The sequence below is a fragment of the Chlamydotis macqueenii genome, chromosome 4 (genome assembly GCF_036417535.1).
Source record: "Chlamydotis macqueenii isolate bChlMac1 chromosome 4, bChlMac1.mat, whole genome shotgun sequence".
In the NCBI taxonomy this organism is placed as follows: Eukaryota; Metazoa; Chordata; class Aves; order Otidiformes; family Otididae; genus Chlamydotis; species Chlamydotis macqueenii.
The window spans coordinates 82620022-82680969 of NC_141559.1; the positions used below are offsets into that span (position 1 = coordinate 82620022).

Below are 60948 nucleotides of genomic sequence, written 5' to 3' on the forward strand. Positions count from 1 at the left end.
GTCCTGGAGTGCTTTTAGCATTAAAAAAAAAAAAAAAAAAAAAACAAAAAAAACAGATTACTGGTTTAAAACCATACTTATTGTATGATATAGCGGCAGAAACAGCCTTTTCTGTAACATGTTGTGAAACTGGGGTGACATTGTACAGAGAGAAAGCTCCCAGAAAGCGCAGATCTGATCTCCCTAACCATCACATCACTCCCTTGATGTCAGCCCCTGTGATTTCACATTTACCCACTGCAATGTCCAGAGGTTTCCAACGAGCTCTGCAACTCAACAGGACTGCAGGATTATCGCCCTCACCAAAAAAAAAGAAATCCAGTGATTCGCTGCAACTGAGGTGTTTCACTGGAACACAGTGGTTTGGGGGAGGTTGATGACTCTCGGGCGTGTGGGAGCTCGCATTGTCCATCCTTGGAGAAGGGGATGAGGTAAAAGTTTCTTTATTTGGGCACACGAACCCTGGGAGTCCCCAGTGGCTGTAAAACAAATCCTCCACCTTATAAGTTCAGGAGGTTTGCATTTCCAGCTGAGAAGCCGTAAGGAGGTGAGCTAGACTTAGCAGAACCAACACCCAAGATATCTGGGCTTTGGATGATGGAAATCAGGGGTTGGTTATGAAATGGCAATAAAGAGCTCAATTGAATGTTGAGATTTTTATGTTCAGCTGAAAACCTTCTGAATCCAGACGCCTTTCCTTTCTGGAAGGTGAAACATTCACAACAGAAGATTTCCCCTCTCTAGGACGTGCCCCGCCGCCCCTCACAGACACACTGCCTATTTGTTTACCAACCTGATCTTAGAACTAATATTAACTAGCATTGCACTCTTGGCAGGGATGGTTTTTTTTTCTCCCTTAATAGTGAAATTACATGTGAATTCTGAATTTTCCAGTTAATTGAGCAATGCATCCGGCCCCTGTAATGTACATACGCTTTATTCTGCTTTTCCTCGAGGGGTCCGTGTTAGAATAGTCATAAGAAAAAGAAAAGATTAAAAAAAAAAGGAAAGACATTTGCTGTAACTTGCAGGGTCATTTCTTGGGGGTCTCTGAAAACCTTTCCAGCTTATCTTCTCTGCATCTTGGGAGTTATCACAGGATCCTCCAGAAGCAGTGATGCCCCTATGAGGGGGGACCACCACGGAGCCAACCCCATCCTGAGGAGCATTTCAGTGCCGATGGCTGGGGGTTTTCCTGGTGGGGAAGGACAAACCGGCAGCTCTGCAATGCAAAACCCATCAGCTCCAAGGCGAAGTGTAATCGAGGGCCAGGTCCTCGGCTGGTGGAAAGCGTCGTGGCTCCACTGCCACCCAGCAGCAGAAAGCCAGTGGGACACCGCCAATTTACAGCCAGCGAGGAGCTGGCCCTGAGTCAAAATGTGCATTAAATCTCCATTTGGGCTGTAGGACTTTATTGAACGTGTGTTCCTCACTGACACAGCTTGTTTTATGTGAAAAAAAGGATTCGCATTCGGAGCATGGGTGGGAGCGGCAGATGTATGTGAACAGCACAGCCCGCAATGAGTCTGCCTCCCATTCCGGAGGGGACAAGACCGGTTAAGCCCCTGGGCTGAATACAGCTCTGTATTTTGAGGACAGGGCTTGCTTCATCCCCCAGGTTTGGGACTGAGTTACCAGTCAAAATACAAGTCAGGGGCAACTTCCCCTGCTGGTGATACTGCAGGAAATTCCTTCCCTTTTCACCAAAAAAAAAAAATAGTATTCTTCTCCCTCCGTTTGAACAGGGGCTTTGCAGGAGCCCATGGCTGAAAGCCAGGGATGGAAAGCCCACATGCTCCACCTTCACGGGTTCAGGATGTCCCTAAGACAGAGAGGGACCGATTTCCAGCCATCCTGAATTTTAAGGCCACAAGAAGAGGTCTTACTCAAGTGCTCCACTTCAGGTTTCCCAAGGCATTTCTTTCTGTCCTTATCACCACTAGAAACCAAGATTTTAGCCATTTCCAGGTCTGTGCAGTTCCTTTCCTGCCTCACGTTGGAGATTTGGGAAACTAACTGTATTTTACACCTTCCCCGTCTTCCCTCTCAACCAGCTCTCCCTCTATCTTCTCTTTCACTGCTCCTAGCTCAGATATCCCCTACAATTATTTTTTTCCTCTTCCCTTGCAAGGGTTAAGACCAAACCGCCTGCGAGTCACCCAGTCACTTACTCCCAGAAACCCGTTCAAGTGGGACCTGCTGCCAACGCCGGAACACATTTGTATCCCGCTGTTCCCAGCCATGTGGCAGGTGATTCTTAGTCACAACGGATTTGCTTTGCTCCTGCAGGACTGTCATCTCGTGTTTACTCCGGGACCGCAGGAAAAATCACTGGTCTAAGGCAGGGCTTGAACACGGGAACGCCTCTTTTACTGTCTTGCACAGGGTGTCACAATCTTATTAAAACCCAGACAAGCCTGACATCTTGGTGACAGAATATAATTTCCCTAACCAATGCCTTGATACCAAAAATTAGGCTGAATTGCATTATTTTAAAGGAGCAGATGGGAATGCGAAACATTTACCCAGGGAAATGCTTAGATGGCCACAGTCCATTCCCGCCATGGCAGGGTACCTAATGGCCTCCGTTGGTGAGTGCAGAGCAGAAGCCATGGGTAAACGTCCATCCCTGGGTGGTCATGTTCCTTCATAAGAAATAGCTTTGCTCCTCCCCGAACAAGGCAGGCATGAAGATGCTGGAGGAGAAGATCAGGTTTGTAGTGAGGCTGTGAAGATAAGAGGGTAAGGGGTTAATGCGTGACTCATGGGACATCTCTCCATCCCTGGCACATCCACACCCGTCCAGCAGCAGAAAGTGTCAGGGATGTAGCTTGGCCAGCTGCACCTTCAGAAACGTCCCGCACACCGTCGACTGAATCCTTCACCGGCGAACCCTCCCTGGGCAGTTCAAGTAGAGAACTACTGCAAGGGGTCTCCTGACTCACACAGAGTTTGAAGCTTTTCAAGCCAGGGTGACAGCCCAGACCCCAGGAATGAGCATTCCTGCCTTTCCAAGTGCTGTGTGTGGCCAAGCACGCCAGAAGACACGCCTGTGTCCTTGTCCCAGATGTCAGTAGCAGGTCCTGACTCTGGACCTTACCTTACCCGTCTCCAAACAGCAGAATCGAGATGTGGATTTGGAAGCTGTGCAGGGGCAAGCAAACTTTGCCTACAGAAGAATTGGTTATCGGGGTACTTAGATTGGCAGATGACAGATGACAGATTTGGGGACATATTCATGGAAGAAAACTCCATCAGGTAAACTTCAAGGCCACATTTTGACTCAGAAAGGTCCTGAGCTACAGCCTGGATGGGGCCATCAAAGCCACCCCGTTCCCTCAGTGCATTGCAAACCTGCAGCGACCAGCACTGCCCAGGCACTTCAACAGGGCAAGACAGCGGAGGGTGGAAGGGTTGTGGCTTCTGCGGGTTGAAGCATATCCACCTACATTTCTCAAGCAGGCCATAGCGGATAGGCAATGTCCCTGAGGAAGGCAAGGAAGAAAGTGTGAGAAGTATCCTTCACCGAGCCCCAGGAGCTGGGGAGGGGTCTGAAGGTCCCAGCAGAGCCACAGCCCAGGGAAGGCAACTAGGCCAGGACGTGGAGGTCCTCTGCCCAGGGCTCTCTGCCACCACTGGCAGACCTGCAGGTTTTTCTTTTTTCTCGAGGCATAGCTGAGCTCACTGCGTCCGTATTCAGCACAGCTGCCCAAGCAAGGTCTGAACCAAATCGCAGCTTATTTTGAGCGCTGTTGAGCTTTAATAACCTGAGAAAGCCGTTGTGCTTGCCAAATCTACTTCATTTCTGCCTCAGAGCTGTCTTGCAATTGGCTCCAACGACGAGCAGAGTGAAATCCGTGTTGACACGTAACCCATGTCTTTCTGTGGGCAGCAAGTCTGTCACAAGTTGGATCTTTCTAGTGGCACTTTTCTGAACGCTTTCCAAATGGTCAACGTGCTTTTCGATTCAAGGACTCCATATTCAACTACTCATGTCAACAGTTTTGGAGAAGGATGGCACATTTGACCCTCTGAATTCTCTCTAGTGACATGTCCTAGGTCCCTCAGGACTTGCCAGCCCCATCCCTGATCTGAAACGCCATCAGCTAGAAGTCTCTGCAAAAATAAAACAACCCAGAGAAACCCAGGGCAATTTCTAGAAATGCAAACCCAAGCCTAAATTGGAGTAGATTGGACAATTTCTGCACACTCTGGAAGCAGAAATGCAAGGAGTGTTTAAGAAACAGTTGGGGAGAAAGCAATCAAAAGGACAACAACAACAAAAAAAAAGAGAAGTAGATGTGAAAAAAAAATACTTGGTGTGCTGGAAACAGCATGGTTTAGCTGGAAAGAGGCCCCCCAAGAGAGCAAACAGATGATGTTGGGAGGGAGGAGAGGAGAGGAAACTGCATCAGAGAAAAAATATAGCAAAGAGACAGAGCTGGGGAAAGAGAGTGAGAGTCACAAAACAAGCAGAGAGAACACAAAGCAATCATTAATTAGAGGAGGAAAAAGAAATAATGTGCAACAAATTGCAGAGAGCATTGGCAATTAGCGGCGAGGAATCCATTCCCTTCTGCGCACAATAGACGCCGGATAAGAACATCCATTCAGGATGTTTTGCTCAAGTGTTGCTGGGAGGCAAGTAGCCATACCGGTGTGGGCATTTGTGCTGGCACCGCCTGTGCGAAGGGAGGAAAGACGTGTCATGAGAGGGAACAGCTGGCTGAGGCAGGGGGGACCCAAGGAGATAGAAAAAGTGTGGGTAGCAAAGGATTTAGGAAAAGCATTCCGGTTCAATAACCCTCTGAGTAAGCTGAAGTATGTACTTAAGACACAGCAACATCAGGCATCTTCTTCGTCAATGGGGACCACACTCAGGTCCCTCAACCTGTGTTGAGATCTACAACAGTGACCCTCCTTGCCTTGAACGGAGTGGGACGATGCGGGGCTACCCACCCCATTCCCTCTGGACTCAGGTGACTCCTTAAATAACTCAAGTGCTTTGTGCTGGAAAGCTCTACAGAGATTGAAGGAACCAGTTCTCCACCTCAATGGCTCTTGAACCAACCCAGGGTACTTTTCAAAGATACAGAGATCTGTCGAGACTCTTCATCTGGTTCATTGTTGTTCCTTGGATGTGCTCCAGCACCTCAACGTCCTTCCTGTACTGAGGGGCCCACAACTGCGCACAGTATTCAAGGTGCAGCCTCACCAGTGTTGAGTACAGGGGCACCATCACTGCCCTGCTCCTGCTGGCCACACTGTTCCTGATGCAAGCCAAGATGCTACTTGCCCTCTTGGCCACCTGGGCACACTGCTGGCTCATGTTCAGCCTGCTGCCGACCAACACCCCCAGGTTCCTTTCCACCGGTCAGCTTTCCAGCCACTCTTCCCCAAGCCTGTAGCTTGGAGTTGTTGTGAACCATGTGCAGGACCCAGCACTCAGCCTTGCTGAACCTCATACGGTTGGCCTTGGCCTATCCACCCAGCCTGTCGAGATCCCTCTGTAGATCCTTCATACCCTCAAGCAACTCAGCACTCCCACCCAACTTGGTGTCATCTGCAAACTTACTGAGAGTGCACTCGGTCCCCTCATGGGACTGAGTTAACTTGAGACCCAGTCAACACAGTCAAGGGATCCTGGAGACCCGTGCCATTGACCAGAGAGGTCTCACAATCAATCCTTTCTGTCACTTAGCTAAGATTTCAAAGTTTATCATGCTATTAGTCACTTACCAAGGATCTGTTGCAGCAAGGAATCTCTCAGCCTTTTGGGGGAGATGCTGATGTGCAGCTCGCTGCCATGCAGGAATGCTCAAAGGGCTCTTGGGCTTCTCAGTATTTGTGGAGTAAGATAACTGACTAACAGTCACATTTGCACACTGCCTTTAGGTGTTAGCTTCTGCCAAATTTGGCTTGAGTTGGACACTGGCCAGCACTGTGGTTAGGGGGGTGCATTGCCATCCCTTGGTGTTGTTATCTGCCTCCCCCAAATCCACTTTGAGTCAGATGCTGCCATTACCATCAGGACCAGACACGCCTATCGCTGATGGCTGTCACCATCGCTTCAGCGGGGTTATGGGAAAAGTGGTCAGGTTGCAGGGTAAGAGGAGGACACCAGCACAGGAACCTACCTAGGGCAGCTGGAGGCGAGGCAAGATGCCCTAGGGTACTCAGTGGCACTAGAAATATTTAGGCAACTAAACCAAGCATAGAGTTCACTCCTCATCCAGGGCATCCAGTGCCATTGGAGACGTTCTTGGGTGTCCTATCTACCCTCCAGCATCTCCTCTAAAATGAGTCACCTATCCTTGGAAAATTTGATAACCCTGGAGCCAGTTAGAAAGGTCAAACCCTCTCTGTGCTCCTCCCAGACCTGGCATCCTCTCTGGGGTGGACATCAGTCTTAAGCGAAATGAATAATCCACCTCACTGTCTTTTCAGTTTACACCTCTCAGTTGCATTCAGCGAGTTAAGCACCACTGAAAGATGTGAAAACACCAGAAAGCCAGATAAAACCCTGCCCTAACTAAAGACAGAGTGTGAACGCAGGGACGAGAGGTCTTGTTTAGGTGATTTGTCAAACATCTTTGAAGACATCACTACTGCAGTACTGGAAGAAAATGACTCTCTCAGCCTGTGATTTTTTTCAAAGAGCATCTCAGAAGGTTTCATCTGTGAGATAAATGGTTGAAACAAAGGGTTGGAGACTGAGAGGGAGAAAGGAAAAACAGAATCTGGAGCACAAACCGATTAGAGAACAGGTGAGAAAGCGATGCCAGAGGTAGAAATCATCTGAGCTTGGAAACACACCGTGGGACTGGGTGCACCAACAGGGCCCCTGGGGCAGCTGTAATTTATAGTGTGTAGGCTGCAAAACACTGCAAGGCAAAATACTGACTAAAGCATTTCTGTCCTGGCTCTGGTCGGGATGGAGTTCATTTTCACCAGAGCTGGGAGAGGAGCTGGAGCTGGTGGCACCTGTGGCTGGGGAACACAGCTGGGACGGGTTACCAATTAGCCAACAGCTGGGACAGGTTACCCAAATTGGCCCAAGGGCTGTCCCATCCCACGTGACACCATGCTCAGGGTATAAAGTGGGGATGGTGCTGAGGGACAAGTTTTGCTACTTGAGAGGGAGCTGGGTATCAGGATCCACGGTGAGGTACTGTACTGTAAGTTACATATAAGTATTTTTTTCTACTGGGTGTTTTTTGTTGTTTGTTTTCTTTTCCCCTGTTGTTCTCTTAAGCTGTTTTTATCTCAACCCACAAGTTTTTCTTTCTTTTCTTTCTTGATTCTCTTCCCCATCCCATTGTGGGGGGCAGTGAGGGAGCAACTGCGTAGTATTTTAGCTGCTGAGTGAGGCTAAACCAAGGCACAGAAATTACTTAAGAAGCTTAGATGTCTTCTCAAAGCAGATGTAGGTACTCACAATATATTTTTCTTCAGATTTTAAAGACCTTTTTCAGTAGCTTGCACCAGTGCAGGCAGGTGCCACAGCACAACCTTTAGCTCCTGCAGTGCTGAAGGAAAACAAACCAAACAAATCAAATGGTCCCTTGGAAACTCATTGGTTTGGGATATAGCTGAGTAAAATATTTATCCTTTGAAAGGAGGAGAGGGAAACGTGAACTGAAGCAAAGGGGAAAGGAGTGGATGCAGGATCTGTTTGGTAGAGCCGAAGAGGGTTTCAGGTCCAAATACACTGGTGTTTGAAAATGAGCCTCTTGCTGTAATGTTGTTTTCTAGGGAGAGCTCTCCTATTTTATCTTTTCTTATTCTTCTGCTGGGAATTAAATACCCAGGAAAACTCTTGCATTTCAAATATGAGTCTTATGCCTTTCACCTTCCAAAACTACAACTTTTCAACAACTGAAAATGAGGAGAATTAAACTCAAGCCGAACTGAATGGTATCTCTTATTTTGTTTCTGAATTTCTCTGCAAAATATCAAGTCTTTCCTTTTAAAGTTTAATTCTGCTTTTGTATCAGTACTATTCTGGGCAAGAGAGCATTTGGAAACCAGAGATTTGTCAACCAGCCTCTGCTACCTGGAAATTATTCCTTCTTCGCAGCTACAGCAGCATGCTGACACGGAGAAAACCTCCTACATTAGATATTAGAATATGAACCTTTTACCTCTTTTCTCAAATTATTTTCAATTCCTCTATCAGAGATGCCATTCACTTTTCAGCTAAATATTTCATTCAGGAGTAATGAATTCTTTTTTTGGATAAATATCTGTCACTGCCTCCTATCAGCAGTAATTAAAGTCATATGATGCAGCCTTCAGCGTCACAGGTGATGAGCGGTTCGTGGCTGCTGTTGATGGGTAACAAATTCTTTTGGGGAAGGAGCTGACAGTCACTGTACTGACATAAACCACCAGCTCCTGGATCCTCCCAGGACAGAGAAGGCAGTGGGACCCATCATCGTGTTCATCCTTGGATGCAGCAAGTCATTTGCATCAGCAGGAGAGGTTGACGCTGGAGCTGGCAATGAAACCTGGCATACTAAGGCCACACTTGCCCTCAGGGTGATCTTTCCCCAGCTCCAACCTCCTTCACTCAGCACTGAGTCCAGAAAAGCTCTTTTTTTCTTGTTCAAAGGTCCTCTGACCCACCCTGGCCACCTCATGCATCCCCATCCAGCTTAACCCAACTCCTCCTGTCCAGGTTGCTGATCCCATTGCTCTGGCTCTGTATTGGACAGATGTAACTCTGTATATATCTATCAGGCAGATATAAATAAACTTAATTGCCTTACATACTCACGCAGAAGAGAAAGGTGGCTCTGACATCCAGCCATTTCATCACAGCTCAGCCCACTGTTTTCCTACAAGTTCCCAAAACGCCATGTCCCAGGGATTGCCAAAAGGAAAATTAGGCCCCAAAAATTCCCACTCCTCTAGTGAAATGAAAATCTGAATGTAGCTCAGAAATGCTGATAACTCGCTTCATCACTGTTTCTCAGTCTAAAATCCCATCCTGTCTCCCTTCTGCTGCTGCTAAGCTCCTCCAGCCCTCAGGAATAGATAGACTTTACCCTTAGCCACACATTACTCCTGTCTGCAGCTTAGGTATATCTCCAGGTCATGGTAAGGGTGTGGAGAGGCTCCATCTACTTTCGATCTCAAAGCGTCTGAGACTCCTCATCCCCAGGAAACTGAGGGAAAGGGGATGAAGTGCCGTTCCTGGGTCTGTCCCCAGCACTGCGAAAGACCCCAGCCCTGCTTCCAGAGCTAAAACACCAGTCAGAGTGTGGAGGGCAAGCAGTAGAGATGGTGGTTCTCATTTTCATTCCAGATCAATTCAGCATCCTCAAGAAGCAAAGCCATGCACAGACACTGATAGTGGATTTCATACAAAGTAATCAGAACACAATAATATTCTCTCTGGTAACTGTCTTGGCAAAAGCCTGGGAGATGTTGACACTATTTGCATCTTTATTGTTCCTGAGCAGTAGAGCAATGATGTTGCCGTGTTTTGACTAAATAGACAGAGATGTTTTGTTGCTTCCTTGAGTGTGGAAAGATTAAGCCCAATTACACATTCGCTCCATCTCCCTCTGTTCCAACATACAGATTCCATCTTTGCCGAAATTGCAGAACCCCCCTGTGACTTATTTAAGGCGGGTATTAAAGGAGAGCGAGTATCATCTGCACGAAACAGAGGGGCATGCCCCCCACCAAGGAGGATTATGATTTTGTCTAGATGGGTTGAGAGTGGTGCTGCACAGGATGTTCATGTCAACCCAGGTCCCAGCCTCAGCCCTGGCGTGCGGGAGGTCTGGTAAAACGAGCTTGCATGCCTCATTGCGTCCCCTTTTCCACTTTTGGAGAAAAGAGGGCAGCCTCTCATCCCCAAGGTGCAGGGCCCTCCATGAACCACCTCCCCATGGAGATCATGCATGATCAGGCTGCAGCACAGCTACATCTGAAGCATCTCCAGTGACAACACGGCAAAAAAAGGGGCAGTGTTGATCGCTCAAAGATGAGCATCCGTCACCAAATCTGCTGCCTTCCAGTCCAGAGGGAACCACAGCCCAGCACACTCCCTTGGGCAAACTCCTCCTTCCAAAATTGCAGGCTGCTTTACAAAGGAAGTCCCAAAATAAAAAAAAAAAATGGCAAGGGGCCAGCACAAAGGATGGATTTTGCTATCTGGCCTTCCTACCTGGAGGGAAGAAGGAATGGTTGGTTGAGGTTCTGGAAGAGAAAATTAAAGTCCAGGTGGTGAGGCTGACTGAAGGCGGCCTGCATTAGCTGAACAAAGGTGCCACCTTGTCTTCCCAAGCTTCCTAAAAAAACTGGCCATTCTTTGCCACCCTTACATCTAGTTTTGGAGTTGCTGGGCAGTGAAGTCGGGATCTACACACAGCCTAAAGCTGGGGTTGCAATAGGATGAGGTGGATGGACTTAGTAGGACCATCCTATGAAGGATTCTCCCCCTCTACTCTGCTCTGAGACCCCACCTGCAATACTGTGTCCAGCTCTGGAGCTCCCAACAGCAGAAGGACGTGGACCTGTTGGATCCAGAGGAGGCCACGCAGATGATGAGAGGGCTGGAGCAGCTTTGCTGTGAGGCCAGGCTGAGAGAGTTGGGGCTGTTCAGCCTGGAGAAGAGGAGGCTCCGGGGAGACCTGAGAGCGGCTCCCAGTGCCCAAAGGGGGCTGCAGGAAAGGTGGGGAGAAACTCTTCAGCAGGGCCTGCTCTGACAGGACAAGGGGTAATGGTTTTAAAATAGAGGGAGGTAGATTTGGATTAGGTATTAAGAAGAAATTTTTTACACTGAGGGTGGTAGAACACTGGCCCAGGTTGCCCAGAGAGGCGGTGGATGCCCCATCCCTGGAAACATTCCAGGCCAGGTTGGTCGGGGCTGTGAGCAACCTGATCTGGTTGGAGATGTCCCTGCTTCTTGCAGGGGGCATGGACTCAGATGGCTTTTAAAGGTCCCTTCCAACCCAAACCAGTCTGTGATCAGGAAACTGATTACCACCCTGCATGGTACCTCTCCACATTTCTCTAACCCTCCAGGTGAGGCATTTGTACACAAGCACGTTCTGCCCCCAGCTAGCACTGTGCACAACCCTCATGCACACAGAGAACACCAAGGCATGGTGCAAGCTGGGCTGACGGCTCCTCATCCCACTTTTCGCAGGGGGCCTCCCCCATTAACCTGCTCCTCCATCTCTCTGCTGATGTCCTCCCCAAAGGACCTTTCCCACAGTCCCCGCACACTTCCCCTCTGCCAGCTGCCGTTCCCTGGGCTCAGTGGATGGAGTTTACTCAATCCACCATGTAAACAGCATTCGCCTGCCTGTGCATCATGAATCCCTCTTGCTCTGATCAAGGCAGAGCACAGTTCCACTTCTTTCTGGCCTTCCAGGTGATTTATTTAAGCTCCTGCCACTCCATGAGGAAAGGGGCTTTGCTAAGGCTTAATGTACGGCAACAGCTGCTGCTTTTTCCACATCTAGCCGTCTGCTTCCACAATTTGCCCTGCAAGTTTCTCTCCACCCCCTTCTCTGTGTCCTCCAGAGATTTTCAGCCTACAGATTCCCCAGGGACTTGTGGTTTTCTAGGGATCTGATCAAGATGCCCAAGAAAAGTAGGTTCAACTGGGAGGCCCTTATGGGTTTGCCTTTTTATTGTAGCATATTGGGGATTCACAGAGAAAAGGGTTGAAAACTGCAGGTGTAGGTGATTCCTTCTGTCGTCTTTGACATACCTCCAAAAGGCCAGGTCTCCAGCAAAGCTTCTTAAACCATCTCAGGGCCCAGCTGCACCCACTTGTCCACAGACAAGGTTCACCTTGTCCTCGTCCCTCGGGTACCAGCTTGGCCTCTCTCCCTTCTTTTGCCACCGTGGTACCCCAGGGAGGTAGGAAATAAAAGAAAATTCATGTGTATTCCCCATGGTACTGCCTCCAGATCTTGGTCCTATCTGAGTTGCATCCCATCTTTTTTCAAACATCCTGCACAACAAGAGGAAACTCCTTTTTCTCAGAGAAAATTACCAAAGGCAATTAATGGTCGTTAATGGCTCTCGATGTCTCCCAATTACAGTCACATCCACAGATTAGCAAATCCTTCTAATTTTCCACAAACGCAACAGAAATATATCTGAAAGTGCAACAAGAAGCTGACTGTCACAGAAGTGAAGACCAGTTTTAGTTCCCCATCGTACCAGCTGCTTTAAAATAAAAAAAAAAAAAACACATCACCCTAGTGTTTTTTTCTTATGGAATGGCTTTGGCTTTGGGCCCTCCAAGGGTCTCTGTTCATCAAGAATTGTGTTCCCACATAGCAAGAAGCCCAGCACCAAACATGAAGCTGGTGAGGAACTGGGAAGTGCAGCAGCAATCACTTGATACAGCCCAGTTGAGACGAGAGCAGACAAATTCTCCCACAGCAGAGGGGCAAATCTAGGAGAGGGATGCAGTATGGAAGGATCTGAAGAACGGATGGATGAGTGGTGAGAAATCTTTTTTTTTTTTTTTTGAGCAGGGAGCAAATGGGAATTGCTAGAGAGATATGGCCCTGGGGTGCTGGCTTTGCCCATGGGGTGCAGCATCTCTGGGGTTAATGGTACCTGGAGGTTTTTTTTCCCCCCAGTTCAGTCTCTGAAGAACAACCAGCCATTGTCTTCCATGGACAGGAGATCAGCCCTAGGTAACAAGTGCTGCATTTTCAGCTCCCACCACCATTACCTCCTCCCAGGATTTGGAAAGGCTTTCAAACAGTCTATTTTTATCATTAGCCACTGAGAAAAAAAGGTTAGTTGCTTCTCTCCCTGGGTTGCCGCTGCTTGAAGGCTGCGCAGGGAGGCAGCCGGCACAAAGCCACCGTTGACACCAGCTGCTTTCAAGTGCCACCGAAGCTCAGTGGAAAATGGGGAATAAGACACAAATTAGACTGTTATCTTAAAGCCCCTCCATAATCCTGCTTTTCCAGGATGCTTTTGTTGGTCTCCTCAGGTGAAGCTCACCCCCGTGTAAGAGCCTCCATCAGGTTTGTGCACAATTTCAACCTGAATTTGAAAACATAACGAAAGCACCAGACCCACACAGGCATGGATTTCCCTCTCTTACCTCCCATTTTACCAACTCCTTCTCACTCTAGCAGGATCTCTTGCCTCTGCCCAACCGTTGCACCCCATCTAACAGTGAATTTGTAAATATCTGGCCCATTTGACCCAGAGGACAGCCACATACTGCCACCTACGAATGATTTTGAGGGGGCAAAACCCAGGCATAATGTTCCCCTTCTCTAGAGCTCTTTTGTTCTTTTGAAGCATTTCTTGTCAGTAGCAACAGCAGCAAGGAGACCAGGGACATCTGCCCTGTGGTCCCAGCAATCCAGGACGGTCGTACCACAGCCACCTCCAAACTGGTTTGACATCTCCTATGGGAAGCAACATAGATGTCTACCCAACCACCCACGTTCATGGGGGAGGTTACAGCCTATGTTTTAGGTTACTGGTTTCGCACAGTCACTGCTGCACCTACTTGACAGCCAGGTCAACCTGCTCTGCTTCAGGTATCTGTTCGGGTCACAAGTGGTGTTCCCTATGGCTCAGTCTTGGGGCCAGTTCTGTTTAATGTCTTTATCAATGATCCAGACAAGGGCATTGAGTGCTCCTTCAGTAAGTCAGCAGATGACACCAAATGTGGTGGGAGCGTCGATTTGCTTGAGGGTAGGAAGGCTCTGCAGAGGGATCTGGACAGGCTGGACCAATGGGCTGAGGTGAACTGTATGAGGTTCAAGAAGGTCAAGTGCCAGGTCTTGCACTTCAGTCACAACAACCCCATGCAACGCTACAGGTTTGGGGAAGAGTGGCTGGAAAGCTCCTGGGAGTGCTGGTCGACAGCTGGCTGAACATGACCCAGCAGTGTGCCCCAGTGGCCAAAAGGGCCGACAGCATCCTGGCTTGTGTCAGGAGCAGTGTGGCCAGCAGGAGCAAGGCAGTGATGGTGCTCCTGTGCTCAGCACTGGTGAGGCTGCACCTCGAATACTGTGTTCAGTATTGGACCCCTCACTACAAGAAAGGCATTGAGGTGCTGGACCGCGTCCAGAGAAGGGCAACGAAGCTGGTGAGGGGTCTGGAGCACCAGTCTGATGAGGAGCTGCTGAGGGAACTGGGGTTGTTCAGTCTGGAGAAGAGGAGGCTGAGGGGAGACCTCATTGCTCTCTACAGCTGCCTGAAAGGAGGGTGCAGGGAGGTGGGTTTGGGTCTCTTCTCCCAAGCAAGTAGTGATAGGACAAGAGGAAATGGCCTCAAGTTATGTCAGGGTAGGTTTAGACTGGCTATTAGGAAAAATTTATTTACTGAAAGAGCCATCAGGCACTGGAACAGGTTGCCCAGGGAAGTGGTGGAGTCACCACCCCTGAAAGTGTTCAAAGGACATGTAGACGTGGCACTCCAGCACATGGCTTAGTGGACATGGTGGTGTTGGGTTGATGGTTGGACTTGATCATCGGAGGTCTCTTCCAACCTTAAAGATTCTATGGTGCATTGATACTTCCCCTGAGCTGTCTGGGCTCCTGGGGTTATTACTGGAGAGCACTTACCATGGTTTAGCTCATGCTTTGGTGGGCTAAAATGAAGGAAAGTAACCACAGATGTGCCTGTTTCTCCCAACTTCAGATAAATGGGTTCGTGTCCTGCTGGAGACAGCAAAAGCAACATCCAACCCACGGTCTTAATTGAAGATACCCTGGAAGAGGCCCTCTCCATGCATCTCCTCTTGGTCTCCAGAGAGACGTGGCAATAGGAGAACTTACATGGCTTTAACCCCACCAGCTTGTGGCACAGCCACGTCTGTACCCACCAGACACATCAGTATCTCATTGGGAACCAATGGGATTTAAATGCATTAGAAAAATCTCACCCCTTTTCTTGCTGAACAAAGCTGGGGTTTTTACAAAATATTTTCTTCTAATTTGCTCCGAACATCATGTCCTCCAAAATCCAGATCTCTGGAATCCAGCATCTCTGTGCTTCTCAGTGGCATCAGGGACCGCAATTGTGGGGCAGAGAGGGTGGCAAGAAGAGCTCTATGAGTGACTGAACTGAAGAAAAGCATTCTTTTGGACCCATCTGGAAGGTATACTTTTCAATTTTTCACTGGCAAATAATTTTAAGAAAATAAGCCTGTTTTGTTTACCTGGGAACTTCTTTCCATTTAAAATAAATACGTCTGTTTTTTAAGTTGAAGCGAAGCAAGTGAAATATTGTTTCAAACAGAGACATCAAACTGTTTGGGAGGGGGAAAAAAAGGTAAATTGAAGCTTTTCTTTTTCAAAATTGTCTGTTTTGGTTTTTTTCAACCCAAACAATGAAGCAAGATTGATATAAAACCACAGCATGCTGCAGGTGACCTGAAAGTATATCTCTCAGGGTAAAAAGCTCCAGGTGAAAATGTTTTCCTGGCTTCAGTGACGATTGATTCATGAGCAGAATTAGGATTTAAAGCTCAGGCCGCATGGTTTAATCCACTCCCCTCAAACCCAGCCAAATCTGCTTTGAACACGACCCGGGTGGAGGAGAAGGGGGGAGAAGAGAAATCTGCAGGGGAAATACAAGAGCAGCCTTAGAAGGCTGTGGCTTCCACTTAACTGGAAAATGAGAAAGAAAGCAGTGTAAGAGCAGGACAATTAGACCCCGAGCAACACAGACCTTTCCAAAAATGAAAGACAGCGGGGGGAATTAATGGGCGTAAATGCAACCCGGTAATTAATAGATAAATGGCATTAGAGAGTTTTCTAAAGAAGAAGAATACAACATGACTTATCTTTCCAAAGGCAGAAGACAATTTCTCCCTCCTTTCACCTTGCAGATAAGGACAGAGAGCAGGGATCTTTCTGTTTCAAAGCTTAAGAGGAATCTGGACGTTGAAGACAAAAGAGAAAGGAAGAACGTGGTAGGAGGGAACAACACCAGGGGCTGCTGTTATTGACTGAGCTGCCAAAGCCGGCGAAGAGCAACCCTGCCACTGCTCACCACCGAATAATTCCTCTTGCAAGAGCGGGAGCAGAGTGAGTCCTGCTGCAAAGGAAACGGGATTAAACCTCATAGGGAACAGAGGAACTTGCACGCTGCTCTGGCCCACAGCTTTCTGAGTAGTCTTCCTCACTGGGAAGTGGGGTAGGTCCACAGTGCGGGACCCCTCAAACATCTGCATTGCCTCCCTTGGACAAGGCGAAGCCCAGTCGTGGGGTCTCCATCTCCTCCTCTTGCTGCCTTTGTGTAAGGTCTCCTTTGCGCTTCACCCGAGCCAAGATGCTCAAGCGAACTCCCACCCAGGTAACCTGCAGGGTCCACCATCTCCTGAGACATCCTGCTTATGACTCCATCACTGCAGGTGCCCAACAGCGCAGCAACAATTTTTTCAAGGCTGAATGAGCCTGATAATTGAGACACTTCCCTCCTGCCCTGCTAGGCACTTATTATTAACAACCACGTTGAGTCCCTAGGCGGGCTTAGCTGATAGATGGGAACACATAAATTTCAGTGTTGAAGTGTAGGTGTCTACGCTCCTGTCACAGCCAGTGGAGACCAAAGGCTCAGTTCAGTTCCCTGAAGTTAGGCATCTTGTGCCGTCTGAGATGCCCAACAGCATGGAAGACACCTGCATCGCTCTGGAGCAGCACACAGAGGACGCACGAGTTCCACCAGGGCATCAATGTAAGACCTAGATGACCAATCTCAGGAGACACTAGCTTCTCCATGGGTAATGGCTGTCCTCATTAGTTTTTTTTAATGTTTGCTAAACAAATATATGTGTTACCCAACTTCCTCCAAAAAAGACAGGCCCAGCTCAGTTTAAGAAGGAGAAGCAAAATGTGGGTGAATAGCAGGAGAAAAGGAGCCACCCTTGCTCATTGTCAACCCAAACGGAGCGAAGAGGCAGAGCTGTTTGCTGGATTCCTCCCAGCCTTGGGGGTGGGAGGGTAAGAGTATGGTGAGGCCAGGCTAGATGGGTCAGCAGGGATGGGACAAGAGCCAAATTCCCCTGAACAGCTGTCCATGTCGTATTCCAGCTCTGTGGTTTGTATAAAAGCCCTTGATCCTCACATGGAGGCAGCTCTCCACCAATACCCACCCATTCAAAACCATTTGCTGCCATGGTATCATCTCAGCAGAGAATTGGTCCAGTGATTTCAGCAGAGCAGCCAGGTGAGACCGAAAGACTGGCAATTTCATAGTGACCTCCAGAACCACTTCCAGGGTACCACAGACCCTGTCTCTATTTCCTGTCTCATTAAAAGACTTCATTGCAGATGACCCGGAGGCAGGCACAAGCATGAGGGGTACTGTGTGTCTGGTGGGTCCATTCTGCTGGACCTACACTGTTGAGTTGTCCGGCTGCCCCTGTCCCTAACTGGGGTCCTTCCCTGCCATTCCTAAGGACTCTACTCACTCAGCATTCCCTCCTGAACCATCGAATATGCTTTTCTGTGCTTGAGAAGCAAGGTAGGGCTGTGAGGTGGCATAATGCATGCCCAGGTCTTGATTCTACATGGATAATAGGATTTAGCTAGGACATATTTCTCCTTCTGGGAACTAGGAAGACCTTGGTTTCCTCAACCCAGGCACCATGAGCTGGTGATGGTGAAGTAGGGTCTATGACTGGAACTGCATCATTTATCAGAGACCTTGACTCTTCTTAGAGCAGTTCCTCCATTCCCAGTCCTGCTGGGAAGACAGAACAGCTTAGCAGCTATTCATTCTTGTCATGAAAATAGGTGTAATCTCCATCCAACACACCAAGCCAATTCAGCAAAAACCTGCGCAATTGCCCTGAGCTGAATCAATAGCCCCCCAGCTTCATCGCGGGAACAGGTCACCCACTCATCAAGGGAGAGCTGAAATCATTCATGGGACAATTTTGGTTTTGCTGTCCTTGCGATGGCTTTCCTGAACCCTGTCCAAAGCAGAGATGTCATTTAGAACCTATTAAAACAAAGGTGCACGTCCACACGGGCGGGAAGAGAAGGAGGGAAGAGAAAAGAAGGAGGGAGCTGGGTGTCCTTGAGGTCAGGCAATCTAACAAATCACAGAGAAACCATTAGCACCATGAAATGACAGGAGGCAAAACAAGGCAGAACGTTAAGCGGCCGGCGCTACCAAATCCATCAGCTGCCCCATTATTCTGATGGCGTGTCGGTGCAGCGTATAATCATCAAAATTGGTATTCTGCTGCAAATCATCCGTCTCCTGCTTTCACTCCAGACTGAGTTTCACTGGTCACCAGGGATCAAGGAGAAAGTATAGAGTCCACCTCACATCAGTTCTTCCACAAAGTCTGCTTGGCCCTCCTTCACCGTCGGAGCAAGCAAGCAGGATGCTAAATGCAATAACTCCCGTTGTGTGTTTGTAAGGAGCAGAAATGACTGGGAGAGAGGCTTAATCACCCCTGGAGTCATGAAGACTTCAAGTGTGATGTTGTTTTGGAGGTACACGATGGCAAAACCAGCAATGTGCCAGATCTTCAAGGCCTTGGAGCTGGGTCACTGTTCAGCAGAGTCCTTGCATCATTTGCAGGCCTGTAGTGTTAAAAAAGTGAATCACCACCATCAGAGCTGGGACAACCCAACCCTAGCAGGAGGTGTAACCCACACACATGCACGTGTAGCTGTCACTCAGGGCACAGGGGCTGAAAGGGGCCCTGAGGAGTCTCAACAAGGAGGGAGTGGCTCTTACTCAGCATGAGACTTGTCCCTCCAGCAGAGATCAGGTTTTATAAGTTAGAACTGACCAGACACTAAGTGCAATCACCACCAGCCTTTTGCTGGACAGAAGAGGAAAGGCTCTGAGCAGATTCTCCAGACAGCTGATGGAGGTCCTTTCCAACCACCATCTCTACGATTCTTGGGAATGGATGAAATTCACATTCTGCAAACCAAGAGAGGACCTTGCCCCTTCCAGAGGGTCACAGAGCTTCACAGCACCATGGGATCTCCTTCAGAGGCATTTGTCCTAGGGTGGTTGCCAGCAACCCCATGGTCATTCCCTGGGTCTCAAGGAGAGATCAGTATTGCGAGTTCTACTTGAGCAACATCCAAGGACCTCTGTTCTTTGCAGAGTTAGCAAGGTCCAGGTAGCAGAGTTCAGACCATGTGTGAAGCTACCAAGACCATTTCACAGGAAAAAAAAAAGGCCAGCTGGTCTCAAAGCTGCTTCTTACACCAAGATTTTGTCTGAGTGGTGTTGAAGATCCAGCACATGGGTGTCCAAAAGGGCAGTCATGCCACTTTTTCTTGTGCTCCCCCATGCTCAGCCACTGTCACAAGACATTTCCAGTGTGCTGCAGGACAGCAACTGAGTGGGACAGCATCATCTGGATGTTTGGGATGACCCAGTGTCAGCTCTGCACGCCCTCGAGAAGATCCTGACCTCCTGATGAAAACAATGAAGTGCTCTATTTAGCTGTACTCAAGGGCTTGTTCTCTAACAAGACAGAGCAGAAAAGAAGAGCAGCCATTTCCCATCCCAGAAAACAAGGTGTTTTTTGAAGTTTTATGAAGAAAGTTCTCCAGCCAATTGTCAGATTTTTTTTTTCTTTAAGTATTGTGCGTGTCACTCTGTGCCAAGAATTTCAAAGTGTGTCATCGTCGATTTTCTTTTGTCATTAACTGCCGGGTTTGGGGGGTGGTTCAGAGCTGAGCTGGAGGGAGATCGGAGGGAAAGTTGACTTAGATTAAGGCACAGGTTTAAAATCTGTTTAAATCTTGTTTAAATTTATTTTCTTCTGCTTCTGCTCTAAAAGGGGAAGAAAAAAACGAAAAGGAGCTCCATCCAAGGGAACATCAAAGGCAACTGAGCTGTTTTCACTGCTGGTATAAAAACAAAAAACATGCAAAGACCAAACTGCAGGACTGATGCTAATAAAGCGCCCGAGAACAGATCCCCGTAGAGATGAGGCACAGGAAAGGACAATAACACCTTAACTCAGTCCTGAGTTGTTCGCAACACAAAAGCTTCACACGTGTAAATGCCTCCTGGGAAAGATACTGTTGAGGAGACTGCGTGGTGAAAAAGTCATGCCAGGAATGATTTGAAACTCAAAGAATGACTAAACTTGTCTTGCAGTCATGGCTTTTCTTTCCGGAAAGGGCAAGCAGGGGGAGGGAAGCCAACAAAACGAAGCAGAAGAAGAAAAAAAAGCGTTGAAAAAGCCAGCTGTTATTTTTGCACCCAGGAGAAAATTATGCTGTTTATCCAAACTGTGGCTCATTTTGGGTTCATTAAGCGAAACCAACAGAATGACTTGGCAGGTTGGACTCTGGCCTTTGGTCACCTCAAGTCCAATGGAGACCAGGTACCTCCTGTCACATGTTCCCTGGATGACACCTGCACCTCAGTCCTGCGTGTTTGACCTGATGTATACACTCAGCTCAGGTCCAGGTCTCAGACTCTGGAGAGCCCGGATTTCAGTCCTGCCGTGGTCGGTCCTGTCCTGCAGCTGTAAGCTCTGCCTTGCCCTTCCCTTTGTGCTTTCTGACCTTCTTGATGTTAGCAGAATCCTGCTGTGAATCCAAAAGGGTAAATTCACACCTTGCTAGAAATTTAGTCCAAAGGCTGTATCGAGTTGATCCAGCTGGGAATAAATGAAAGGGGCCTTGCAAGGGTGCTAACATCTTCTTGTTCCTCATATACACCACTGACCACTGACCACAAGAATAACTTCTTACAACAAAAGTGGATGTTGTCACCAGGGACTCCCCATCTAGACGTTTAGAGGAACCACTTAGATCAGTCCTTTTGCACTTATGTTATCTAAGATGACTTACGGACTCTCTTAATTTGTCTTCACCCATTGTCTACCAATTGCAGCCAGAAGTAGGAGAGCCAAAAATGGACCATACTTGGTTGAGGAGAGCCTCATGAGACCCCACCTGCAGCACTGTATCCAGCTCTGGAGCCCCCAACACAAGAAGGACGTGGAGCTGTTGGAGAGGGTCCAGAGGAGGCCATGAAGATGCTGAGAGGGCTGGAGCAGCTCTGCTGTGAGGCCAGGCTGAGAGAGCTGGGGCTGTTCAGCCTGGAGAAGAGGAGGCTCCGGGGAGACCTGAGAGCGGCTCCCAGTGCCTAAAGGGGGCTGCAGGAAAGGTGGGGAGAAACTCTTCAGCAGGGCCTGGTGTTACAGGACGAGGGGTCATGGTTTTAAAATAGAGGGAGGTAGATTCAGATTAGATAATAGGAAAAAAATTTTTATACTGAGGGTGGTGGAACACTGGCCCAGGTTTCCCAGAGAGGTGGTGGATGCCCCATCCCTGGAAACATTCCAGGCCAGGTTGGCCGGGGCTCTGAGCAACCTGATCTGGTTGGAGATGTCCCCGCTCCTTGCAGGGGGTTGGGCTGGATGGGCTTTAAAGGTCCCTTCCAACCCTAACCATTCTGTGATCCTCAGTCTAGTCCCAACGGCTGTGTCTGTACTCGTGGACTGAAGTCAAGCTGCTGAATTGTTGTCCTTCCTGGCACACATTTGGCCTTAGCACAAAGCTCTATATGACTCCTGCATGGGTCAGCCACTTATGTGGCCCATGAGTCATCCCAGCCGACAGTTTGTTTTGAAGGGAGGAGAATTTAATAACACAGATGAAGACTGCTCTGTGCCATTGCCCTCAGGACCCCCAAAACATTCAAAGCACATTTTAGTCTACGAGCACAAATACAACCAAGGCTCCTTGCTCTGCAAGCCTAGGGATCAGAAAGCGCATGAAGTCCCTTGGTCACAGGAGGCAACTTTGGACTCAAACAGCTTCTTTATCTGTTTTTATGAAAACCCAACAAAGATAAAATTATCTCTTTCGGACAAAAATTTCATCTTATTCCTATTTCTTTATAGCACCTTTGGGTATCAAAGAAGCAGCAGTAATAGCAATAAACAGCCCTTTGTCCCTTGGTGAGTGTCCCACCAGCTTTTCCAGTCCAAGCAAGAAGGCTGGTGAGCAACATCCTGACCTTCAGCGCTTTGCTGCAGACAAGCACAGGGGAGGTGTGGGCTGGGTGTGGAGCAAACTCAGCCGTTCTCCAGGGCACTGTCACAGAATCATCTCACAGAATCATAGAATGGTTTGTGTTGGAAGCGACCTTAAAGATCATCTTGTTCCAACCCCCCTGCCCTGGGCAGGGACACCAGACCAGGTCGCTCAATGCTCTATCCAGCCTGGCCTTGAACACTTCCAGGGATGGGGCATCCACAGCTTCTCTGAGCAACATGGTCCAGGGCCTCCCCACCCTCACAGTGAAGAATTTCTTTCTTATATCCAATCTAAATCTACCCTCTTCCAGTTTAAACCCATTACCCCTTGTCCTATCCCTACATGCCCCAGTCAAAAGTCCCTCTCCAGCTTTCTTTACCTTTAGGCACTGGGAGGCCACTCTAAGGTCTCCCTGGAGCCTCCTCTTCTCCCGGCTGAACAGCCACAGCTCTCTCAGCCCGTCAGCCCCGTTCAGTCCCTGGCTAGACATGATCGTCTCTCCAAGCATCCCGTAGCATCTCCTTAGTAGCCACTGAGTGCAGGAGGCTACAAAAGTCCTCTTAGATGTGTCTCTCAAGTCATTTGGTGCATATTTCCTAATTAGGCCGGAAGAGTTCCTCCTTCATTTATATATCTCATCTGTTGACAAGGGCTGGACCCTTGGGTCTCATGCAGCACATTTGAAGCCACACTGCGGTGTTTCCACCCCCGTTTCTACATTCTCCAACTTTCTGATTTTACTTCTTTGGAGCGGTTTGGTTTGATCATCTCAGCCAAGCATCTGGGACCAAAACAGGCACATTGTGTGCACTCCCCGATACTCAGCCCCACCTCCACTCACCGATGTTCTTCAAACCACAGCAGGCAGCAGAAGCAGCATCTTCGCATCGAGATGCCACTTCACCACGAAGCCACAGGGCAGGGCTTCTCCTCAGCTCCAAACGTTGCCCAGACTTGCACAGACGACTCCGTTTGTTTCTCCAAACACGGATTTAAAACAGAAAGGAAAGTTGGGGAGGGAGTGCTGCGTCCTGCTTTGACACCGCTGACACAAAAGTGCTCCGTCTCCACGCTCACTTTGTACTTCACAGCACTGGGACTTGAAAGACACTCACTTCTTAAAAAAAAATCCTTGGAAATTAGAGAGATAAGACATCGGCTTTAGGCAACTCTTCAGTGACAGCACTCAACAGGACCCCAGTCTTTAGTGTGTGTGTGTGTATTATATTATAAATTTATTTCTCTCCTTCTCTCCGTGTATATAGAAATGTGGATGCAGTGAATTAAAATCAAGCTGTGCTTTGTACTTTCGTTTTTAATGGCACCATCCTTGGCTGCAAGGAGAGAGCGATCAGCCCCCAAACGGCAGGAACGGGTGGAGAGAGAAATCGCCTTCTGCCAAAGACAAATAAAGTAAAAGGAAAGAAAAGGCATGGAAGATGATGAATGGTTCAACTTCCTTGGCGGCAGAAGCCTCTTCATTAACCGCTTCACTGCCTTTTTTTTTTCTCCTTTTTTCTTTGGTTTTTTATTGTTGTTTTTTTTTTTTTTTTTTTCATTTGGCTCTGTGCATGTGTCTGCCTGCAGCTCTATGTCCATGAGCATGTTGCCTGCCTTCAGCTGGTCCCATCTCCCTCATCTCTCCCACCTTAAGATGCAGCATTAAATGAAAAAAAAAAACCACCCAAACCCAATAAGAAGGTTTTACATTTTACATCAGCAATGTCACCTCGTGCTGCACCCCAGGGGCCAGAGCCTACCTAGTGCCAGGACACCCACAATGAACTCCGTGCAAACTTGATGCACCTTGAAATTCAGGCTCCAGGGAGCCAAGGAGGACACTTCTTGTCCCAAGAGGACTTCACCAGTGTGCTCCAGAAACACTCCCCCTATTTCTGAAGCTCACTGGAAGCCATTTAACCCCTGGAGACTCTCTCCTGTCCCCTCCGTTGCTTGGTCCTTCCTCCACGTCCCCCTTCATCCCTTAGAAACCTCTGCAGAGCCCAAGCAGCCAGAAGCCCGTGGAGCTACTGTGGGTCAGGATCTGAGCCCTTGCTGTGGCTCTTCCACCCCAGGGTGACTGGGCAGGACAGGGCATGGGTGGGACAGATGAGGGACCAATGGGTCCATTTCACGAACTGAGGGAAACCGCGGCATGGAGACATATACGACAACTTGCCCAAGGGCAAAGAGATCTTGCCAGCTTCATCACAAGTGTGCTGGGTGACAGTGACCCCCTGAAATGGCCAGGGAGGTACAGTCATAGAATCATAGAACGGTTAGAGTTGGAAGGGACCTTCAAAGCCCACCCAGTCCAACCCCCCTGCAAGGAGCAGGGGCATCTCCAACCAGATCAGGTTGCTCACACCCTGGCCAACCTGGCCTGGAACGTTTCCAGGGATGGGGCATCCACCACCTCTCTGGGCAACCTGGGACAGTGTTCTACAACTCGCATTGCAAAATATTTTTTCCTAATGTCTAATCTAAATCTACCCCCCTCTATTTTAAAACCATTACCTCTCGTCCTATCACACCAGGCCCTACTGAAGAGTCTCTCCCCACCTTTCCTGCAGCCCCCTTTGGGCACTGGGAGCCGCTCTCAGGTCTCCCCGGAGCCTCCTCTTCTCCAGGCTGAACAGTCCCAGCTCTCTCAGCCTGTCCTCATAGGATAGGTGCTCCAGCTCTCTTATCATCTTTGTGGCTTCCTCTGGACCTTCTCCAACTGGTCCATGTCCTTCTGATGTTGGGGGCTCCAGAGCTGGATACAGTACTCCAGGTGGGGTCTCACCAGGGCAGAGTAGAGGGACAGAATCACCTCCCTTGACCTGCTGGTGTCTTCACAACCTTCGCTTGCTTCTGCTCCATAGGGAAAAGCAGCCCATCCCAATGAGACCGTTAACATGCTGGATCAGCTATTCTGGGGCTGGGCATCCACAAAGCATGGTGTCGTCCTCCCAGTGACCTACATCAGTCCTGCCTCAAAGGCAGGACCTAACCAAGGCCCAGTGTCCTGGCCAGGTCTACCTGTCAGCAATAGCTTGGTCTCAGGGTAGAGTTGCTGGCATGGGGATGAAACTCCCCTCTATTGCCACCTGAGCTGTTTCCCTGTGGTGTCACATCTCCTTGGCCACCTCCGGAACCAGAATGGACCCGAACAGGCCCAAATGATCCCTATCAGCCCAGCAGGGCCTTTCTCCTGGGTTGAGGCTGTGCCTGTCATATCACCTGGATGTTTAACTCAAAGGAGGCTATCGTGTTAAAAGGAAGCCTAGGAGAAGTTAAAACACACCCACACCCACGTCTACACCCCCTAACAAGCCCTGGTATGAGTCCAGAAAGCCCAGAGGCCCCTACTAATTTCACCGTAGGCTGGATCATGAGCTCTCGGTTTTGCTGTTTGCAAAGTGCCTAGCGTGAAGGGACCTCAGAAGTCTTGGCAAGAACGTTGACAGCAATGAGACATAGCAAGAGAAGAGCAGCTACGCACAGAAAGAGACATCACTGGAAACGACTCACCCAGGTCACCCAGCGTGACGCCTCCCCCATTTCATTTGCACAGGACCTGGAGCATCTCAGTGCAGGAGGAAGACAGAGACTGTTAAATTAGACCAAAGCTGGAGAAAATATTCGTACCATGGGGAGGAAGGCACAGGAAGATGCTCTCTGGAGTGCAGTGGGCTGTCCATTGTGAGAGGATTGAAGAACATAAGGGGAATTATATGGGGAAAGAGCAAAGTGCTAGCATCAGGCTCCATCAGGGATCAGGTTAAAATCCAAAAGCAGCTGGGCTTTGCTCCACCTGTCTTCTGAAATGTCTGGATCTTGTTGCTGTTGGAAATCCGGTATCAGATTAGATAGATCAAGGAGATGGACTCATCCTGTCTTCCAGGATGTTACCGGGAATTAATAGTGTGGTTGCTTTCTCCAGCATGTACAATGAAAGTCATTGGATGTAGAGACATTCTCCTGAGTCAGTCAGGAGGTTTTTGTCTTCTTTTCAATCTCACAAACTCTGCCACTTGGACAGATGAGAAATGTACACATGAAGGGACTGCTCAAGCCCCAGTCTCTCAGCCTCAGCCATAGTTCAAGCCCTCGCTGGAGGTGGAGAGTTTCAGCACGTCTCCATAATCACAGTTCCAGGTTCTCACTCACCTGAATAAATGGGAAAAGGTGAGGCCCAACCTCCCAGCAGATGCAGCATTTTGGGGACACTTTTGTCACAAGAGATATCCAGGCCAATGCCAAAAAATGCAGATGGGCTAAAGCGTGTTACAGCATTCAGTGTACTCACTTTGGTGCTGGTGTCCACCTCGAAGTGCAGACAGGGACGGGCGTGATGTACGAGTTGGCCTATAAAGAAGAAAAGCTGGGACAAACATCCAGTAAACGCCAAGGTGATGAAGGTAAGAGTGGTCTGATCCTCTATCCCACACCCACCCCTCCAAGCCTGAGGAAGACTGAAAGACATTTAAGTAGCAGACAGGACTACCACACACATCTCGGTGCCCCAAGGTTTCAGTGAAATGATTGCGCCAGGACCACCTCCGTGGGACCCTTCCCCTTTCCCCTTCACCAGGCACATGCTCTCTGAGTAAGGGTCTGCTAGCCAGGAAGATGCTTTTGATGCTGAAGAGACGGGACGGTGAAGGGCTGTGGGTTTTCAGCTCTCCACCACCAGTCTTCAAAGGTACCCAAACTCACGTCAGACCCCTTTACTAAGGGGAAAGCTCCACTTGGATGGATTCAAGCACAACAAGTCATCTGAGGCACTTGGCAGGTTTTCTGTGCCCAGCTCATGCTTTTAATGGGATTGCGGGTGATGAAGGGTTGTGGGGAGAGCAAGGAGAAAAGCTGTGCTTGAGGATCTGGTCCCTGGAAATCCCAGCAGGAATTCAGAGGGAAGGCTGAGCAGAGGATTTGGTGATCATCTACTGCCATCTAGTGCCAGCTGAACACCCGAAAGTTATCACAGAATCAAAAATCGTAGAATAGTTTGGGTTGGAAGAGACCTTTAAAGCCCACCCAGTCCAACCCCCCTGCAAGAAGCAGGGACATCTCCAACCAGATCAGGTTGCTCAGAGCCCCGGCCAACCTGGCCTGGAATGTTTCCAGGGATGGGGCATCCACCACCTCTCTGGGCAACCTGGGCCAGTGCCTCACCATTGTAGTCAAGAATTTCTTCCTTATATCTAGTCTAAATCTATCTCCCTCTTTCAGTTTAAACCCATTATCCCTTGTCCTATTGCTACAGGCCTTGATAAAGTTTCTCCTCATCTTTCTTATAAGCCCCCTTTAGGTACTGGAAGGCTTCCTTGGATTCATTAATTTCTCTAACCAGGCCTCAACTCCTGCCCATTGCATGGACCACAGGCCATGTCTTATGTTTCTGGGTGCATCAGGATGGACATTACCCATCTACGCTCCCTGTGACCATCTCAGGTCAGACAGAGACAACAAACAGACCATCGTGCACCATCCCTAAATTACAACCCCCTTGTACGTCTGCTGCTAGAGGGGAGCCAGCTTGCAGCTCAAGGGCAGAGGAGCTGGGTTGGTCCGGCCACGTGGAGTGGGAGGGCTCTTCTCAGCACTGCTGCTGCAAAGGGATGCGATGGGTCATTCCACACCACAGCACAGCCGGTCTGTCTCAAGAAAAATCCGCTGGTGCACGCAAGGTCATCTCCCCGGCAGAGAAAGGGTCTTTGAGAAGGGTGAAAATATCTTTGAGTACTTATCGTGTGGCCGAGCAGAGCTCTAGACATCTTTGCAGGGTCCCTGAGATCAGAAATGGGGGTTTCTATCAATTCGTTTCTAGTCTGAATAATTCAAATTCAGCCCCCAAATGTGCCTGTCCTAGCTCTGCATTTTTTGTGAAGTCTGGGTAGCTGTAGAGGAAGAACTGCCCATCTCCCCCCATTGGCAAAACAAGACAAAGAGGAGTGTCATGGCCAGGTAGGTGACATTAATGGGCAAGAATCCAAGCCCAGGGACATTGCATCAGCCTGATGTGATCATTCAATCACTGGTCTGACAGTAAGGTGGGGTTTTGGACTGCAGCATTGTCATCCCTCACTTTATCATTAAGCTAAATGGTCCGATTCACTGAGAAAATTTTTTTTCCAACCACTTCATCATTGCAGCAGCTTCTCCAAACCCTCTCCAACTGTTTAACCCTCTGCGAACACCTACATGGGACAGTACAAGAGAGGGCGTTCACAGGCAAGGAGCAGGGTTTCCCCTCTCCAGGAGCTCCATAGGCTCTTCCTCAAGTCTGACCATGTCAGAAGTCCTTGGGAGATCACTAAAAAGAATGGGACGTTAGGAAGGTTTAGAGACCAGTTCATTCATCCTATCCTCTGGAGGTCATCTGAGGGTGATCTCAAGAGGTCTCTGAACAGAAATGACTGATTTTGTGATTTGTTATCAGAGTAAGAGGAGCTGCTGGATCCTACATCTCGCCACCAACCAAGAAAAATACGGAGGTACAAGAGATACTTAAGGGAAGGCGCATGTGCACGACCAAAGACGGAGATACAAAGCTGGATCTTACAAGAGTAAGGACGGCTCAGGTTAAGGTGGCCTTAACCACAACCTGCAATTAGCAGCCCGTTTTGTAACACTGGAGATAATCAAACACCAGTTCCCTCAGGGCTGTCCCTGAGCCTACATCATGAACAACCTTTACATTAGTTGGCTGCCTCTCAAAAAGTTTTGTGCTGGGTCAGATGGGCTCTACCCCAGGGTAGCTGACATGTCACACGTGGTTGGACTAAATGATCCCAGGTTTAAGGGCTAACAGGAGGGGCTCCTGTTTGCAGTGGTGTGGTGGGAGACCCAGAGCCCTTGGTGTCTAAAGGTTCAGGGAACTTCTGAGGAAGAAAAGAGCCGGAGGAGCCAGGGGACTGTACAAAGCCTTTGTTCTCGTTTCAGACCCTGACAGAGCCGCATGTCAAGTCATAGGAAAGTGGTACGGTATAGTACTGTGCAGGTCAACAGCACCTTTCATCTGAGGATTGTAAAGCCCTTTCAAGACATTAGTTTGTTAAACCTCACAACACCCCTGTGAGGTAGGTATCAACCCCCATTTTACAGACGAGGGGAACTGAGGCACAGAGAAATGCAATGGCTTGGCCAAGGCCTTTGGGCAAGCCAATGGCACAGGCAGGAGGTCCTCCTGCTCTTGTTCCCGGCTTGTGGCTCCTTCCTCCTTTGGACAGCAGAGCGTCAGCAGCTCGCAGAGCCACTGCTGGGCTTGTCCCATGAGCAGGGAACATGTAATATTTATGGAGGGCTCCTGAGCCCCTTGAAAGCACCCTGGTAACCAGCTGCCACCAGCGCTTCAGACATTAAACCATTTCTCAGACAGCTTCTCCTTCCAGGTACGGCCGCAGAATTGTCACTGTTTTTTCTTGTGCAATCAGGCAGGAGGCCAGGAGGAGCCTGAGAACTTGGATCCTTCATGGAAATGTCCCAGTACTGTATGGCACAGTCCAAACTGGAAACCACTTTTCTCTCATGGCAAATGTCTCCCCGGAGACAATGCCCAGCATTGAACTCTGGTGGTAACGGGTGGTGAGGGGGTCTCACCAGGCCTGGAGGAGAAGGAGGAGGTAGCTAGAAGGATATTACACGGCTTTCGCTGGCACTGTCGTCAGCATCTTTCGTCAGTGTTGGATGTTCGCCTGAACCCTAATCACCCCAGCCCATGTGCAATGTCAAGAAGAAACTAAAGCTGGGGGGTAAATTGGCCAGGAAGCGATGTCAGGAGCTGCGGTGGAGTCTCCGTCGTGGTAACCCCACCACCAGCCCACCCCAACCTTTAGTTATGTCGCGGTACCGATTTCCCCTCTCTTCCCCCCACCACTACAGTTTTTGTGCTGAATAGATATACTGTCTTATAAAAATAGTCCTCTGGTATCAAAAGACAAATAAAACAAGAAAGGAATAAAAGACCCCTGTCGCCAGCAGCAGTGCAAATCAGGAGAGCCAGCTCAGGAAGGATGGGCTTAAGGTGTCCTTGGTTTGTCACTTCTTCAAGGGGAAGGAGGGTGATTGGACTTTGATGGCTGGGACTGGCCTAGAGCGAGAAGAAAGAGAAAGGAGACAACTCATTTGAGTGCAGAAACCAAGCACCCACCACAACCAGCCCTCCACAGCTCAGGGAAGACAGACCAGCTGCTGAACCTGAGACCAGAGGAGACCTGGGAAGGTCATGGTCACCCATGTCCTCTCTCAAAGATACAACCCCAAATTGTACTGCCCTGAGGTGTCTGGCATAACTTCAAAATCCTGATAGGATGCAGAGTCCACCAATGCATGTAGTGGCTCCAAGCAGTAACCAGAGGTGAGAACTGTGAGCTCACCAGCTGCAGGAACCATGTCCCCAAAGGGCTTACCGCTCTCAGCTTCCCAAAGACACCCAAGGTTGTTCACGCTCCGCCAACAGACGTAATCAAATCAACCAGCGTGATATGGATCATTCAGTCCATGATGGGAATTACAAAATTTCTCACCTCATCCATTCAGGAAAGAATACAGTTCCCTGGCCCTCTCGTACCACACTGGTGGTGTCAAGTAATAAATCCAGACCAGAACACAGGCAAGTCCTGCTCCCTGGCACCAGTCTCTGCCAGTCAACACTTTTTTACATGGGCACCATTTCAAGAGAGGATGGCCAGGAACTGCTCCCAGTGGGCAGCAAGGACAAAATTACACCACCTGGGGAGGCAGTCGAGCTCGGCTGCCAGGATGTGCCATAGCTTTCTCTTTTGGGACCACAGAACAGGCTTGTTTTATCTACTAGAAGAGATGAGCCGTAGGGATTGAGTCACATTGAGGAATTCTGGGGGGTATTCAGCCTCCTTGTGGTGACAACTACAAAGACATAGGAACCTGAAACGGTCCAAGAGGGTCAAAGCAGTCATTGGCAAAGCAGACTGTCTGGGGATGAAGGCCAGCTTCAGTCCAGCACTTCTCTCCATGGCTGGATACGGCTCACAAGACTGGCTAGCAGGAGCGGATGCAAGCACGATCCCCTGAGGCTCCCCTGACCTGTTTCCAGAGAATTTAGCAACACAGCAAGAGCTGAAAGTAGTAATGATATTGTAAAGGATGTGGACTGAATCTCCCAGCTCCAAACTGGAAAGCCCGTGTCCTCCATTCCCTTGGACACAGGTGTCCAAGTCCTGTTACTGTTTGGGTACCCAGGAGGACTATGTCCTGCTCATCCAAGAGCCCCTGGGAAGGAAAATATTTCATCTCCAGTCTCTTAGGTCCCAGCTCAGTGTTTAACAAAAGGCTGCGCCTCACAAGCAGAAAAGACCACCCTGCCATGGTCCTGCATGGTGTCTGCGACTCACCTTTGAGGTGGCATCGGTCTGTAGGGAAGGAAAAAAGAACCAGAGCATCAGCGTACGTCCCTTCACTCCATTTTCACCCAGCAGCTCACCAACAGCCCTCTCCATGCTCTGGGACAGGGGGCCATATGAACCCCCAAAGAATGGCGTCTCCCTTAACCCATCAGGACCCTACAAGATCCAAAATCTCATTCTTGGTCACCGCTGGCCAACCTTGCCCAAACGCTGTGGACTCCTGCCAGATGGAGGAGTGGCTGCAGACCCCAGGCACTCACAGGTGCCTTGCTCAGGTGGGCAGGCTTTTCTCCTGCGCCATGTGAGAGGAAGCATGGGCACAGGGTTCTTTATGCACATAGCGTTCCCATCTGGACAAACACTTTTTTTGCGGTTGCTCCCCAGGTAGAAGAATTTGGGATGTCTTCTGATTTCCTTCCCACCTGCTGTCCCACAGATGCCCCATACCAAAGATCCTCAATGTCCTAAAGGCCATTTCCCCCAAAGTTGGTGGGATTTGTAGCTCCAGCAGCGTGCACAGATCCACACACTCCAGAGCACATTTCTCCTGCTCCTCAGCACCCTGGCTTGTACACACCAACCATATCAGGGAGGAGCAGGAGAAACCCAGGTCACAGTGAAGACACCATAAAGGGCACAACAGAGCACACCACAGTGATATTGGGAATGTCCCACCCAGACAATGTCCCAACCCACAAGATCCTCCCCCCACTGTGTCCACGTGAAGGACCCCAGCAGTGGTGAGAGTTAGCTCAACTCCTCTCTCAACTTACTTTAACGGCCTCGTGGGGTGGCTCACGGCACTTGTACCTGACGCCTTGAAGTTGGTAGGAGGGACCATGACCAGCAGGGTCTGTCCATGTGCAGGAGGCAGCTCTTTGGCCAGAAAAGGACTTCCAGGCAGTGGCCGACGAGGGGGCTGGTGCTTTGGGACGATCTGGGATCACAAAGCGTACAGGGAGAGACAACATCCTCAGAGGAGCATCCAGGGACCTCCTACAAACCTCTCTCTCCTGCCGAGATGCTTCAAGGCACCCAAACTACACCACCACCCAAACTACCTCAAAATATTCTCATTATCTACTGAACTTTCTTCACCATTGCAACAGATTCATCTCTTAGGGTGGCATGACAGCTTCTCAGAACTGCCCATCCCAAAAGAGCCACAGGCAGCCAAAAACCAGTGAATTTCTATGTGTCTGGCAGGAAAGCACAGCCAGTCAGCAAAGCTCACCAGCGGGGTCCTCATGGGGCTGCAGGGAAGAGGTTTCTTGGGAGGTGGCAGCTTAGCCTGGGAGACGACCGTTTTGGTGGTGACCATGGGCGATTTGGTGACTGGTGGAGGTGGCCTGGCAGGCTTGGGGTCTCTCGGGCGCGGAGGGACAGAGTGGGAAGTTGAGCGGAGAGGGTGGACAACGTTGACGGGCTGGGAGCTGGGCTGGTGAGCACTAGGTTTGGAGGGGAAAGCAGCCCGCGTTGCCTGCAGAGACAAGAAAAGCAGAAATACGGAGAAAATCCTTAGGTGCATTTTCCTGGGTGCTAAAAAGCAGATGTCCCCTCAAGGTCTGGGTGCTAGGCAGTAGCAGGAGGAGCATGGGGTATTTATTCAGCTTTCCAGGACCCCCACTTTTACCATCCTGCCCAAAAGCTGAATATGTTTGCTCCTCGCTAACCACATAGAGAGCACACAGGGATGAGAAAGGTGCTGGACTCCGGAGATCCAGACCAGGACCAGCTCTCGTGAATCCACACCAGATATCCACCAGATTGAATTTCAGAAATGGGAGACATCATCCCTTCTGCCTCCATCTCAGTCACTGTGGCCATGTTCAAAAAGACCATCCCTTTCTACTTAAATTCAGCCCCGGGCTTACCCATCCCAAGGTCACCAGAGCTGACACAACCGGCAGCAGAAGCATCTGCCTCCCTGGATACCCACCACAGTGGGACTGCAGAGCCTCTGTTAAGCTTTGCCATGGTGATGGGCAATTTCCTGGCAGAGGCTCCTGGCCATCGCCAGCGTCTTTTTGAGCAGGCAGAGCTCCACAGTTTCACTTTTAGGAGGGACACGTACTACTGACCAGCAAAACCAGCATGGAGTACCAGTTGCTTGTCCGGTTGTGAGAGAGAGAGGTGATCACCCTCAAGTATCAAGCCCCAGGGAGGGAAAGCAAACCTGGAAGGCAAGTTATAACTTACTGTGTTAACGTGGCTGGAGGTGGAAATGTTCCGCAAGGTAAAAGCAGCTTTGGGATGGCCAGCAGTTGACTTCCGACTGATGGTTTTGTTCCTGCCCAGGATCACAAACGTAAATCACAGATGGCAAAACAAAGCAAATATTTTTTTGCCTCCCAAAATGCTGCACGTCAGCAAGACCCTGTCTCCATTGACAGATTGTTAACAGACAGTCTTGTGGTGCTGGGTGAGCGGGGATGACAAGTCTGTCTCGAGATAATCAGGGCCATGAAGTAGGTTGTTTGGTTCTGGAATTTTTTTCTCAAATTATTGCAGGGGCCCTGACGTATATGTGTGTCTGTACCTGTACTGGGAGGGGAAATAATGAGAGTATCTAAATTCAGCACTACTTCAGAGCCCTTCCAGCTCTTACAGCCTGGTAGGCATAGATGGCAAGAAAGCTCCTCGGTACCAAGCCACTTTCATCTTCACTCTCTGGGGTTGTCCTGTCCAACAGACCATTCCTGTCCTCTGCTCAGGGGAGAGCTGCGAGCCTCAGATTGTCCCAGGAGAGAGCTCTTCATATCTCATACCAGTTTGAAACAGGCCCTGTGCACCACCAGCTCCCCCACAACCACTCCCACCAGGCTGGAATCTGCCAGTGGCAAGAAAATATTGCAGGGTCTCACTGGATCTTCAAGAGAGAAGGGGTTTAGGATGCATCACCCACCTATATGCCTCCTCGGCCCTCCTCCTCAGCTCCTTTATCCATTTATTCAGGAGCGAGTTCTCCCGCCGGTACCAAAGGCAGATGATTATCATCAGGGCCGGGAGGAAGACCAGGAAGATGAGCAGAAGGGTTATTAAGATGGCTTCGTAATCTGTTAGGGAAAGCATAAATATGAGTGTGGGGTTGGGAGAGCCAGCAGCCTCCGGCTTCACTGGATGGAAACATTGGTCCCATCTGCCCATTCCCAGCCACCCGGAAAAGACCCAACCCAGCAAATTTGGGAGCGGAGCTGTCAGTAGCTTTATCACCCCATCTCCCCTTCTCCTGGCATCCCTCCAGCCCCACCAGCAACATAAGGCATCAGACGAGAAGTCGTGACTCACTGTCGCGCTGCACGGGGCCGCTGTCCACGCTGCCGCCCAAGCCCGGCTTCTCGCAGTAGGGGGGAGCCCAGCCGACATCACAGTGGCAGTTCTTGTTGCTGTTGCAGACCTGCAGGATGAGAAGAAGGGCTGGAGACCACGAGGGACGTATGGGAATGATGGTCCCTATGGTGGGGGTGACAACAGATGGCCAATGGCAGGAGTTTGGGCTGAAGGAGCCTAACCCCTGCCAATGTTCACCCCTTGGACATCACTCAGATCGTGCCCATGTTGCCTTCAAATGTGTGATTGCAATGTACAGAGACACCCTCGGTTTTCACACGGCTTGACTAGAAAAGCCCGACGCCCTTAATACTTTGCATTAGGGCAGAAGTTTGTTAAACGTCTTCCCTTCACGGTCTTTCCCATTAAACCACAGGATTTCTGAAGCGGAGCATCCAAACCAAGAGCCTTAACAACACCAAGCAGCGTGGAAGGGTAAATTTGGGTGGTTTACCTGCCACATTTCTCTACATAGTCCAGCAGAGGTTTTCTACTGGAGTTTGTTGTTGCCTCATCTGACAAAGCCCTGCGATCTGCAGAGGTCAAATCTTCGTAGCCTTTAAGCTTTGGACAATAGTGGCTTTTTTTTATTCGCTGAACCATTTCCCCGCCTTTTTGCGGTCCCAGTTGTGTTTCTAACTCTTGCTTTGTGCTCTCCAAGGGAACGGGCACCTGCTCCGAGCTCTAAACACTCTCCAGTTCAAGTTGGACCCTGATCCAAATTTTGCAGATGGTCCTTACATCACAAATGATCTTCATCCTCTAATTTGGACACGGGGTACGCAAAGATCTGAGCTCAGTCTCACCCGTAGCTGATGCATGAGATAGTTACAAAAAGCAGACGCCCACTGCAGCGCAAGGCTCATCCCCATGGGAGACGTTTGGTGTTGCTTAAGAATCTGTGCTCATCTCAGGCGACAACTCACCCCGTGGCCGTTGCACCGGGAAACGCACTTTTCCAGCTCAAAAAGGGAGGCATTCTGGCACCGGCGATCTTTGCAAACCTGAGAAAGAAAGTCAAGAAGCTGGGGTCAGAGAAAGACCCAAGAGAGGAGGGAGAGTGATCTCCTGGCTTCACAGATGGGAGTCCTCTGGAAGGATGTTATCTGTTGGAAAATGCAGGTTGGTTAAATTGTATTGTTCCAGGTCAATGCATTTCACCCCAATTTTCAGCACAACCCAGGAAACCTCTGCCATTCCTCCATCCAGGATGGCTCAGTGGAGATCGGCCACCGCCATCCCCTTCCCCTCCCCTCATAACCCACCTGGCAGCTCCTGGAGAAGGCATTTCCCATCTAGCCCTAAAAAGCAGGGACCAGCCAGAAAAAAAAACCGACACTGGATTTCAAAACCAGCCATCCTTTCTCATTAAAATGTCGACATTTTGGCCTTCCATCCCAAACTGGGATGAAAATTTCACAATTAAAATGTCAAATAGCAAAGGCCGTATCTCCACAGCCAACTCTGGCGTGCATCCCTGCTACCGTGCTGCCTACCAGGCTTCTGCCCTTTCTGAGGAGAACCGACCCTCCGTAAAGTACTTGGAGATGCAAGGGCTGTAAAAAAACCCTCATGCTCAGTTAACAGCAACTGCTTGGATCTTGATTCCTAACACAGCTTTCCCCTGGGAAACTGCTTATTCATAGGAGAAACTCTCATCCATCAAGTCCTGGAGTATGTCATTCTGGTAGAGGCTGCCCCACTATGCACTAAATCAGTAAAGAAGCACGGTGGCCAGACAGAATAATTTGGTGGCCCACACGCAAACATCTGGGGATGTCTAGAAATGCCCTGGTTGAGATGTCACCTGGGCAACGTCAGCAAGCATGGAGGAAACCACGTCCCACAGCCTGGCTGTAACACAGAGAAGAAGCCGATGTCTACACTGGAGCTGGGACAAGAGCTCCTCCAGGAGACCCCCAGCCCTAGGATGCAGTACTCACCATCCCATCTCCGCATTTCGTCCCAGTCATCACCAGCCCGGGGTCGGAGAGGTCATCCTCGTCGTCCTTCGCGGTGTACATGTAGGTGCCCCGGCACTTCACCTCTCGCCCGTTGAAACGGATGGTGGTGTCGATGGAGACGGTGTTGGTCCCCTGGGGCTTCTTAGCTGAGCTCTGGCACTGGATCTTGCCACACATAGCATCCCTAGGAGCAGGACACAGCCAGGGTGAGGGCAGGAGAGGTGGGTACCAGCCACCTCGCCCTCCCTGTCCCATCGCCCCCCGCCCCGCTGCCTGCTGGCTCACCTCCCTCTGGATTTACAGCCACGGGAGGTTGTGATGGGAGAGGCTCAGCAAGTTCAGAAAGGACCTTAGATAAATCATGGACAGCATGGAGAAATGCTGGAGGCAACAGGCAGGGGTGGTCTCTCTAACATCTCTAGTCTGACTGGGAATACTGGAGAGCACACGCTCCCTAAATAGCATCTCCTGCTGATGCTGTCTTTCATTTTCCCTTCAGGCTGGAGATGATCTTGGAGGTCTTTTCCAACCTTAATGCTTCTGGGCTGGGAGGCGATGCATGGTGGGACAAATTCCCACCAGTGATGGGGACCGAGCCCAGGAAGGACCTGGTGGCTTGCCCAGGTCCAAAGCGGAGCTGGAGCAAGGGGTGATGCCAGGAGGTTTGGGTAGGACCCTGCCAGTCCCTTCGCAGGGGTGGGCAGTGGGGGGCTGTGGGTGCGGGATGAGGAGATGGAACTCCCATGAGCACCAGCGCTGCACCCACCTCTTCTCACATTTCACGTAGCGCCCTTGGCTGTCTTTGCCGCAGTTGCCGTAGGTGTTGCCGGCCATGTTCACATCCTGGAAACAGGCGTCCGGTGCCGGCCAGGCGCCTGTAGGGAGGGAGGAAAGGTCCCGCATGGGATGGGGAAAGCAGCCGGCAGGCAGGAATACCGATACTGGGAGCAGCGGTTGGATGCTCACGGAGAAAACGCCATGGAAACGTGTCCCAGAGGGACACTGCTGCGGGTGCCAGGCCAAGAACAGCACAGTGGGGTGTCGGGGGTGTAGATACGGGGGCTGTAGAGCGCACAGGGTTGCACGTGGCCATATGGAGAACGGGGGCCCTACGCAGCACGAGGTCGTACGCAGCTGGGGGTGAACCCAAACCACTCTATGATTCTATGGATGGGCTGTGCACAGCAGAAGACCAGGCACCTATGAGCGTATAGACACCCTCAGCCCCACGGACGCAGACTCCAAACCTGGATGGGGTTAACACCCTCCAGCCCCACAGGCAGGGGTCACAGGGGACCCTACGTGCAAACACAGCGCTGAGACCCAACGTGGCTCCAGCTCCGGAGAGGGGTGGCGAGGAGGCACGGCCGGGGCCGGTGGGACTCACCTGGTCCCCAGAGCTGGACGCATTGCTGGTGGTGGGTCATGCACATGCCGTTGTTGCAGTAAGCCTCGCCGTAGGCGCAGGATGAGCCGTCCAACAGGTACACATTGGCCGGGCAGTAGGGTGAGGCACCCGTGCAGTATTCGGGAAGGTCGCAGGATCCCGCCGCTTCCCTGCAGATCGTCCCGGCCACCTTTAGCTGCCGCGGGAGGAGAGAGAAATGTCAGCGCTGGGCTAAGCCGAGATCGCACCGCTCAGGGCCATAAACCATCTACAATGTCCCCTGTGGGACTACATGGGGCTGTCAAGGTATGAAGCCAAATTCCTTGGCTGGACCCCAGCCACAAAGCAGCCAGCAGAGACTCTCCCGTGAACACAAGCTTATGCATAACCCTACTCATTTGGCACCGGGGGGGGTTTGAAAAAATGGTCAAGAAGCACGTGAGTCCTGAGGGAAAGGTGGGGGCCGCGTCTCGCCGCCCATGGGTGGATGGACAGGCATGGTGGGGGACACGGCGTGGGGCTCACCTTGCAGCTCTGGCAGCAGTCGCCGTGGGCACACTGGGCTCCCTCCTTCAGCGTGCAGTTGTGCGCGTTGCAGCATGGGTTCGTGCACTCCTGCGCGGGGAGGAGAAGACACCACCACGGTGAGTGATTCTATCCCTCCCCAGTTGCTGTCCCCAGCCCCTTCTCCACCCATTGCAGCATTGCCCCTCCCATTTTACCAGCGGGGAAACTGAGGTACGAGGCGGGGGATGAGGAAGACCTGAGCACTCAAGGGCAAAGTCGAGAAGAAAGCCAGGACCAGGTTAAACGGATTTAGGAAGGTGGAACTGGGAAAAGCCCTTGGAATGGAGTCCCTGTGGTGACCAGCTCTCTGCGTGGTCCATGTCTTGCCCCCCAGCAGCTGAGCTGAGCCACAAAAGCTTCTGCGGGAAAGCAATGCAGCACCCAGCACCATACCTCCACCTCCCCGCAGTCACAGTCTTCTCCTTCCTCCAGAAAACCGTTGCCGCATTTCCGTCCCACCACCAGATCCTTGGTGTCGGGCAGGTTGAAAAGACACATGCCACCTCCCTTCTGGAAGTAGTTCTCCAGCTGCCTCTTGCTGCAGGAGCTGAACACGCGAGGGAAGGGGTGTCTGCGCAGGGGACAGATGGGGAGGGATGGGAAGCGGGACGATCAGGACCACGAGAAGGTGGAAAACCACAGTCAGAGCTGGGAAATAAGGACATGGGCAAACTGGCACAAGTCCTTCCAAGAGCAGATGTCATCGTTGGCCAGATCGTTAACATCTCCTACTCCAACTCATGTGGCTGAGCACTGGATTAACAACCAGGGGACATCACACTGCATCCTAATATTCCCCAAAATGGGACTGGGTGGACAAGCAGACCAACCCCAGAGCACCAACTCTCCAGCAAGAAACCTCTTGGAGACTGGAGACCCCCAAGGTGTGAACCTCAAAGTCCGGGGAGCACCCACGCCTGCAGGCTCTGCCAGCTCGGTGCTGGCGTAGGCGTCACCTCAGCACCTCGCTCCCTGGCACGGGGCCGCCGCAGACTTCCCCGGCCCAACCGCACGGCGGGTTGTCACATCTGCGCTGACTACCCGCTCAAGATGTCTGCTAGATATGTGCCCGTTAGCGCTGAATCGCTGACGGGAAATACCGGTTCGGGGCTATTTTAATACCTCTGAGGCTGAGATGGAGAAAAATCCTCTTAAAAAATAAGAAAAAATGGAGGAGAAACACAAAAAAAAAAATCCCAATATTGAATCACTCATGAGGTCTGAGCAGATTAAAAGAAAATATCAGAGTTTTCTACATCTAAAATTATGTCTCTAATAGCTCAAGTGGCCTTTCCTGCAAGGAACTGGAGAGAAACAGTGATTTTCTAGAGGAGCCCTGAGCACGATTCGTCCATAAATTTGCACAAGTTTGTGGTTTTTTTTCATGTTTTGCATTAAAAAAAGAAGAAGCAGAGAGTTAGAGCTGTGCACATCTCCCCGCTCCGGTGCTGGTTTCATTTCCTCCTGTCGCCGAAAAACAGTTTCATGTCATTTTAGTACGTCTCATTTCCGAGATGACACAGAGGGCTTTTTCTAAAAGTAATTTTGAAGTCTGGGGGAAATCTCCTGAGCCGCAGGCAAAGCTGTAAATCCACGCAAGTTATGGGAGGGTGAGCAAATAAATACACCCATAAACTGGGACATGAATATGCAAACAGGGGCAGGTGGAAGACAGTCAAAAATTTGTTTTCTGCTCATGTAGGGGGAAAAAAAAAAACATATTTCAGCAAAAATAAGAAAATAAGAAAATCTGGGATGACTGCCTTGTCGGGAGATGGAAAACTCAACAGGAGGAGGAGTTTGGAAGGGAAGGTGGCACCAACCGGTTGGATTTCATACAGCTCTGGGTTGAATTAAAGGGTAAAAGTGCAGAAAAACCAACGCTGGAGGGATGTTAGAGGCATGAAAGCCTAATGACTGCCACTCCGGAGCATCCCACATCCTGATTTTGTGGGATTAGTGTGAGGGATGTGAGCTCCCTCGCAGGACAGGACCCATTCCCCACTCCCCAGCCCACCCAGCTGCAAAAGGCATCCAAAATGCACTTTGGGGGGCTTAGGGGCTGCATCCCATCCCCGCTGCCACTTACCCGGTGGCTGCTGCCATGACGCAGCCGCCTTGCTCCGGAGTGGCCTCCACGCAGCAGCCCGCGCTGTCGTGGCTCATGCCGAAATTGTGGCCGATTTCATGGGCCATGGTGGCGGCGGCTCCGACGGGCTGCTCCGAGTGGTCCTGTGTAGGGATGGGGGCAGCAGTCAGAAGCGATGGAGAGGGGTGACCCCACAGCAGGGATTGGGGCTGGAGTGATGGAGGGACCACAACATCCTTGGAATTGCAACTGGATCCCGTGGGAGAGAAGGATAGAGGAGGGCTCACAGCAGAAGTGGCACTTGGTGTCCTAAAAGTCTCGTGTGGGATGGTTGGGATGCTTTTTTGGTGAAGCCTGTTGCTGAAAAGCTGGAGCCTCAGAAGGCACATCCCAAAACCCGGGAACCTCGGTGCCCCACACTGTCCCGCCTAAGGACCACAGGTCATCCAGACTACCATCACCCCCTCAGGAGGAGGAGAAGAGTTGTCTGGGGTGGAGATGACCCTACAAAACCAGAGGGCACATGCAGGGAACAAGCAGGGGCTGTTCAAGATGAGGGGTAGGAGGAGATCCTGATACTACTTCTAGCTGCAAGCTGTGGGTGTACATGGGCGGGAGAGCTTGAAACTTGCCCTTTCTCACCCTCCTTAGTGCTTGGCCAACATCTGAGAAGGATAAAAGGCGATGAGCATCGTTGATCACTCTCAGGCTACATCCCACGACCAACCCCAGATGGCTGATCCATCAACCTCGTGAAGAACCCCAGAAAGTCAAGGTGGTGATGGGGTCCCTCACCCTGGAAGGAGCAGCAGGGACCTCTGTGCCCCAATTACCATGCTGACGCCTCCAGAGTTATCCGCGCTGCACATCCCCTCCAGTGGGGCCATGCCGATGGTTGTTCCCCTGAACGTCTTCCCTCTGCCCAGAAAGGAGAACGGAGGAGCAGTTAGCACCCCAGGGGAGGCGTGGAGACCCCTGCCCCACCATCCCCAGATCCATAGGGGTGCTCACGTCAGCAGCTGGGCGTTGTCGTGCTTCTTGCGTGACCTCAGCGCCTTCTTCCACTGCAGGAAGGACCAGAGCGAGGCATTGGCATCGCTGGTGACGGCACACTGGTCCCGTTCCGTCCACACCTCCAAGCCGATCAGGGCCACCTTGATATTTAGCGACCTGTAAAACTGCAGGGAGGGGACAGGGATGGAGGGGACAGGCACTGGCATTCGCTGTACACCCTCCATCCCTGCCACGGCACTTCAGCTGATGGGTCTCCACACTTTCCCTCCAGCTGAGTGACTTCGGGACACTCTTGTCCCAAATCCAGCTGCACGGATGAGCTCAACAGGCAGAGGGGTGGGCCCTGAGGGCCCTACCAGGCTGGCCCTGAGCTCAGGTACTTTCACATGCACTGGGAATGATGGAGGTGGTCACAAGGGACCAGAAGGTCCCTCTCGCTGGCCATTACCTTGTCCACGTAGTTTGCGATCTCCACGATGCGCTGCTTGGTGTGGCCCAGGTTGAGGTTCTGGTTCCTGTACTGCAGAGAGACAAGGATGGGGAAGGGTCACCAGAGGACAAGCAGGGAGGGAGACAGAGGGAGGTCTCAACTTGTCAGCAAAGGACCAGGTTTCTGCCCTCCATAGCACTCACCAGTGTGTGATCAGCAACAATGAAGAGCTCCATGTACTTCATGGTCCTCCAAGCATCTCTCTTTGCCTGCAAGACAGACAGCAATGCTCAGAGGAGCAAAGCAGCCGGCAGCCCACGGCTCTGAGCATCTCAGGCTTCCCAGACACCACAGAGCTGCTCAGGAAGGACAAACAAGAGGGGAAACTGAGGCACGAGCCAACAAGAAAAATTTAAGTGGCTACCAGTGCAATTCTCAGGGTCACCTCACATCATGTCCCACACCATATGACAAAGCATTGGTACCCAACCCACACATCCTCCCTTTGAGGTCTCCTGCCCAAACTCAACCCAAGTGAGCTGCTCCCGCAGACCCCTCACATCACATCTGCCTACGCAACCTTGCCCAGACACCAGGGTGATGGGCGCCCCACCACAAGCCGCAAGCATTTAGCAGGGGTACAGACAGCCCCGCTCCCAGCCCTCTGCCTCGCCGCGTTTTGGGGGGAGGATGGATTTACATGGTGGTGCACTGGCTGGAAGAGATGAGCGATGTCAGCAATGGTGTTCCCCAAATCGTCGCCGTGGCCGCAGGTCCCACCTCGGATGGGCAAGTGCTCTGCTCGGTGGATGATGTGGTGGCCCGGCTCGGGGGTCCCCAAGGGTTTCAGGTAGTAGCTGGTGTTGCTGCTCAGGACAATCAGGCCCCTGGCAAAGGAGAGCAACCCCTGATGGCTCCTGTGGCACGTTTACTCTGCTCCCCCCAGACCCTGCTGAGGCCTCGCAAACTCATTGCATCTCAGCTTGCTCCATACCCAGGGTGGGGGCAGAGACAGGAGGTGGGCATCTCTGCGAATCCAGCCCCATGAGCTCATACATCCTTAGCATTAAAGCCTCTGTGCCCATCGGAGCATGCAAATTTGGGATGGCAGCTGGTGGTTGCAACGGGGTGAAGCTCAGTTTTGGGGTACCCGCTGTGGGGCGCGGGGTCTTGAGATGGATTTCCTTGAAGGCAGCTCGTGCTGCCAGAAAAACGGCCTCACCCACCCCCCCCCCGCCCCCGCTTGCCCCCGGGGTTGGGTGAAGGATGGGAGACGGGGAGTGATAGACAATCAGCCCCACAAGCATCTAGAGCTGGGCCTGCAGGACCATCGGTGCTGCTCCAGGGGGGTCCTTGTAGAGAGGGGGTCCCTACCAGATCCATCCCCTCCTTCATCTGCCCCACAAGCCCCTCCCCTCCCCACACGTCTCCGTACCGTATTCCCGAGCAGGTGCTGAGGACAACCCAGGAGCCACCATAGCCCTGGACGTGGCCGTGGTAGTAGCAGTGGTCCTGGGAGAGACACGATGGAGACCTCCGTGAGAAACCACCACGCAGGGCTGGGCAGCAGCAAACCCCAAGTGCTCATCCCAAAAAAATCCATCCATTTTGCATTTCCCGGCCAGGCGAGCGGTGTCCCCCTGCACCGGGGAACGGGAGGGACGGAGCCAGGAGGGTGTTGGCTCTGGGGTTCAGCCCAGGACGCAGACAGCCCCGTGCCGGGGCAAACGGCCGGTGCGGGGACGTCGGGGAGAGCGAGGGCTGCTCGAGCCTGGCGCTGTCTGTGTTTATTTCCCGAGGCGTTGTACCGCGGCCAAGAGATACAGGAGCCGCGTGCGGCCGCATTCCTCCCGCGACAGGCGCCGGGGATGCTGCCAGCGAAAACACCGCGCCTCGTCCCGGTGGGGCTTTGGCTTCATCCCAAGTACCGAGGCACCACCCCAAAAAACGGAGATGAACTACGCCTGCCCCCCGCCCCAGCACCCACCGTGTGGTTGGGGGTCACCGTCACGGGCTGCCCGTCTGCGGCATAGTGCGTCTCGCTGTAGCCCGGTGCCAGCAGCCTGCGGAGAGGGGAGAGGGGAGAGGGGTGAGGACCCCCGGGCTGCTCAGGGTGTCCTGGCACGAGGACGCACCACATCTCCGTGCGGAGACCCCGGAGGCCACGCAGAGCTGAGCCGTCCGCGTGGTCCCCCCCTTCACAGCCCCCTTTTGCAAAGCTTTGGGCAGCGGAGCTGGCAGAGCGGCCGTCACCGCTGCGTCAGGGCTGGCCCCCAACCAGCAGTTGCCCATGGCCAGCAGGGACATCAATTGCAGTCCAACGTCCTTCTTTGCATCTCAGCAAGGAAGGGGCTGCCCATCCTGCTTTGGGGTCCTGCTGCTCTGGGATGGTGGACCTGCATGGGAGGGAGCCCAGTTGCCCACCCATCCCCTGCCAGAGGGATGAGGCATAGCAGGGCCACCTTGCCACCACCGAGGACAAGCAGCCAGGCAGGGTGACAGCTTCTCCATAGGGACCAATCCCCCTTTGGGACTACCAAAAACCCCAGAGGAAAGCATCCTGCTGGGAGAAGAAGGGGTCAACCCCATACTTGGTGTCCAGTATGGGACGTGGGAGGTTTGGCATCTCCAACACAGTCAACCCCAACCCCTTCAGCCTCAGGTACGTCACTTCTCCTCTCCCATGGCACAGCAAGCGTGATGCTCGCAACACAACATGGGAGGAGGCTCCAAAAAAAAAAAAAAAAAAAAACAGAGCTGATTGTGACAAAGCTCAGGCTGCAAAGCCCGCACCCCTTTGCCTTCACCCCAAGCGCCTCAGCTTCCTCCCAGCTGCCGGCCACCTCCCACCGAGGCCGTTCCTGGAGCTGCCCATGACACAGCCCCATCCCACGTTGCCAAATGGCTTCCTGTCACAGGAAAGAGTCAGAGCTGAGCTCACAACCAGCGAGCAAGTGGGGCTGGGGGTGCGGGGGACCAGACCGGGGGGGGTTTGGACTGAAATGACCCCATGAGCGGTGGGAGAGAAGAGAAGTGGATAAGGATTTCTCACGCCACCCAGATCTGCACCACCTTGCCCAGATGCCACAGCGATGGGCAACTCACCATGAGCTTGTGGCCGCCATGGGGACGGCAGGTCCCCCATGGGAAGGGCAGCATGGACACAGGGGTCTCAGCCACCCAGAGGAGGACAAAGTAGGGCTGGGTTTTGCCCCCGTGGACAGTTTGGCCTTCGAATCGTGGGGTTTGGCCATGTCCCAGAGGTTTTATTCTGCAGCAGAAGAAAAACCAAGCAGCCGGTCCCAGAATAGCCCTCCCGCCTCTTGGTTTCTATTTTGCGACACCAAAAATGTCGCTGTGGGCACATTCCCGGCTTCCCAGCCCGCCTGTGAGTGGGTGCCTGGCACCAGTAACTCCAGTTACAGAGGAGAAAGGAGAGACGAGCTCAGCCTGGATCCTGGAAAGGGATTTGTGGGCAGCCTGGCGAGACGAGCACCCGGCCAGCGCGGGGGCAGACGGGCAGCTGCCCATGCAGGACAGGGATGTGTTGGCTGACAACAGCAGAGCAAAAGCCTCCATGCCACACCTGGAGAATGGGGAGAACCGGGAGGGTTGAAACAATCCCCCAACCAGGGGCACAGCAAGTCCCAGCATGGCTCAGACCACTGGGATGTCCTCTCCAGGGCAAGCCAAGGACCAGGAGCCCTGGGGAAGGAAGGGCAAGGAGACATGTCTTCTTCTCCAGCACAGCGGAAGGCCATGTTGGAAAATGCCACAAAGGATGGTTTTGGAGGCCAACCACATCTCCTAGGACCAGAAGAAAGAAGATTTGAGGTCTAGCATGGCCTCACCGGCCCATGAGCCAGCAGGGCTGAGGTAGCCCTGTTAGCTGGCACAAGACAGCAGCGTAGATGGCCAGGGCTGCACTGGTCTCCCCAGTAGACACAACCACTAGGCACAGCCAGTCTTGAGTACTGTGGACTACCCTGAGTGTCATATGGACCATCTTTGGTGCCACGGATGGTCTTGGGTGCTATGGACTGCCTTGGGTGCCACGGATGGTCCTGGATGCCATGGAAGTGCTTGGATACCATGTCTTGGGTGCCACATACTATCCTGGGTGCCATGGATGATCTTGAGCACCATGGATTATCACGAGTGCCATGAACTGTCTTGGATGCCACAGGTGGTCATGTGTGCTATGGATGTTCTTTGATGCCACGGAAAGTCCTGGATGCCACAGACAGTCCTGAGTGTTGTGGACAGTTCTGGAATGCTTTTAGGTGCCATGGATGATGCTGGGTACCACGGATGACCCTGGGTGCCATGGACTGCCCTGGGTGCTCGGTTCCCTTTCACTGCCATGAACCCCCTCACCTGTTTCACTGTGCCCTCATCCAGAGCTCAACACCCTGCATGCCCCATGCTCCTCCAGTCCTGCCAGAGGCACCACAGCCACTGGGGATGCTCTTCACCCCTCCTGGCCACACTCATCCCTTCGGTAGGGCAAAGTGGTGCTGAGCCAGAATTAGGCTCACGAGAAGACACAACCATCTCCAGACCTGGTGCACCAGCCGGAAGCAAGGCTAAGCTTTTCACATGAGCTTTCAACCCCTACTGCCAACCTCCTCATTGTCCACAGTGCTAACACACAACATGCATGGGAACCCCCCCCCCAGTTCTCCTTCCTGCACACCAAAAACTCCTCTGCAGGTCTCTGGGACCTCCTGCCTGGCAGGAGACACTGTGGTGGCTGCTTTTGTACCCAAACAGCAACAAGAAGAGGGCTCTGTGGGGCATGAGCTGTCCACAGCTGCTGGCGAGACAAAGAACTGGAAGTAGAAGACTCCTGCAGAGACCAGTCTCCTGCCTGCTCCACCAAAGGGGCCACCCAGCACCAGGAGGGACCTGAACCCAAAAAGGGACGAAAGCCATGAGGTCTCGGGGAGAGGGGCAAGGAGAGCAGGGCAGGAGATGGAGACGATTGCTCTCCTCGCTCCAGCCCCAACACAAGAGCATGCCAGGCTGGGTGAGAGTCACAGGGGACAGATGCTGCTGGCACCTGCATCCAAGCTGAACCAAAGAAGGAGCCCAGAAAGGGTCGAGCAAGGCTACGTGGCAAGGTCACCCAGGAATAGTGCCAGCTGCCAGCCCCAAGAACGGACCAGCAGAAGAATCATAGAATCACAGAACCTTAAGGTTGGAGGAGACCTCCAAGATCATTAAGTCCAACTGTCAAACCAACACCACCAAACCATGTCCTGAAGTCCACATCTTCAGGGTCTTTGAACACCTCCAGGGATGGTGACTCCACCACTTCCCTGGGAAACCTGTTCCAGTGCTTGATCACTCCTTCAGTAAAGAGTTTTCCAAATCACTGCCAGCAGTCAGCATTGCCCACCGTGAGCTACCTCCAAAGACCTCACAGAACCAGTCCTTCCAGCAGGATGGCAGCCCAAGAGCCCTCCGTCCCTCTAAGACTTCCCCCAGGACATCTCCATCCCCTAAGCACCCCACACCTCCTTCACCCATGCTGGGTCCTGAACCACGCCATTGAGCCAAGGCCGTTCCTTGCACAACACGGGTGCGGGCAGCGGAAAAAGGAGCTTTTCAGCCCAAACTGCTGCACCAGCCTCAGCTGGCAGGAAGCCATGCTGGGCTGTCCCTTCTCCTGCAGGAAGGAGAACCGAGGCAAGGTGGCCAGGACACTACTGGTCTAGGTGGGACCATGCCAGGGACACCCAATGTCCTTTCCCCTGACCCAGCCCCGACACTTACTCATTCTTCTCCAGCACCAGGACGAGCTCTCTGCCCTCAGCCATCACGGCCACTTTTGCCCGGGTAGGCGCCGGCACCTGCGAAGGATGAAAAGGAGGAACGAGGTCAGAAAAGACAGAGTCCAGGACATCATGTCCCCAGCCCCTCTGCAGGGGACAACCCACAGCATCTCCCACCTCCCAAAAACTCAGTCCCCTCGATCCGAGATGGTGATGGACCACAGGGCGTGATCCCACCGGACACGATCTCCTCTGCCCATCCCTGTCCCCAGCACCTTCCTCTGCTCCCCAGCTCAGGGCACATCCCGGCATCTCCTCCATGGATCTGCTCCACTCACTCCATCCCCAGGCACAAGGAGGTGAGCAACAAACCCTCCTGCCTGATTTCCCGTGAATTCCCACATAAAAGAGGGTTCACACTGGGATTATCCCTGCAAGGATGTGGGTGAGACAGCAAATCCCAACTCTGCTGGCAGCTTCCCCAGGGAAAGGCAGCACGGGAGAACCGATATGGGATACGGGGTGGGGAGCATCACCCCGAGCATCCCGAGCAGGGTCTCTGCATGGTCCATCCCAGCACGGCTCCATCCCACCGCAGCTCCGGAGCCAGTGGAAAGGGCCTCATCCCACCCAGAGGCTGGTCCCTGGGTGGGTCGGCACCTGCGTGCACCCCTGCGGGGTACGGAAACCAACAGCAACCGCCCAGGCACCGGATAACCGCACTGTTAAAAATACCGCGGGGCAGCAAAAGGAAGCGATTGACTCAGCTTCCCCAGGATGCCAGCGGTTTTACTCACTCCCTCACTTTGGAGAGCGTTAAAAGGAAACCCTGCGCACGGATCCACACCAGCACGGCTCGTCTGGCACGTGACGGGACGGGCCGGAACCCAAAAGCGCTGCCCTCCTCCGATGTCCCTGCATCCCTTCCCTGACTCCAGCCCTGGGGACACGAAAAGCATCGTCCCGGCTCTGTTTATGGCCCAGCTGGCTCCATCCCCATCTCCCTCGCTCGGTCCCTCCCCATCCATGAGGGATGCAGGGAGCCTGGCGGGCTGCCAGCCCTCAGCCCCAGCGCTCGGGATCTGCCACGGGGCCCCGGCACCCTGGCCGAGAGCTGGTGAGGTATTCCCAGCTCCGGAGGGAAAAGGGAGAGGAAGGAGCCGTCCCCGCAAGGCTCTGGTTTTTGGCTGCTCTGAGCATCACGGGGTTCTGCAGCCGGTCACCAGGAATGCAGCGGGGTGGGGAGAATGTTGGGTGATTCCCAGCTTGGGCTAAAACAGAGACCAAATCCTGCTGTCCCCCCTCATCCCTACGGAGATGGTCAGCAAGGCTTTGCTCCTGGTGCACCCCAGTCCCCACCCCGCGCCCTGGGCACCAGGGATGCTGAGGGATTCCAGTCTGCCAGCCCCTGGGTGACTCTCCTGGGGACCATCATGTTTTTAAGGGGCAGCATCATGGGACAAAGCATTTTGGGGTGCAGGGCAGCTGAGTACCACCGCTGCACCCCAGGACATGGGGTTTGTGCTCCCAGGATGGATGTTCCTGCAGGTCCACCCCAAATTATGCTCTGGGGATGGAAGCACCCTGTTAAGTTGCTCAAATTGGCCATGGGGTTGCTTCTGGCCCCAAGGAGACCCATGGGTCTGGCCCTTATGGCCCCATTACCAGAGGACGGGGAGGTCGCCCCAGCGCAGGAACACGGTGACGGAGTCGCCAAGCCCCCCCTCCGCCTCCAGCACCATCTTCCCAGCTCCAAAAAAGGAGACCAGACACAGTACTTCAAAAAAAAAAAAAAAAAACACCAAAAACCATGACAGCAAAGCAAGGCGAGTCCGAGGCCCTGCCGCTTCCCAGCGAGCCCCTTTGGCACGGCCACGGCACAGCCACGGCACGGCCACCGTCCCCGCTCTCGGCGAGGGGCCCTGTGCGGCGCAGGGAGGAGGAAGCCGGGGCAGAGGGCTCCCCTCCTTCGGCGATGGTGGGAACGGGCTGTATTTTTAGAACATGATCTTATACAAACATCGCTCCCTGGCCAAACATGGTCTGTACATTTTTCTTCCCATTTCCCTTCTTTCCCCCCTCGCCTCACCCTCTCCTTTTTTAAAGCCTGTTTCTCCCCCTCTCCGATCTCCCTCACCCCCTCTTCCCGCAATCCGTCTCCTCCTCCTCCTCTCCCCCAAGTCCCTGCCGGCTCCTTTCGGGTTTTGAATTCCCCAGCAATTACTCCCTGCCTTGACTTAAGGAACTTTTTTTGGCAAAACTCTCTTTCCCAGCTGCCGTCTTAAAGGAACACGACTGCGTGCAGGGTTATCCCGCACACCAGCCCATTTCCGAGCCCGTCAAAGGCTGGAAAACGAACTGCTGCTAATGGGATCTGTGTCCGACCCCTGCGAGCCGACACATCGCAAGCTCTCTCCTTCCCCGTGCCTCAGTTTCCCCTGAGAGCGCACGTTGAGGCAGTGGGGAGCGGGGGATTGATCCTGGTTTCAGCTGGGATGGGCTGGAACCAGCTCAACCCCTGGAGAAATAAAGAGCGGTGAAAAGAGGGAGAAGGGTGTGAGCATTTCTTGTGACAGGCAGGGGTCAAATAACCCAACTCTGAGGCCAAGAAAGGTTATTGCGCTAATTAAAGACTGATAATTTTGCCTTGAGCCTCACTGGTAGGCGGTTGGGTCTCCACGAGCTGCCAGCCAAGACGTTGTGCACCAGGAATGAGCAGGGATCAACATCTTCCCAAGTTCCAGCATCATCCCAAGGTCCAGCATCATCCTGGACTCCAGCACCTTTCCAGACTCCAGCATCCTCCTCAGCTCCAGCATCATCCTAGGTTCCAGTATCATCCTGGGATTAAACTCCTTCCCAGGCTCCAGCACCACCCGGGGCTCCTGTACCTTCCCAAGCTCCAGCATCAACCCAGGTTCCAGTAGAACCCTGGGCTCCAGCACCTTCCTAGGTTGCAGCATCATCCCAGGGTCCAACATTTTCCCAGGCTCCAGCACCTTCCTAGTCTCCAGCATCATCCCAAGCTCCAGCATCACCCCAGGTTCCAATATCGTCTTGGGCTCCAGCACCTTCCCAGGCTCCAGCATCATCCCAGGCTCCAGCATCATCCTGAGATTCAACACCCTCCCAGGCTCCAGCACCTTGCCAGGCTCCAGCATCATCGCAAGCTCCAGCGTCATCCCAAACTCCAGCATCACCCCAGGTTCCAACATCGTCTTGGGCTCCAGCACCTTCCCAGGCTCCAGCATCTTCCTCCCTGACCCAAACATCACCACCTCCTTTCTCCAGCAGTCACAAAAAGGACGCACCAGTCCCCATCACAGGCTGCAGGAACCACCTTCCCTCGGCCCTGGCTGGATGTGGAGGTGGTGGCCCTTCTCCAGGACATCCCATCAAAGCCAGTCCCACCAGGGGCTCTACTGGGAGAGGTGAAGAGCAGCTGGGACGAATCTGCCCTGGCCAGATCCCAGCCCATGAGCAGCCCAGAAAACCCATCCTCCTCACCCATGCTCCCTCCTCCGCCTGGAAGCGGGTGCAGAGAGCTCCGAGCTCCTTGGGAAACCACCGGTCAAGCCAAAATCCAAAAGCCGCGTTCAAATCAGAACCCAACCATCTGCTCGGGCAGGTCCCACAAGCCCCGATTTCCAAAGCAAGCGCACGGAAGCCTGGACGTAAGGAGGAAGTCGTGGTGCGGAGTTAGCGGGAGATGCTCCGTAGAGGATTCAGCGATGGGTTTTGCAGCTGGAGCGTCGCGGCCACGCCAGGTCCTCCCCAGGCAGCTGGATCCCAGCAGCAGAGCTGCGGTTTGAAAAGCACAGCTTGGCCTCAACGCACGCCGGGATCGGGATGCGAGGCCTCAAGGCCAAGCCTCTCACTCCAGCTTCTCACTGGAAAAACATCTTGGGAGCATCCAGCTCCAGGCAAGTCAGGGACACCCGGATAATCCAGGCCTTGGAGGCAGAGGCAGGATTTTGGTTGTTTCGAAGCAAAGTTGGCTCAGGAACCATGTCGGGGTGGTGACAGCCACATCCCACCCCCAGGACAGGTTGACACTGGCTGCAGCAGACCATCCTGCAGTGTGAGGGGTAGTGGTGGGTGGAAGGATGCTCCGCTGGTGCCAAGTTGCGTTCCCGTACACGGACAGGGTGCCAGGAGAGACCCAGAGGGACGCTGAGGGGATCTTCTGCCCGGGTGTTCCCCAGCCCTCGTGACTTGTAGAACCACAGAATCGCAGACTGGTTTGGGTGGGAAGGGACCTTCAAAGCCCACCCAGTCCAACCTCCCTGCAAGGAGCAGGGACATCTCCAACCACATCAGGTTGCTCACAGCCCCGGCCAACCTGGCCTGGAATGTTTCCAGGGATGGGGCATCCACCACCTCTCTGGGCAACCTGGGACAGTGCTCCACCACCCTCAGCATAAAACATTTCTTCCTCATACCCAATCTAAACCTACTCTCTTTCAGTTTAAAACCATCCCAGGAGGAAACCACGCTTGGGAAAAATCAATTACAAAGGAAAAGAAACGAGGCAGGGAGCACCACCAGCAGCACGATGGGCTAGGTGGGTCCCCACGGTGGGGACATGGGACTCCCACACCTCGGGGCTGGATACTGGTGGGAGACTTGGGCCAGGATGCTGGGCACAACCTCCACTTCCAGCTCGGAAGGGCTGGAAAAGCTCACGGGCAGCTCTGGCAGCCTTCACTCCGTTCCCCAAGCGAGCGGGAGGAAGAGGAGGAGGAGGAGGATGCCAGCAGCAGCGGGGCAAGATCCCAGCCCAAGCCAGGGGAGATGAGGGAGCTGTTTGCAATCAGGGTCCCCACGACCTCCTCCCTGGCCTCTCCAAAATCGCTTCCATGTGTGCCGGGAGCCGTCTGAGTTCAGCCCCGAACAATAGGAGAGAGGAGGGCGTCGAAGATGGGGGGAGGCAGAGTCTGGCCCCTCCAGCGCCGTGCCAGCCCGCACACGACGGGACCACAGGGCCACTATCACCATCCTCCTCCTCCTCCTCCCGCTGGCTCGACCTTGCTCCTCTGGGAGCAGGGAAAGGAGACGCGGCCACGTCCCCCCTCCGGGGACCACGTCACCGCCCCGCAGCGTCCCACCCATGGAGAAGCAGCCCCCCGGGGAAGGGACGGCGGAGCCTGGGGGCGGTCACCACCCTTGAACCCATCGTCCCACACGCTCCGATGTCGTCTCCTCGCAGCCTCCGGCCTGGAAAGCCGGCCACGCCGGGACAAACGGAGCGGGCGGGCGGCAATCCCGCAGCCGTGATTTCTTTCCAGGATCTTTGCTGGAGAGCAGGAGGAGGCAGGGTGGGCTAAATTTGTCCTAAAAATACACACGCCAGCGGTAGCGGGGCAAAAAGGGCCGGCTTGGGGCTCCGTCCGCCTCTCCGTCCTTTGTCTGGCTGCCACCATTCTTCCCCCGCGAAGCCTCCCCGCTGCCGGCTGCGACCACCCTCCCTCTCCCCTCCTTCTCCCTCTTCCGAGGAACAGGAGGCTCCTTGTTTCGGGCTGGCCGGAGCCAGCGGAGGCAAAGCAGATGCCAGGAAACACGCCAGGAGCTGCCCAACCACCCCGGGCCCGGCTGGTGGCCGTCCCAGTCCCGTCAGCCCCGGGGTCCCCCAGTGACTCCCAAAACTCCCTGCATGCCGGCGATTTGCGCCCACCCAGGGCAATTTCGGGCAGCGGGGTGTTAGCAAGAGTGGAAATAAAGCTCCCAAAATAAACCTCCCGTCTCGAGCGCCCTCCATCCTAAATATAGAGCGATCCGGGGCTGCTAGGATGGGAGGGGACATTTCTGCAGGCTGACCGCATCCCCGACGCGCCGGGCTATTTCAGCTACCGGACAGTCACGATTCCCAGCAGCCAGCGTCGATGGGAGCGATGCTCCCAGTTCCCCCAGGAAAAGGCATCGTCCAGCCCCTCGGAGGAGGCAGGGCAGCACGAAGCCCCCCCTCTGCTTCACTACCAGGAAGCGTAGCTGACTCCTCTCTTGCTATCTCCTCCCTGGAACCAGGAGGTCTCACTTGGAGGCATCTCAGGTGGCTTCAACGCTGCGTCCTCACCTCCTGCTCCAGGGAGATGCCACCGGAGCAGGTCACTTCCCAGCAGCGAATCTGCTCAGCCCCGAAACACAATGCTTTCCCACAACCATCCGCGTTGGTGCTTGGGAAGCGATTTGATCCGCCCCGAAGGAGACCACAGCCCTCCAGACCCTCCCAGCTGCCGGGTACGAGGACCAGCTGCTGCGGCCGATGGGCAGCTGCGGAGCCGGTTGACCCCAGAGTCAGGCAAGGGGCCATACCCGGGCCAGGGTCACCACAAGCACCTCGTAAAGTGGATTTGGAGACAGCGGGGGCAGCAGGGAGGGCGTGACGGGCAGTAGAGCAGCCCTGGCAAGAGATGTCCTCCCCTCCAGGACACCCATGCCTGGCTTCTCTGCAGCCTTCCCGAGGACATCACTCCAAAATCCCGCAGCCCTTTCCCGTTAGCAAATACTGTTGGTCTGTCTGTCCTGGCCAAACCACCAGTCTAACAAGTTTACCTCCATCTCCTCTCTCCAAACTCCCCAACTCCTGTCCACTCACCCTGTAGCTCTTGGCCACCCTTCCTACTGCCCAACATTTAGGGCCACCCTTAATTAACTCCCTTGTTGAACCCTCTGCTTTCCCGGTTCGTCACTTCAAACTCAACCTCTTGCTGATGGGTCCTTCAAACTCAACATCCTGCTCATGGATCCTGCAAACTCAACATCCTGCTCATGGGTCCTGCAAACTCAACATCCTGCTCATGGATCCTGCAAACTCAACATCCTGCTCATGGGTCCTGCAAACTCAACATCTCCACCCAAGTCCCACCACAAAGAGCTCCGGGTGCAGGGCCTGGCCACGCGGCGCAGGGGAGAGGAACCATCTCTGGCCTTACCTTTTCATCCAGGCTGACGGCTCGTCTGCTCCGGCCCCCGAGGAGCCAGTGCGGAGTGACGCGCTCTCCATGGAAGGGTGGACCTGGAAAAGAGAAGCCTATGTGAGCCCACCAACGGACCATGGCAGTCCCTGGGAGAGGGAACTCCTCTGGCAGCCACCTTGAGAAAGAAATGGGGAGAAGAGAGGGAGCTGAGGGCTCTGGCCAACACCCAGGGCCACCCTGGGGTGTTTCTAGGGGATGGACACCAACACGAAGCCAAAGCATCTCCCAGGAAGCCTCCCAGGAACATCGCTGCCCACCCAGATCCCAAACTCATGGTCTAAATCCCCTGAAACCCACCCTGGAGAAGCAGCCGGTACACGGGTGGCACCACCCCGGCCCCGCTCACGTCCCGGCCGTCACCCACCAGCCCAGGAGAACCCCACCGAGCAAAAAAGCCTTTTGATTTTGGGGTTTTTCTGCCCTTTTTTTTTTGTTTGTTTTATGCTTTGACGCCATTGATCGGTGTCATTTACAGGACGGGGAAGCGCGGTTCGGTCACCCAGAAGCTGAAATAGCCGCAGCGCGTTACGGGTTTCTCCGGGCCGTCCCAGCTCGCCGGGGCAGAGCAGTACAAGCAATTCCTTGGCTCGAGCAGCGACAGGCAGACTTTCTAAGATTTTTTTTTTTAATTTATTTTTATTTTTTTTCCCTAAACAATGTGGCTGTATTTGATCGCAGCAGAGCGAGCAGCTACTGACGGCTTCAGCCAGGGCGACGCCAGAAAATAAAAAAAAAAAAAAAAAAAGGTAAAAGCTGAAGATGCTGCGGAAGAGGGGAGGAGGTCCAGCAAAAACGCGGAGGGCTGGCCCACCTCGCCAAGCCAAACGTTGTCGGAGATCGGATCCCGTAACCTTCCCCGGAAAAAGGGCAAATTTATTTACCAAGGGAGTGGAATAACAGGGCTCGGGGCTTTTTTGTTTCATACGCTCGCTTTGGTTCCCCGCGCAGCCATCGGGGGGGATGCGGCTGGAGGAAAGATGAAGTTATTGAAAAGTATAAAAAAAAAAAAGCAAAATAAAAGATGGAATTTTTGGTTGGGAGTTGCGGATCGAGCGTTGAACGGGATGGAGCCACCCAGCCCGGCCACGTCCGTCCCAGCAGGCACGGGGACGCGCCCGGCGCTATCGCACGGTGGCATTTAATCAGCTTTGGTGATACAGAGCGCGCAATCGGATTCCAGGAATAACTGCAGATAAGGTGGTGGCACGATCCCCCCTCCCTTCTCCTTGCCACCTCCGAAAGCGTCGGCCAGCCCCTCCAACCGGGAATAGGCCTCGTTTTCCAGTGGGGAAACTGAGGCACGGCCGCGATGCAACTTGAGTTCAGCCACGAGCTGTTCGGCGGGGTTTGCTGCCTTCCCATTTCAGAGAAAGGGGAAAAAAAAGAAAAACCAAACATTATTTTTTTTCTATTTTTTTCTTCCTTCTGGGGGAGGACGCCGTCTCTCGGGGCTGGCGGCAAAGCCCGTCGTGCTCCCACGCTGCCCGGGGAGAGGACGGGACGCGAGGCGCAGCCGTTCTGCGGGTGTTACTGGGCCGGGCTTGGGGCCACGTCGTAAAATCCTCTTGGTTATTATCTCCAGCTTCTCGCTGGTCTGACTGGAGCTTTTGCTGGGAATCGAAGAGATTCCGAGCGTGAGACAGAGCCTTCAAAATCTCAGTCAAATAAACCCACCCACCCCTTCCCTTTTTTTTTTTTCCCCGAAAAACGGATTCACTCCCAGCCCTTTCTGGGAACGCAGCGTCGGGAGCAGCGTCGCTTCGGCGTTTGGAGATTTTTACGCCATGGCGGTCGGGCAGCCCCGCGTTTGGGGGAGTGCCCGAGCCCGAAATCGAACCCCGCAGCGCCCAGGGCCCCGCTTTCCCCGGCCGTTCCTCCTCTCCCCTTTAATCCGAACAGGGATTTCTGGCTCCCACCATCCTCCCAGTTGCGCGGGTCTCTCTTGGAGTCGCTGGAAAACTTCTTTTCGGCAGCAGCAGAGAACCCAGCAAAGCGCGAACGTAAAAAAAACCAAAATGACAATAATAAAACCCAAGCTTTGCGTGGAGGAGCATCAGCCCCAGCTTCTTGGAGGGGTCGTGGAAGGAATTGGGGATGGAGAAGAGAAATTCCAGGAGGTTGAACCCAACCTGGCAAACCCCCCCCCCAGTTTGAAAAGCGATAGGAACCTCCGGGAAAAAATAACGTATTTCCTCAACACCAGAAAAAGGCAAGTTTCACCCCAAAACGCGCACCAGCAGCCACCGCCAGCTGCCTTTCAAGGTGCCGCCGGTTGCGGGGAGCCGAGGGAGGTGCGGGATGGGGAGACCGGGGGGTGCCTCTGCCTTTCGGGGGGTGAGGAGCCTACTCCAGCCCCTCTCCGGGGGTGGGGGGGGCCGGTCCCAGCCCTCCCAATCCCGAACCGGACCATATAGAGTCATAGCGCGGCGCCCAGCCGCCCTGCGCCGGGCAGCGCTGGGTTTGGGGGTCCCACAGAGACCCAGGAGGATTTGGGGGGGGGGGATTTGGGGAGAAGGGGGGCACAACTCCAGCAGGGCCATGGGGTTGAAGTGAGGCACCCCCAGCCTCCCCCACTCCCAGTTTAGGGATGCGACCCCCCTCCCTCCCACCCCCCGGACCCACATCCATGCCCCCCCCGGCAAACTTCGGGGTACCCCCCACCCACCCATCCCCTTCCCCACGGGCTGAACCCGGGGTGCCCCCCCCTCACCCCCTTACCTCGCAATCCAGAAGCATCCCCCAGCCCGGGCCCCACCAGCAGCCACCCCAGGAAGAAGAGGCGGTTCCCCCAAAATCCAGCCGAAGCCCCGCGGCCCCAGGGCTTGCGGGGGGCCCGTCCGGCCATGCCGGCTTCTCCCGGGGGCTGTCACCGCCTCTGCTCGCCGCCTCCGGCCCTCCCTCCCCCTCTTATCCTCTCGGGTCCCCTCCCCTCCGTCCGCTTTCCCATTCACTCGCCCCCCGGCCGGTCCCACTCGCCCGCGACCGGAGCTCTATTTTTTTTTTTTTTCCCCCTAAAAAAAATTTTTTTTTTTTTTTCCCAGGCGCCCGGCTGGATGCTGGGCGGTGGGAGGGGGCCGGCATTGTTCGCTTTTATTTATTGCTGTGTTTCTTGGCCCGGTCGGGCTCCTTAATGAAAACCAGACCGGAGGAGAAGGCAGCTCCCAGGCTCCCTCCGCCGCCGGCAGCCGCCGACCCCTCCCCGGGCTGCGGGAGGAGAAGAGAGGGGGGGACCCGAGGGGCTGCAGGCACAAAGAAAGGGGGGGAAAAAGGCAAATAAATCTCCCCATCCACCCCCCCAGGGCGAGACGGAGGAGCAACGCTTCAATACAGCCCACAGTAATTATTAATAGAAATATTTTTTTTTTTTTCGCTAACAGGAGATGTAAGGGCTCACCCAGCGCACAAGGCAGCGTGGGGAGGGGGTGCCCCCCTGCTCCGCTTCAGCCTTTTGGGGTGTTTTTGGGGTGCCCTCACTCTCCTCCTAAATCCAGAGCAAGGATTCATCAGCCGTTATTAAAGGTTTGGGTCATCCAGTCCCACCCACTTGCAAGGAGCAGGGACATCTCCCACCAGATCAGGTTGCTCAGAGCCCCGGCCAACCTGGCCTGGAATGTTTCCAGTCCTAGTAAAAATATTGATTAACGCTGGTAATTAAAGTTTTGCGAATGATTTTACTCTTAAAACAAGGAGGGCCGCAAGACAGCCTTACCCAAAGTGCTCAAGGGACCTCTGGACACCTCTGCCCAAGGCGACGTTTGAGGAGAGGAAGGGACAGGGGACTTTTCTGGGGTTTCCCACAAGAAACGGCAAATTTGAGTCGACAGTCCCAGCAGCAGCACCGTCAGAGGCCTCCTGGCACTCAAACATGTGTTGAGGTCCTGTTAACAGGGCCCTGGGATGCAACCCACAGATGCAAACATCTGGAGTCTTACCCAGCTTGGTGGCACCTTCAAGGCCCCATTAACCTCAGATATAGAATCACAGCATGGTTTGGGTTAGAAGGGACCTTCAAAGCCCATCCAGTCCAACCCCCAGGGACATCTCCAACCAGATCAGGTTGCTCAGAGCAATTTTTGGTTGCTATGGCATTTTTCAGGTGGGTTAACGTCATTTAAGTTTCACCCCACTCTCACCAGAAGCTCTCCCAAGCATCTTCTGCCCTTTCTGAGTCAAGCTCTGTAGAGCACCAGGAAGGCCTCGCTGAAGCTTGAAGATGGTCTCCTGCTAAAGCTCACCTTGAAGGGGCTGTGCAGGTCCCACCACTTCCACGAGAGGACAAACGCTGCGGAGCAATGAAGTCACTCCAAAGAATAAACTTGCGGAAGCGTGGTGAGAAACAGACGGGACTGCCGTCCCTTCTCAGATCCAGTCTTCCCCCAGCAGCCCATCACCACAGCATAGCCTCACCGTTACCACGCATTACGCGACATTTTTTCCTCGTTCCTCTACTTTCTCAACAAGTGCAAACTACTCAAAGTAGCGCAGTCTCAGGGGTGGGTGAAAGCAGAAGGCTCTCCGCTTCCCACCAGCGCAGGAAACCTGAGAGTAGCGCTTGGCCATGGAGAAGTACGTGGCCCTACGTGGCAGGGGACCGCAACGGCTGGTGGTTATCCGGAGCAGCTTATAAAAGGCCTTTTTGTGCACAAGAACAGGCGCTCTTCCCCCCCGCATACAGCCTCCATCACTTGATAGCTCTGCTGACAAAAGCCTACAGAAGCCGCGGCACCCGACCACGGTCTGCAGCTGGGTCACGCAGCCTGGCAGCTGAGCCCGAGGTCGGGGATTTCTGCGTCCCGGCGTAAGCCAAGAGCAGCACGTGTGAAGCAGGGGCGGGGGATAACTCACAACCGTGGAATTAAGGACAAGGGAGAGCCCTTTGGTATCTGTTTTCAGCGTGTTCCTGTCCTCCCGGGCATTCGTAGTCATGAAGGAGGGAACGAGCCCATCGAGTAACACAAGAGCAGGAGGTGTGCTCAGAAGGATCCCTGACACCCACGCTTCGGGTTTTCAGCCTGTTATGGGTCCTTCTGCAAAGGACAAGGACAGTTGTAACATAGGAAAACAGCTCTAAAAAAAAAAAGAGACCTCCAAAAAAAGGTCTCCTTAAACCCAATTTCACATAATCTCCCATCAAAACGACTTCTCAATCTGCTCACAGTACCACAGGAATGCCTCATGCTTGTTCAGGAGGCCACAAAACGTAGCTGACATGCAACGTCCTCCAGATCCAACCGGTGATTCGCAGAGTCCAAGAGACTTACTCTTCTCCAGGGGAAGGCCGGGGCTGGCTACTCAGCAGATGACTCAACGAGACCTGGCAAGCCCCCTACGGCAGAGTGATTCACAGGAACTCTGCCAAATCGAACTTGGGTAGAGGAGCCAACACAACTCTGGGAAAACAAGCTGGAGGCCTCTCCTTTCTTTGGTGTCATGAAGACAACCTCGAAGGCGCTTCTGATAAACCTGGAAAGCGACAGGGCTGCAGGACACGAGCACACGAATAGAGTTCGAGTAGTCTGCATTTAAAACAACCCTCCTCCCCTATCAAGACCTCTCACAACTGTCCTCACCACCGTGGAATTTGAGTGCCTTCCAGAAGCGTATTAATCAACGCAGCTTTCGGTTGTCATGCGGAGGTCATTCACCCTCCCGCAGGGTCTAATTTGGCTGGGAGAATTCAGTTTATCTGCTGATGTAGGGGGAAAAATATCAATAAAAGTTTGACTTTCAAACCTCGCTTGTGTGAAGGAATGGCGTCGTTTCCATTTACAGCACTTCAGCCAAATTCCTTCCCCGAGCCGGCGACGAGCGTGTCCGATGACTTCATGTGAGACTTTTAAGCTTTACAGAAGTACAGCAGCCCAGCTAACTAATAAATGCAGCAGAAAGGAAGTAATATATTAAGATCTTATTTACTAGATTAAAGTTTGATCTGGGCTAACGAACAGCCAGGAAGTAATTTCTTCATTAGGGCATCATTTTGGGAAAAGTGAATTATAAACCAGGATGCTCTCATGGATAAGCAGAAGCAAAGGGAAATCTTC

At 52.8% G+C, this 60948-nt stretch overlaps 1 protein-coding gene across 1 annotated transcript; it reads right to left on the bottom strand.

The window, feature by feature from the left end:
• Nucleotides 1–28898: 28898 nt before the first annotated feature.
• On the bottom strand, nucleotides 28899–57754 carry ADAM33 (ADAM metallopeptidase domain 33). The gene is made up of 24 exons (XM_086746875.1): nucleotides 57623–57754; nucleotides 54860–54942; nucleotides 47929–48005; nucleotides 44138–44213; nucleotides 43586–43662; nucleotides 42851–43037; nucleotides 42354–42419; nucleotides 42169–42240; nucleotides 41718–41884; nucleotides 41540–41624; nucleotides 40707–40849; nucleotides 39011–39188; nucleotides 38576–38665; nucleotides 38051–38246; nucleotides 37430–37538; nucleotides 36643–36847; nucleotides 35626–35703; nucleotides 34658–34766; nucleotides 34275–34425; nucleotides 33569–33659; nucleotides 32604–32849; nucleotides 32143–32306; nucleotides 31358–31375; nucleotides 28899–30075 (listed from the first exon to the last, which is right to left on the bottom strand). The coding sequence occupies exons 1-24, from the start codon at nucleotides 57747–57749 to the stop codon at nucleotides 30024–30026; spliced, it is 2847 nt and encodes a 948-aa protein (XP_086603001.1). The 5' UTR covers nucleotides 57750–57754; the 3' UTR covers nucleotides 28899–30023.
• Nucleotides 57755–60948: the final 3194 nt, after the last annotated feature.

What these genes read in the sequence shown, in the direction of transcription:
- ADAM33 (XM_086746875.1), bottom strand. Translation starts at nt 57,749, where the DNA reads ATGGCCGGACGGGCCCCCCGCAAGCCCTGGGGCCGCGGGGCTTCGGCT. An exon ending in GACAACGCCCAGCTGCTGAC is followed by an intron (nt 41,625 to 41,717) that starts GTGAGCACCCCT and finishes CTTTCTGGGCAG; the next exon opens with AGGGAAGACGTTCAGGGGAA. An exon ending in CGGCCCCGTGCAGCGCGACA is followed by an intron (nt 34,426 to 34,657) that starts GTGAGTCACGAC and finishes TTTCCCTAACAG; the next exon opens with ATTACGAAGCCATCTTAATA.